The 61526-nt window shown below is 35.3% G+C and overlaps 2 long non-coding RNA genes across 3 annotated transcripts; both read right to left on the minus strand.

The window, feature by feature from the left end:
- Positions 1-25968: 25968 nt before the first annotated feature.
- LOC147875190 (uncharacterized) lies at positions 25969-29514 on the minus strand. Its single transcript, XR_015533553.1, has 3 exons — positions 29099-29514; positions 28552-28619; positions 25969-28404 (listed from the first exon to the last, which is right to left on the minus strand). It is a non-coding gene; the product is annotated as an uncharacterized LOC147875190 (long non-coding RNA).
- Positions 29515-42690: 13176 nt separating this feature from the next.
- LOC110830619 (uncharacterized) lies at positions 42691-58033 on the minus strand. 2 transcript variants are annotated; one of them, XR_015533556.1, is made up of 4 exons: positions 57795-58033; positions 55090-55121; positions 53032-53114; positions 42691-44682 (listed from the first exon to the last, which is right to left on the minus strand). It is a non-coding gene; the product is annotated as an uncharacterized LOC110830619 (long non-coding RNA). The 2 variants fall into 2 exon arrangements; XR_015533554.1 differs by lacking the exon at positions 57795-58033 and adding an exon at positions 55326-55986.
- Positions 58034-61526: the final 3493 nt, after the last annotated feature.

Consider the following 61526-nt stretch of genomic DNA (forward strand, 5'->3'; position numbering starts at 1 on the left):
GGAGATAAGTCCATATAAAAGGAATTTGCTATGAAAGTCAGTACATAATGTGAACAAAGGGACGGTTTTTAGTAATACATTGAATTTAATATTAAACTAATTACAATAATTTCTTCTTACAAGTTATTCATACATAGGCTCTTCTCGTGATCTCATTTTAGAAATGTTTTCAAAATGAATTAACATTCATATTATACTTGCAGTCTTGACTAAAAGTTGCTCATTCAGTAAGAGAGTCTGTGTTCTAATGTAAGGTATTTAAAAACCATTTTTGTGTGAATTTTGAGACATAACCTAACGAGGCTTCTCTTTAGAAGAAATATACAGTGAAATGTAAAATTCGATTTGCTGTACAAAATTATGACTTGACTAGGTCAGAGTCGTTTGTTAAAATAACGATTTTTTTTAATACTACAATTCACGATGTTTATAAATATTCGTTTGCTTAAAAATCTGCGTATTTTCAAAACTAGGAGAAAGAGAACTACGTTTCTGTAGTACGTCATTTTAGACCAAATTTATCCGATGCTATGACAAATTAGTGTAAACGTTTGAGTCAAATTCCATAATATAGTCATATAATTGCAAATTTTCCTTTAAGAAATTAAATTTGATTGTAATTCCAATCCATCTTTGAACACAAATTTAATTCTGCAGGTTATTCTGATGTAGAACAATTTCCTAGACAACTCAGACTTATTCGAATAATGTTCTAACATAATTAGATTTCGATAATTTGTATGACCACACTTTAAGTATGCATGGTAATTCCTTTAGAGTCAGCCCCAACAACAACAAAATATGTAGATTTTTACGACGTTAATGTAAAATAAAAATGTCTTGGTTTTGAGGAATCTTACAGAACTTTACAGGATATGCTGATGTCTACTACCCCTTAAAGATAAGTATTCAAAGCTAACAATGAAATTTTAAGAAAATAAGTAAAATTTTGAACTCATTATTTTATTTAGTTTGTATTTATTTGTGTTTAAATTGAGGGTTTTTTAAATATTAAGGTTTTCATTAGTCTTAAATGTTTTGTTGTATCAATTTACATAAGGAATACAAGAATAATTTATATTTACAAGATATAACAGTTTTATGATGATTAATAGAATTCTGTCAGTAAAAATTGGATTTTGGTTTATTTTATTACCAAAATTGGTATTTTGAACAAAAAAACAAGTGACGCTGGAAAAAATGCATCACTCCTTACACAGCAATTTCAAAAATAGGCTTATCTCTGGTTGCAGTTTTTTACCGACTTGTCTTTCACTTCTCTTCTCGGCGCAAATGAAGAGAGTAACGAAATTTGCACTCTTCTGGTGTCGCCACTTTGTTGCCTAAGCAGGCGAATAGAGTAAGGAAACTAATATAACTTCTTACGGTAAAATGGCCCAGAGGAAAAGTTTTCTTTACTCGCATGCACACGGCCCGAACCGGCTACTTTCAGCCCAGGATAAGGAAAAGCACAGTGATGTTATGCATAAGATTGCGCTTTCTTTGGCTTTTACCAAAAGTAATCCCCGTATCTGCCAACCTCCAGGGTTTTCGTTCTTCCCACTTTCCTACACGCACTCTCTTGATTTTCTCGTTCCCTCTTCCTTCGTACTCTCGTTCCCAGAGAACATTTTCTTAGATGGGAAAACGAGAGCCTCTCCCCAACCTATCCAGATAAGAAAATTACTTTGTATAGTCCTTGGAATACGAAAATTAAAGTATAAAAAATTATGACAGTAACACGTGTTATCTATTGTAATCTAGATTACAAAGATGATTTTCTTATATTTCATTAAGCAGAAATAGGTGCATGGGTACTTAATTTTTCTACTCTGCAATAAGGACTGAAATAATTAGGAATTAGCGAATCTTATTACGCTAAAATTGCTTATCGTGTGAATGTAGACTGCATGGAGACCATTGTTCTACAAACTTAACTTATAAGTCGAGGCTCTGTATCTATTTTTCCTTAAATTATTATTTAGAAACAAATAAATTTTATTCATTTCCATGAAATTGTTCGTGTAAGATATTAAATTTCAATCGAAATTTATAGACTTGCTCCGAAGCAGCAAACAGTACAAAGAAAAATAATCACGGCAAAAATAAAGCCCAGATAAAATTGTCAAATTATATGTGAATCATATTCCGTTATAAATATTTAACAGCGGATGACCACAAATTTTGTCACTCCGTTTGTGTGAATAGTCATGCAATAACTTTGGTTACTATTGAAACCTGAAGTTGAACAACAAACAGACTCCGTAGAGAAGAATTAATAAGCGTCATTTCCAATGAAGTATGGAAAATCAGATAGAAAATCATCTCTTACTGCACCTATTGTATGTAGAAAATAATTTGCAACAATATATTCTGTCAAGAACTGAATGGAATTCCATAATTAATTTCTATCTCAATTTCTCCACGGTTTAAAAATAACATTCACCGAAAAATTAGGTTATCTGTTGCCCAGCCTTATTTATTTGTAATTTAGTTACCGTCTAAGATACTTTATCGTTGGATGGTAGGATAATCAGTGAAAATGAATTGAATATTATACACATTCAAACAGAAGTTGCATAAATTATAGCAATTACTCCTCGAATTTGCCTGGAAGAACTGAATAAAACCTCGAAGAATCTCAGAATAACTTATCTCCTTGTCGAGATCTGAAAGAACTCCCATATATGAAACAAGAGAGCTCACCACTTGAACGCAACGTTTGGTTTTACCATCTAGGCAGGAAATTACACGTACACTCGAATCAATAACAAATTAATGACAAGGCCAATGTGGTAAGCAAAATTTAATATGAATTTCGAAAATATATTTTTTTTAACTTTAATAACAATTCCAAAGTGTTTCCCAAACTCTATTGGCTAGTTAAACAGTGGCCGAAAATTACTCTTTGCTTCTATCATGTTGCTCGACTGCTTGTAACTTAAGCAGTAATTAAATAGGGCACTCCTATTGATACAAATGTTAGAGAAATTTCAGTAAAGTGCACTAATGTTTCACTCAACTGAGCAGGAAGTTTATATACAGTTTAATATTCAGTTTTTAGGTCTGGAAAAAAAAATCTTTTAAAACATTTTTAATTTACTCTGAGTTGTACACAAGAAACTTAAACAGACGAGATAACATCTGGAATATGAAGAAACTCCAACACATTTTGAAGCGACTACACTTTTCCCGTGTTGTAATATAAGCTCCACCGATGCAGCTTACTCACGTAAGCTCTCTGTCCTGTACAAACTTTGCCATATATTGCCAATTCTTTTCTTTTGCCGAAACAATGCGACGCGCCTCGTATTGTAGGTAATGCTTTCTTCTTTACTTTTCTTGTGTTTTCTGACCCTTATTCTCTGGTTTAGCGACAAATTGGAAATTCTTCCCCTGCAGTATCCTTCTTACAGTTCATTTCATCTCTCTTCCACGCACAAAGTGTCTGATTAGGTTTAATCCAACTATTGTGCCAATAGAGTGTTCCTTGCACACTCGCTTCCACAATTCCCTGTATGTGTGTATCCTACACATATATACAAGACTTGCAGTTTACACTGGAAATGTTCAGGACATTTTGACAGTGTAGTCTGAAAATAAAGGAACAACATTTGCAAACACATTAAAGAATGTTGCTGTTTCGTGCTGTGGAAAATTGTCACTACTGTCGAATCAGCCCGTGGCTTATAGACGTCTCTGAAGAAATATTTTCTAAAGAGATTAAAGAATCACTTTATCCTACTAACATGATTCTGTTCCTGTATGTGGTATGATTACTCGAATAATCGAAATTGTATGGTCTTTTAACTAGTTTCGTAATGTTAAATAATCAGTGTTTTCTGTCTCATTTGTATTCGTTGCCACTTGAATCTTTGCATCGTGTTATGTTATTGATATACATATACATTCATTCTTAGGCAACTTAATGACTGTGTATGGACCGATAGACTCGTGGACTGTGAAATGATAGTAAGATGATCATAGAGTAAATCCTTCTCCAACGAGGATTCGATTATATATGAAAATTAATGCGAAAAATTTGTTACCAAAAGCGGAAAATTCGATTATACACGGTCTGCCAAACACATTGTATTGGCAAACGAAAAATACCACTACTGTTTAAACAACTAATGACGGTTTAGCTTTTACGTGTGTATTTGACAAAAAATTAGTGTGTTTTACTTACAGTATGTAACTGTCGCCCCGCGATTTCTTCCTTCAGTGCCTCTCGCAACCTCTTTTATCTCTAAACCGCACGCAACCCGCGGTCTCAGCCTCGCTTGTCCTATAACATTCTTAAATTGTGTCCTACTATTTCCCCACATTACTGTTGCATCCCCAGCAATCTCATACAATATTAAGTTTGTCTAACGCGGATTCACCGAACGATCAGCTTTTGAGGGACCTATCCCCGCGTTGAACGCGGGCTTTGCTGTGTTGAATTGGGACCTGAGAGCAAGTAGAAGTATACGTACATCGCCCAAGAATAATACCGGCTTTTTGAACAAGCAACATAATGAAGCATAGGGGTACACTTAACGGACGCTTTCGCAGAAGAAATTACGACTTAATGATTGCATAACCAGAGCGAAGTGCAGGACCCTGGTTCGCGTCTGAGGCAGTCCATGCGGGATTTGTGGCAGGTAAAGTGGCACTGGAACAGGATTTTCTCTTACAACTTCGGTTTTACCCTGCCAGGACCATTCTTCTGCTGCTCCACATTTACTCATATGTCATATGGGGTGATGGATAAGGGTCCCGTTGGAGTCCCAGTTCCACAGAGCAACAATTTTCTCTTTACATCACATGTAACCGCTAACATGTAATTAAACTTATCAACAATTTCAGATTTAGCTGTTTTAAAACTTGATCGATCACAGAGCATTCATAAATATATGCCTTGGCTTAATTCTGTTTGTTTGCTACTGCCATTAGTTGCGTACGAAGGAAGGAACCGTGAGTTTATTGCGACCCAACAAGAGTAATTTAACATAAGGAAGTGATTTTTCTCAGTCTCACTGATAAAATTAATTCTATAACTAATATCACTTGTTTTACATCACTTCTATTATACTGTTTCAGTTTCTAAATAGCGTTTAGTATTAGGTGGATTAAAATTGTGTCTAGGATATAATCTTCAACTGAGCAAAGTAAATTTCCATAATGTTTGCTACCATATTGTTCAGAATATTTTTGTCTTCCGGTCTGTCTAAAACGTAACGCTAAAAATATATAAAAATTGTAATTTTTCCTGTTTTTGTATGGGTTTGAAGCCTGATATCCCACTTAAAACGAACACATATTGAGAGTGTTCGAGAAAATGGTGCTTAGGGGAATATTTAAACTTAAAAGGATGACGTGGCGGGAGGCTTGAGAAAGTTGCATAATGAGGAGTTCATAATTTATAATCTTCGCAAAATATAATATAATCGGGGTTATCAAGTCGGGTGAGATTAGTGTGGCATGCGGCGCACATGAGGGAGATGAGAAATGCATACAAATTTTTGGTTGGTAGGCCTAAAAGAAAGAGGCCACTAGGAAGACCTATGCATAGATGGAAGTTTAATATTAAAATTGATGTCAAGGAAACAGTGTTTCGGGGTACGAATTGGGTTAATGTAGCTCTAGTTAGACACTAGTGACGAGCTCTTTTGAACGCAGTAATGAACATTCGTGTTCCATAAAAGCAAGGAATTTCTTAAATACCTGAGCGTATTATTAGTTTCTCAAGAAGGGCTATTCTGCATAGAGTTGATTAGTAATCTTGAACTTTATGTGCCTGTCGGTGATTTGCTATTGATTTTACATGCGTGTAAGGAAGAAGACACGGTGATCAGAGAAAATATAATTGCATATTTCTGCTTAGGTAGGCTACCTTGCTTAACATACAGTATCGTTTCTCCGTTTTTAAAAATTTAGACGTTTCAAACAAATAATTAGATTAAATTAAATTTAAATATGTAGTAATACTAAAATACTTAATAATTCCCATGCATATAATTGATTTAAATCTTCAAGAAGACTGAGATATGAAACTGGATTAGCCTGTTTAGACCTACTTTCGATCTACAGGTCCAGACTAGTCTACTCAGTTTTGTCGCAAGTCAAGTTTACAAGATGTATCACCATGAGACTTGCCCCATTTCATAGACTTTCACACTCATGAAGTTTTAACACAAACGTTGAGCCAAGTGTCAGTACAGAAGGGATGTTTGTGGGGACGGAAAATTGGGATGAAAGAGTGAACGAAGACTAACGCAAGGGAGGAATCTTCGAAAGGAAATGTGTGTGTATAGATGGCTGTACTCTCGTTCCCAGAGCTCGTTCCCTCCTCCCTACAGAGTTACTGAGTCTGTCGCTAGGGGAACGCCTGACAGAAAGGCGAGATAGCATTGCGCCATAAAGTACCTAGAGGCGGAGGATTCCAAAATGTTCGCTGGGCTTATCAAAAAGTCCCACCACACAGACTTGGATGTCTGGCGACATTCCTCTAAGTTAGAGTGAGGGAAAGGAGCGATAATGCAGTGAAAAGAACTGCACAGGTGGAACGGCAACATGTCAAGTATGATTGTGGATGGTATTGGATAAGGATTTACTTCAAAATTCGCTGAGACTTATACATGCGTGCCTGTTTCAAATTCCGATAACATTATAATTTTAGGACTAAAAGTAAAGTAGGTACAATAGTAGAAATGAAAGAAAGACGAAAATAAAAACTAGAGGAAAAAGAAATGTAGTGAGGAAACACAAAACGACAGTAAGAAATATGATAAAAGAGAAGGCTAGGCAAGGAGAGAAAGAAATCCTTTTGACCTTCACTGTAGTGGCACAGATGTAGGGAAACAAGATAGATGTACAATGCATAAATAAATATTAAAACCTATGATGTATATAATACTGGATATTTCGGATAGCCTATTAATTTACAAGCTTATTTTAATTAAGTCATTGAATAACATAGCATTGCTCATTTTATTATCATGAGTGTAAGCTATGCTTGAGCGACTTTCAAAATCTGTGTTGAGAATAAACATGGAACCACAATAGAAGAGATTAAGATATTCAGCATAATTAATTATTAATCCGAATTCTGTAAAATTTCTGTTTTCGGACGATATTAAAACGCATTGTTGAATTAACAGTGTACCTACTCGCTGGTAAAGTGGATCAACTTTAACTTTATCTTCTCGAAAGAACTGTTTAGTTCTACTCTGAATGACACATAAAAGTGTATCTTGGTTTTCAAAAACCCAGCACAGCTTAGCTTCGTTTCGTGCGTTTGTGATTCTTTTGTTGAAGAGGTCTGAATTTTAAGTTACAGTATTAAAATCTGAGATGCCAGAAGGTTGCTAGTATGTAAAATGTAAGCCGATATCAAAATTGATAATTCCAGCGTACGATTTCTTCTTCCAAATAAATACATTCAATAAAATGCTTATAGAGAAGCGCTGCATGTACTAGAACCTTCAACCTGATTATCTTTTTTGCAAGATCCCACTACTGGTCCCTACATATAGCCAGATTAATCCCGTCACCATATTTCTTAAGAATCCATGTGTTCCAGGTGTTTATTACCGTCCATTCTTTCCAGTAAAAAAATGTATGCATTTTTTGTCTCCCCCATGCGTGCTACATGCTTTCCACATCTCATTCTCGTTGATTTACCGCCCCAATAGTATGCCTCTTTGGTGAAGAGTAATGTACAAATTATGAAGATCCTCTTCATGTAATTTTCTCTACCATCGAGTTAACTTTCTCTCCTTTATACACTGTCTCAGACACCTCAACCTATGTTCTTCCTACAACGTTACATCGAAATTCAGATCTCTACAAAAAAGTTAATATAGCGGTTTTGTTATGCAAGAGATGTTCTAGGTTGTAACCCAGTTACAGCCCGCAAGGACAACATCGACATCTTCACAACAGTGAAAATCTCATTTAATTCTAAATATGGTACAAATAATATCCGTTTACACAGCTTTGATTTTTATGTCTTAATCTTTTTCATAATATCACTACATATTTAATTCTAACCTAGATTATTTTCAGGTGGTACTTAAAGTGTTCATTGAATCGTGCGCGGTTAATATTCAAATTGTTAATTATGAAAACGTACATAACATGCTGCACGTTAGATCTTTGGTTAAAACATAATTTTAGAGACATTTTAAAAATATTTTGTTACAAGACTTTCTTAACTAAGAGTAAAATTACGTAAATAAATAAGTAAGTAAAACACGCATGGATTAGGCTTTGAAACTTGCGTTGTTTATAGTGATTAAATTATTTTGCTTTAATGCAGTCCTTGGCAGGTGTCATTTTTGTTGTATGCACGTAAACGGTATTATGATGAAATAAAAATGGAGGCCAATGTATTTTCATGTGTGAAATCGAAAAAACAGGAGATGTGACTAGTGCATTTAAATACAGTATGGGACGTATGTAATTCTTGAATATTATAAATATAACAGTGGTACAAACAACCAGTGTCGACGAATTATACTAGCAAAGCGCTGTAATGATACTCATCATCAATCATTCAAATTTTAATATACCATTAGTCGCACACAGCTCAATAAAAACCTACATGCCACTAGAAGAGACCGAAGTATGTAGTGATAATGCAAAAATGAATACGACATTAAAATTAAAGCTGTATAGCCGATATTAATTGTATTAAACTTTATTGTAGCTGTTGCATAGCAGGATGCACTTAATAAAACTACTCTCATAATTTTGTAGGTTTTCGCATGTAGAACACGTTTCAGACATGACATAGGAAGCTAACATTTTCTGACCCGAATGGTATTTCAAGCGAGACAGTAATAGCCAATATTAACCCTTTTCGTGTTTACTGACTACGAACAAATTCTCTTTATTGTGAAGCTTTTAATCTCAGCATCATTATTGAGCCTAAACTCTGTACATGGGGTGTAGTCACATACTACATACTGGAGCTCAAGAATCGGGAAGAAATTTTTAAATGCTCATCACTCTGAAATAACTTATTTCCAACCGATGTTCTTGCCGAAATTTGCATCACAGCATGATAATTTCTATGTATTCTTTCTGCATTCAGGGCGAAAAGTTTACAGCAAATCCTAAAATACCTCTCCTGAACTCAAGGCTTCCCTATTGTTGCCATTTGAACGCACATAAAATAAACACATATCCTCCATTTCTTTTGCAACAAATAAACCACGAAACACTCGTCAAGAATTTATTTGATTTTCAACATCGATACAGGAACGATGTATATATACATCGTTTATGGTCAGATCTTTTAAAGTTGTCGTCGGACTTCGTTAATAAAACAAACGCCGAATATATTTGGCAGAGGCGCGGAATTTCGACGTTGCAAACTGTGTCACAAATAGCACGGACAGTTGTGGTAATAATACTTAAATGGGTCTGTCGTCCGCCGCAAGTTTGACTGCGCCGTGTATCCTTGATGTCAGGTCTGCCGCCGTCGCCCCGAGGATAGCTGAGAAGAATCAAAATTATGACCCCATGTTGGTAATTTCGGAAAGGAAAGAAGGCTGTAACTCGAGAAGGAGAATTTTCTGGATAAATGTTGTCAAGAAATTTCTAGCGATATTTGTGGTTTTTAAGGTGGTGACTATGATGTTCTTTACCATCTTCAGGGCTTCAGCCCTGAAGATAAATATGGTACGATTCTCCGAAACATTGTCATCTACCGTCAGTTTACACGGCGCCAGAACCCAAACGAACGTTATCATCAAGAAATGTGTTTGTCGTTCTGATTTTTTACTAGCTCTTAACATTTGTGATACACCTTTAAGTAAAACTTCGTAAGGCCTTCAAAGTGAAAGACTGAGAAAGATCAGTAATAAAAGGCAGGGCCATTGTTCTATTCATGGCTGAAACGGATTTTTCTTTCTTCAGTTCCAGCCCTTGTCCCACCTAGCTGACTTCCCTCGGGTAACGAGAGCTTTCTCTTCGTTTGATATAGTGACCGGAACGTGAAACTGACCACTTACCCTTCTACTGCAGAGAGATTCAATTATGGAGGTTTGCATTATATCGCGATGATCGGGAATTGTAACACACGTGGGGAATTTGCGTACAAAATTTTGTCGCAAAATCTGAAACATCTACAGCAATTTAATGAGTTATGTGCTGTTAAAGCGACCGGTGTTTGAAGGTGGCCGCTGACCGCCATTTAATACCGAGGTCAATAATAAGTGGGTCTGTAACTCTGCCTGTTCTCTAACATAAGTTTTCATTACTTCCTGCTTAATTAAGCTCGCTGAATATAATTTCAAAAAATAATGTCTGACGGTTGAATTGGTTTGTTTGGTTAAGGATAAAGCTTGTGGGTGGGATCTTGAGATCACTGGCGTTTCGAAAATGACTCTGCCCCACGGAGTTAGTTGTATTGAGCGTTATGCCAGGAGGGCTTTTCGACATATTTGCATAACAGGAGATATTTGGTCTAACAACAGGAAACAGAGGTTGTGTGTCGTTTCAGAAGGGTGTAATTCTGATGTTGCTGTATACAGAGATTCAAACAGTTACATTGGGACTTATGAACACTAAAAATGAACATTTGTTATACCAAATAAACCTAAGAATTTAATCTCCTGTAAATCAGTAATTATTTTTTTTATACGCCCTTAAGACACGGTGTTTTTGGTACAATTTAAACTATAAAGTTTGTGCCTTGTACACGCTTGGGCCTGCTTGTTTGTCTTAAATAAGAATTTTACATGTCGTGTTCCTCATCCGTTCTTACCGATTAATTTCACTCTCATTTTATTTGATACAAATGATTTTCCATTGCGACTTCCCTGTTTCTGCAAAAGTGACCGGATTAACCTTCGGGGGGAAATTTAGAAGCTTTTTACGCCCATAACTATATTCTTTTTGAGACCACACCAGAGAATTTTATGCTTGAATATACTTTCATCTACAATGAACGAAGATAGATTTGTGTGATTGCCACTTTACGTCTGAATTTGCTAACTTCATCTCAGATGAAAAGTTACTTTCTTCAGAACATCATGACACGTACTGAGTGGGAAGAACAACTTTTGCTGCCAGGATTGGAATTGCTATGGACATTGAATCAGGGCTCGTGAACACTAGAATTTGAATCCAAATGGCTACAATATGTTTAAAAACCAATTTTAAATATTTTCTAAAACATAACTTTATTTCATATTAAAGAAAGCTACGATTAACTTAGCATCAGTAAGTATAATTTCATGGCTTCTGGTGACTGCAGTGTTATTATTGTAGTTTATTTTTATTATTATTTAATATTAATTTAATTTATAGTACAACGTTTCAAATATTTTTGTTGGGATTTCCAAGCTATTGTGGGTCATTACATAACTCTATAAACAACTTCATTACTAGCCAAAATTTTCTTTACGGTGAATTATTTGCTGAATTGTCACCGAATGCGTCTTATGTGGAGGTACTCAGCGTCAGTATAAATGCCACAGGTCCGGCGTTCATTAATAACAACGTTATTTTCGTACTCTTCCTGAAATCCGAACATACAATGACGAATTGAAACATTAGATATTATGAAGAAGTAAATAACATACAGACATGGGTGTAAACTAATCCTTTGTTGAGAGCAGCGGAAGTTAGAAGAGTTAGATCAGGTTAACCACCGCCTCTTTTTAAAATGAGAGGAACAACTTGAGAAATATGCCTCAATCAGACAAACTTTATGTAGAAGAGAGCAATTTGATGAAGAAAGACCAAAATTTGTATCAGAGTTTATTCATAAGTAAAATTTATCTTCTTAATAATGGGTTTATTAATATCGTCCCGCAAACCTCAAAATGAAGTCCTGGATAAACTAAAGGAGAAAGTTTTATTTTAATTTTTGATATCCAGCAACTGAGAAAATACGCGAATTCCTACCCGCCAAACTAAATATTCACTAGCCACCCGAAGGCCTTTAAAAGGTACTGTGTATAAGAAATTTGCATGTCCATTACCAGATTACAGGATGAATATTTGTTGCCTGACACTTTAATATCGAAGATAGTTTTCATTGAGATACGTGGGACCAGTAATCAGCTGTTGTGGACACGGTAATGAACCTTCGTGTTAAATTAAGTGTTGGGAAATTATACAGTGACTGATCCACTCTTTGATTCTCAGGAAGGACTCGGCTGCATGGAGTAAGTGGTAATATTACTCTCTACTATAATTTATCCGTGAATGAAAAACATTGAAACTTCTCTAAACCGTTCTACACATGGGAAATTGTTTCTTAATCCAAAATGTGCTATATGACGTATCGATGTGAAATCAAAGTTCACGAATTCGGAAGAGATGAACACAAAATTTTGCAGAAACTTGGACAGAATACCAGTAGAAACGCATTTAATTCCTAACCAAATTAAAATTTCCATTTGTTGTGTGCAGTTTTTTGTGAACTACCCTGTCCTTCAAATATCCTGACAGAAAATATGCAGTCATAACTACTTAGTTCTGCGAATCCCTTCTCAAAGAGAGCATGGTACGTATTCCACGGGAATCTCTCCTAAAAGAAAAGAAACACGAAGAGACTTAATTACTGCATACGGCATTGCTTGTGAGGCCTGCCACTGCCTTATTGAAACCAAGCTGTATTCGTTGTAATGCCACATTCCTACAATAAAGGGGCAGATTCCTCTTTCAGAACACTGAGGTAAATATTATACGTAACTGTTCATTGACATCGCGCCCGGGCAGTCCTTGTGGCATTTGTGGTATACAAACTAGCACTGACATAGGTTTTTCTCCGAGTTATACGATTGTCCCTTGTCAGTATCATCTCATTGTTGCTCCATATTCTCTCTTGTATCATCTGCGGTATGAACAGTGGGCCCGTCAGTGATCCGGTTCCACAGAGACAATAAAAATTTGTTCATTAATGAGAACGGGACCGAATTCCGTGGTGCTATGTAATGCATAAAACTCTTAACTCTGTGTGGAGTTAGCAACAGGAAATCCGGGATTGTTATTCCGTTTATAAATGCATTTATCCAAATGTAACGGAGTATTATCTGAAAATCATGTTAACGTCTAAAGCGTCAAGTAGCGCTCTGTAGAATATTGTTTGCACAAGTCTTGCGTCGCGGTTTTCAATAGCCGATAATAGCTGACTCGACTGAATTTTGTGTAAAAACAACGATAAATCTTCACGACAGATCTTTCCTACAGAGTTGTTTGAGACCCTTATCTGTTGTTATAAAAGTCGAATGCTTTTCCTTGGACTTACTGTTATTGCTTAGTTGTTGTGTTGGTAACTTCATCGGTACAGACACATTGCTTTTGCTTCCTATGCACGTCTATCACACATATCTCTGATTCATAGACTATCTGACAAGGCGGTAAATAGTATCTGTGATTGGTAGACCATGAATTGAAAAGGCCCGATATTTTATCTATCGGTTACTGAAAGAATATAATTTTTATAAGAAACCATTTCTCGTGCTTCTTATACGATATAATTTACAGCGTTCGTTGTTTCCACCAGCTTATCGGAACATTTCCTGTGAAGTTTCATACTATTATGTTCAATAACAAAACAGTTTTACAAACCGGTACACTTTAAGTGCCAGGTTGTAAAATAATTTAATCTAGAATGTTGTACCCGCCTTACTTTTTGTAATTTCCGTCACCTGAACATCTGGGATTGCTAGAATTTGGTTTATATTTATCATTTAACATTCCTACCTCAAAAAATACACAATGCGTCTGCATTAAAAAGATTAATTGTTTAATGCTGTTTAAATAATAATTGTTGTTAGTTTGAGAATTATACAAAAACTAAAGACTACATAACAAAATACACTCTCTGGGCAAAGTAGAAAATGTAGTCTACATAGTTACAGTTATCACTATTTTTTAAACTATTAAAAGATTAAACTGACATTTGACGAAATTGTCGTTGTTTGAAATTTAACAAGAGAGGATAACATTAAAATGAATATTAGGAAAGTAGGCTTTGAAGAAGTGGTTTGGATGGAACTAATACAGAATGGCACCAAACAGCATGCTTTAGTGTTAGCATTACTCAGTTTATATTTATGTTAGCAATGATGCAGTTAATATTTCACTACTTGTTTTATGTTATCAGATTTTCTAATTTTATATTCTTGTGCTACTGTAAACAGGCTAAATCTTAAGGATATGAAAAACACAATAATATGGATTTATCACTGTGAACGATTTGCTTGCTTTCCAGTCAGTAGTAATTTTCTAATGGGCACCGTAACGACTGTTACACAGGCAATGCGCTCTGCTATCAAACACTTCTAAAAACTTTCTGCATGTGCTACGGTGCAATGAACCAAGGAATCCGACATAAAGTCTCATGTCTTACGGGTCGAAGCTGGCGCCGGTGTTTCGTGACCTGTAAATCCTTCCAGTGTCCCTGAAAATGTCATTGACCCACTGCCTGATGGTATATCTGTTAACATCGACCTTGGTGAATGGGCCATTATTTTTCCCTCTTTCCAAGGGTTAGGATGTAGAACGGAGATTGAGGTAGGAGTCGACAAGTCATGAAGATGATGGTTGTACACAAGTGAAACTGGCGGGAGTCGGGAATGATGGTTGTGAATGACAGTGACAAGCTTCTTGGTTCAGAGGAGGGGGAACTTGAGAGGAGGGGAAAATAAACGTCTTGTATGTGTGACGTCACAGGTGATGACGTTTGGGAGATTTAATAGCTCGTAAGAAAGTGGTAGAGGGGCCGTATAAATGGTAGACATTCTTGCTTTTTTGCTCCTTTTTTTCTGGCTAGGAATTACACCCAAGTAACACACATTGAAACTGAGATGTAGAACGTTTATGCATTAAGGGAGTGAAATATCTTGTGGTGAGGTTTATTTTGGAATATTGTACATCTTCATACTTCACCTCACCCAGCGTGATGAATGCAAGAGTTGTATGATCCAGACATGGCTACATAGATAATGGGCGCTTAGTCAGTCGTAACAACATGAACTCTGAAGATGACATCAAACCAGCCAACCTTCTCTCTGCCATCAGACGCTCGGGATAGCGAAGCAGAGATTTCAGTAAGCCTGTGGCGAACTGACTTCAAAAAGTAATCTTGGTATTTCTTGTTTCGGCTTCCAATTAATAATTTGAGAAATGACAAGTACAGAAGCCATGCACGAAAATGACGCCCTTAAATGTTTCTTCTACCTCGCACATAAATTCGTAACTCAAGGCAGAAAGATGTGAACTTTAAATTATAAGTCGTATATCTTAGTTAATATTGTGGCTTGCTACAGTCTGAACTGCCGGGATTCGGTTCCCGGTAAGAAAAGACAAGAAAGTCCGTTTCTGCCAAAATATCTAAACTGGCTCTGAAGCACACGTGACCTGCCATTTAATGTTCCTATTGAGCTGTTTCATAGGAGTAAAATAGCAGAAGCGATAAGCTAATTAGTCATATCTATCTAGTGCCCTAAGTTAATGCTTGGAGCTATTCCTCAAGCCCCCATATGTACATTAAGCACAGGGCAAGTGACGTTTGTGTTTGCGTGTGAAAAACAGTTCCTTAATTACAGGGTATAGGATGCGTTGTAAATGATGACTCGGGATTTTTTTAAATGCAGACATAATCCAGTTCTAAACTAGACTTAACTACTACTAGCCATGTTTGGATAAAATTAACAGTCACGACCTCCAACATTTTTTAAAGGAACCATCAATCTGACATTCAGGCCGATTCTAGAAATTCTTTTGGGATTCAGTAACAAAAACTCGTCTATATAAGCCACATTTCCTTAGTCTCAGTGTCCAGTGTCCACACTTGTGCATCGTCCGTGATTATAATATTAATGGTATATATCTAAATGAGGAACAGTCTGAAAGAAGAGGGCTGTCTTCTGGATTGACGCTCCGTGTGGTCTGGTAGAAATTCACCGTTTCAGAGGTCCTTGCTTCTATCATCAGGGCGATGAGAAACAGTCTGCAAGGCCGATCATATAGATTTATGAAGTTTCGATGTTGATAGTGTTGCGAACTGGTTAAATGGAGATTATTGATTTACGTAACAAATATATTATGCCGCTTTAAAGAACTTACAAATTAAATAGAAGTTATGTGAAGAGTTGTATTATTACTAGGACGAGTATTAACCCGAATTCGAAACAGCTTTGTGTTTTGTAGTTACATATGCCAAGACGACGGAGCCAAGACGCAAACTTCAATATTAGTTGTACATGCAGCGAAAATTAGCACCTTATACAAAGAAACTTCCTGATCTTGTGTCCCTTGGAGGTGCACATAAATTTCCGTGGAGGTGCTGTCGATCGTGGAAATCCAATAGATACGTAGCATGAAGCGTCGAATTTATTGTAAATTGATTTTTTGTTTTAAGTATGAAAGTTATTTCTCACATCTGTAGCAACACATAACTAAGTGAATTCAATAAGTTGTGTCATAATGGAATGCCACTATCAGAGACATAACATTAAGAGACTCGATAAGCGCAAGCCAGAATTTTAACTAATCAGCGCTTGATTTCATTCGCTTGGGTGACTTGACATTAACACTACTTACAGGACCAATCACAGGACCAGTAGGCGGAGAGTAGCCGCGTAAAATATGATCAAAGAAACTGGTTCCAGAATGTAGACCCAGCTCCCGTTAATCTTCGATTCGCCAATGTTATATTCGACACCTAAATAAAAAGGTGTTTGAGGGTACATTCTTTTGCCTATATTCGGATAGAGGAGAGCGAATATAAAAAGCAGTTATATAAAAGATAAAGGACAGGGAAATTTATACTTGTATAGGTCCCATGTCTGTAGACCGCGAAAGTTAGCTGTTCATTTTAGCGTGCGAAATTAGACAATAAATTTATTGTCGAAATACCTCAAAGGAAGGCTACTAAGGAGACTTGAATGTTACTCTATAAAATTTAAAATCGGTTGGAGACTTAGAGTATGAATATTCGACTATTTGAAGACAGAGCTTTTTTGTGATCTCTGATCTGCGTTGAATCTTAGGTTTCTATAAAAGAAAATTTCTTAGCCACCTGAGTGATAATCAAGTATAAATTAAAAAATTCTGGCATCTCGGTTCGAGACTGAATTGCAGTAGAGCAATTTCTAGCTAAATGTTTCCTGTTTTAGTTTGAAACTGAATGAATTCCAATACAAAATTAGTATACCCCATCTCACAATTGTATCTGGTAATTAATTTGTGCCGATTAAAACGAATTTAAACTCGGTTCATTTCTGCCGTGCTAACAACCACGACTAGAGTCTGCGTCAATTTACTTGGCGTCTGCCCTACATAATAGTATTTTTTAACTCGGCTCGTTTTAACTTGTTTTATACAGGTTGGCTAAACTAGTAGCCGCCGATCAACTTTACGATCCACACCCGGCGTTCGCTCCGTTCTTACATACGCAAAATGCTCATATTTTGCATACAACGGAGAATATTATTTTGGTAGTTAATACTGAGCAGAACATGCGCAGAGCGTATTACACTTATCGCCCACCTAACCGGCCACATTTCTGTAAAAAGCAATATAAAACAGGAGGATAAAACCAATTCTGTATGAAATATTGGAATGTCGATTAATGTCAGTTATATTTCTACAGCCTTATGTTGCATTAGGCTTAAGCGGAATTGATAGAAACGTCGTAGGTTTGCTGCAAAAACAATTCTGCTAAGACTACTTAGAAGGATCTTCGATTTGAAGCTTTCACATACGACTAAGTACGAAATCCATATTGTGACGTCTGTTCAAGCCACCGTATTCAAAAATCGCAAATACATCATACTTAAGTAACTAATTTTTAGTTAATATCTTCCCTTTTTTTTCTCAAGTTTGTGTCTTTGAATATGTGGCATCTCCACATAAGATCCTTATTTTATAATGAATTCTTCTCGGGCTACCAACCGTGTAATGCGGTTGAAGAGTGAAAACAGCAACAATCTTTGCCCTCATCCACAGAGTAGTCCAGTACCCTAAGGACGAGGAAGACGATGGTTCTAGAAACATTGCAGATTTAGCGATTTTTAAATACAGTGGCTTGAACAGATGTTAAAATATCGATTTCCTGCAGGCTACGATTATTTTGCGAAACAGGTACAAGCAAATCATTATGACACCGTGTGTCAAGTGTCAGCATTTTTAAGTATACTAAGCTTTTATTTAGTACTAAATTCAATAACTTTGCATATATATAAAATAATAATTTGAGATAAAACAGTTGAAGAGAAAAGTCGGATAAGCAGGAGGAAGAAAAGTACGCTGTGAATACGGCCCAATATTTCGATAAATATTTCAAATCATATGTTTACAGTCATTGTAATAAATAAAGATTGAGTTTAAATTTAATTTTAAAAAAAGTAGGTCTACTTTCGCAGATAGTGCTATTCCGCCACTGCGTGTTATATATCACATGGCCTGAAAAACGTAACAGGATGAACATTCATTTATTTATCTCATAAAGAAGGCCATATACGTAGGAATGTTTGGCTGCGTTGTAGTAGGTCGGGAAAATCTTTACTACTGTGACGCAGCTAAATTATCTTGGCATGACATTATTGTAACGCTGTTCAGTGCTGCCATCTCTACATAACCCACCCACGCATTGGAACTTGTAAAGAGTGTGCACATTTTTAACTGTTAGTTACACACCATCGTAAATGTAAGGCAGAAAGAAGTAAGAAGAGAAAATTTTATAGTCCTATAAAATGTGTCCAACAGCACGCACCAAAAACTGTTAGCTGCAGATTTATCACGAGTAAGTTTAACTGTAGTTGTGTCACTATTTCCTTCCGCTGAATCATCGGCTTGTGTCAACAGTGCCGAAGAATGCATGACCTTATTCGTTTAAAAATCTAACGCTTAACAATGTCTTTATTGAAGATAAAATACTGATCCAGCTTATCGAAAAAAATTCCACTTTTTATGGATCTCCAAGATTTATTACTGTGTTCTCAAAAATTCGCACCTGGATCCTATTCTGAGCCAGATGAATCCAGCCCAAACCCGCATCCCGTTTCCTAACGCTACATTTTGGTGTTTCTATATGTGATTTTTTCTCATACACGTTTCGCATCTCGTGGAACATAGGTTCCTCCTTTTAAGAGGTTTCAGTAATCATACATTTGGTAGGACTCCTTGGACGAGTGATCAGCCCGTCACAAGGCCTCTGTCTGTACACAGGACAGCACAACACAGAAAAACGCGGACAAACATCCATGGCTTGAGTGGGATTCAACCCACTGTCCCAGTGACCAAGCGGCATAAGGCCGACGCCTCAGACCGCGCGGCCACTGTGACCGGCTTTTCTATCTGTGATTAAGTCTCCCAAATCGTCTCTTACCATCAGGTATTCCGGTTAAACCATGGTATGCATTAATATCCCTCAAAATGCCACATATACCGCCTATGTCATTCTACTTAAAATGATCACTCTAGTATTAACTTGTTTTACAAAGGATAGGCTATAAATTACAACGCTCTTCCGACTTATTGTTTCCTGCTCTTTCCCTTACCATTTCCGTTTCAACCACTTTCGATTTGTGTTCTTTCCTATACCAGGATTTACAACCGCAGAAAACAACAGGAAGTGTTTATAATTAAAGGTTCTAAATCCAATAATAATGTGCGATGTGGGTCATGGGCAGGGCATTAAGTCTTACTCGTAACAGATCTAAATGTGGTACAGCTTAACGACTGCAATCAACTTCAAACTGACATTGACTCTGTACATGGTTGCTGCAGTGTTAACTTCATGAAACTCAACATTAGTACAACGAGAGTAATTTCATTGTCAGGAATAACCACTAAACTTCGATGTCACAACCATTTTGACTACATATTTTCGCAATGTATTAAGTTGAGTCTTGTTTAGAATTTAACATTTTCATTCTTTTCTCTCGATTTCCTGTATATGTTATATGTAACCTTAGTTAGATCGAAGTTCGAGTACGCCTCGGTCGTTTTGGAATACTAATGCCAGGAAATTGGAACGCATCCAGCAAACGTTTTCAAACCCTTGATATAATCGTCTCCTCCCCCATGTGCATTACAGCTTCGCTTATGCTTTAGAGCAGAGGTTCCCAAACTTTTATACCTTGCGCCCCCCTTAAAAAAATTTCATAAATTTCACGTCCCCCCTTCCAGAACAAGTGCAAGCAAAGAGTTTTGACATAAAATTTAGCTATGAGTATACAGCACTGTAAGACAACTAAACTGCCCCAACCAAGCAAAGGATTTTAAAAAAATTTCTCCATATTTCGTTAAGGAAGTTTTTCATACAATCAACACGCCCCCCTCCAGGTGGCGCGCCCCACACTTTGGGAACCTCTGTTTAGAGTATTTAAAACTCCAGACCCTGCTTAAGAGAAGGCATTGTATTGATGCACTGTTCCTTGCGCAGACTTACCGCGGTTTTAAATGCTGTCCTTCCCTTCTGGAAGCTGTCGATCTCCAAATTCCTACTCAGAATCTCAGAGATTTTTCTATGTTCTGTTTTAGCCCTTCGATTAAATACAGTCCTCCTGCTAGATGCGCATCAGCTGCTAATGTCGTCTTCAGGGACCTCCATATATTTGAAACAAAGATTGTTTCCCTTAATCACATAGTAGAATAATTGTGATTCTATCAATATATTAGATATTAATTTCACTCAATAAATTTATATTCATTTTTCCCCTTTCTCTCCTCGACCATTCACACCTTTGACCAACTGTGCGTTATCATTCTAATTATGTTAATTCTGTGATCTAGTGCCATGTATGTTTTGCATATTTTGTTCTCATGTTAGTCTAAATGACTTGAGTTATTTAATTTATTTAAACTATTAGTACAAAGGTATGTATTCAGTAGCAATTTGCCTTTATGGTGCCTACAAAATATGTAATTTTAGACACAACTTCTGAGCCACCTTATGTTTGTAACATGCGGTCTGAATATTTAATTTGATATGCTCATTTATTGGTTCGGTCGGAGTGTTTTTTCAGACATGTAGGAAGGTGTCGTGGATGATTCACTCTTGCATTATCATATGTTAATGAGATAAGATATGACGCCCGCTCAGGGTGGTGTAGCGGTTGCCATTTCTGCCTCGTAATTAGTATCCTTGAATCCCCAAGCCTGGGGCCGGTTCATAAGTGAACTTCAAGGTTCTTATACACAAGCCTCATACAAAACTCATAAGCAATTTTGTTGAGGAGGAAACCAATTTCAAATACATAATCGAATTCAAGATGATAATCGAAGAAAATCTCACTATGTAGTTTGAGTTGTAGACTTAATATATCCACTAATATTCCGCTGTCTGCTGCAATTAAGAAATAATCGGAAGTCTACGAAGGCATACTAATCGTTCGCATGTTTTTCTTTTATTTTTGTCTTTCTGTTCTTCACGCAATAACTTCGGTTATTGAAATCATTTGTATCAGATCCATTCATCGGTTCTATTCCCCTCTTTTGTTATATGCCTACATTCAGTCGACCACTTTTCGCAATCTAACATCGTAATTTTCAGACAAATAACTTCATTAAGAGTCTGGTTATTTATTTTGTTATTTAACGACGTCGCAACAACGCTGGTTAATGGCATGTAACGCTTCTTCGACTGCGTGTAGCGTAGAATGGCGGAATAAATTGGAATGAAGGAAATGATATGGATGTGGAATAAGGAGGTCATGACCTCTTTTAAGTTACTTTTCAGAATCTTCTTGGAAGTATTAAAAAGAAGCACAAGGAAACTGCCCGGGTAGTCGATCTCTGAACGAGTGGATAAAGCCGGATTAAAGGCATGACATTTTATCATAGACAATCTGAAATTGTAGGATTTGAGGTTATCACAGCAGTGAGTCTGAAGTTTGCTGTCTTCTGGGTTATTGCGCCGTGTAGTATGGTAGATTTCCACCAACGTTTCAGAGGTCATATTGTCTGATGACGGAGACACTATGACCTCTGACACGTTGGTAGAAATCTACCAGACTAAACGGCGCAATAACCTAATCTGAAATCTGAAATCGGTGTAGAATTGACAAAAAAGCGTAAAACAAAAGATTAATCAAATACCAGCAGTTTATTCTTGAACAGTTCTAGTAAAATACCACTTACTTAGAAATTCCCTTTCAGCTCCAGTCTGTCTAATACCATTAGTGGTAGACCCTCAAGAGAATCCGGTTCTGTTCTGACCATCGCCACTAGTCTTAAAATAAAAAGCACAGAAAGCCGTTGACGAATTACTTGTTATCTGGTGTTATCTGTTAAACGGTTGTCGATTACGAAATAACTGTGAATATAGACCTACACCTCGTCTTCATTAAGGTTGCCTAGCAACTACATAATAGGTGGAAAAAACTGAGAACACTGGCAAAAGAATTTTGTGTGCGATAAACTGAAGATTAAAGTTAATGTGTGCTACAAACCATTATGTTTTCCGTCTCTTTTTATAGCATTCAAATTTCGGCAGAGAAAGGAAGAGAGTAATAGATGCTGGCATTGAATTTCTCTATAAAAGAGCAGTGCACACGATTCCTATCACAGAAGAAACGAGAAATTTTTGTAGTAACTAAAAATTTAACTTACAGAACAGAAAAAAGTGAATAGTCTTTGTAAAATATTTGTTTCAATATGTTCACCAAATACGTTCATACGCGTATTCAAATTAAAGTACTATACTTACAACACCTAGAACACTAATTAATCCCGATGTCATGAAGATGTAAGTGGTTCTGGACGTATATCTCCCAACTTTCTTAAACAACATTCTTAACCTCTGCAATAGACGAAGGTGAAAGGATACCTTCACACTTCGCCCCGTTTTCCCTCGGTGTTCGCTGGGTGAGCCCCAGAGCAGTTCTTAACACGATGACGAAGAGAAAAAACCCTACCCTTTTTGACAATCAATCAACATTCGTCCTGTCCTTAAACGGTCACTTTACTGACAGAGCCATTAAAAGATTGTAGGACGAAAGGAATGTCTGAGCAGAAACAGGCCGTTCTTAAGTGATGTTAATGCAGGTCAGTAGACCAATTTGTTACTACTACTTATTTTGAAGCGTATTTACGCGATCCGAATACCGAAGCGCTTGTAACTCTCACCAGTAACTCGTCTTCGCAATAAACACGTATGAACGGTGAAAACTCCGTGATGACATAATTTTGACAACGCTGAAAGCGAAAGAATTCGGAAACAAGCTAATCGTTTCAGGGACTGTGACTGCAGCGTAAAAACATTTGGATTAATTTTGTCAAGACAATGGTGAAGCGGTTTTCTGTTATAACTTAACAGAAAAAGGCTACGAATATAATATATCGCTGTTAGGAATGTTCTGACCAGTAACAAGTATTTATTTACTTAGCGTGTGTCATGTACTAACTCCTCATTTTGCCAGCAAAGTGTTTAAAGCTATTATTTCTGTACATAAGTAATTGTTTTAAGTAATTGAATTTTTAAATAGTCTTTACATGATCCTATTCTTTACAAGATTAATAATTCTCAAATGCAGTCTTGCACTAAAATGTTCTAGTCACATCTATTATGAGACTACGAAATTAAATATACCCCATTCACAGATGACACAAAACAAATCTGAGTGGGGAGATGTGCTATATTCCGCAACCTATGCGCCATTTCGGCATTACGGGACAACGTCTAATGTTTTACATTTATAGTAATTCTTCATCAGCCGTCTTGATACCAACTAAAAGTAAAATTCAGTAAGGTATAGTTGGTATAATCCACTATAATACTATTTCTGTGTTTCTGTTTATATTCTCAGGCCTGAGTTCCAAACTGAGAGATCTGTATACTCTGGCCCGCTTTGACTCCACGGAAATCTCCTATGTTTACATTGTATATAAGGCTTTGTTGTTACCATGGCTTCAGAACGTGTTAGTGATGAAAAACTATTTCCAAAGACGCTAAGTTTGGCCACATTTCTCTCAGTATACAATTAGCTTATCACAATCCAAAAATGGTTTAAAAATAATTTATTCCAGTTATTTATTTTAGCGTGCTAAATCAACAGCTACAAAAGTCAATTACATAGTGAATACAGGAATATAAAATAATAATTATAGCAAAAATAATAATAATGTTAATACGGATGGTGTTGTCAACATTTTAAAAAGCAGGGCATATAGTGCTTTATACGGGTTGCCAGTAATGTTGGGAGATTAAAGCCTAAATGTATGACGCTATGATCGGCTGGGCATGTGTATAAAGAGACAAGGAATGTATAAGTATAGAATTCTCTTTTATTCCGAATCAATTTTCCACACGCTCAACCACCGTGGTAAATGAATAGCCCTTTTCTGCTGTCCGAGACCGCTTATTCAATTCATCGGCCACTACCGTTTGTATTTTGAGTCCAAGTCAAGGAACACACACAAGATGGAGACAGTAATGCTTTTCCGAAACATTATTATCTACCCAAAATTCCACAAGGCGTTTTAAAACAGAAGACCAATAACAACATTTAACATGTTTCGAAATGAGTCACAAAAATCAATGTAATAGAGAAATCCATTGTGAGATGTGCCTCAAGTCTCCCGTCTTGGAAAAATTGTTGTATATCGTCATCTACAGAAGCAAGGGCGAACCTTTACGGACGATCTCGTATCATCTTTGTATGTCTCATTTATAGCTGTTCTCTCATTTTTCATTGAACAGTGAAAACCTACTGTAATTTTTACAGTTGTCACAGCATCATATATGTTATCGTAAAAAACATAAAAATACAGTCTTTCCCCAGGCATAAATTTAAAATTATCATCTAACTACACATTGTCTTCACAAATATTTTTTTTTTCCTGTGAGAATGTGGCACTGATATTTCAAATAGGCTCTCTGTTTATCCAGAATTTTCGAATTGTAAGCAGGAACATACGCAAGTCCAGTTTCATAGTTGACCTTACTCATTTTCTTCGATCAGCAAATGAAATTTTATTACCATCTCATAAATCACACAGCTTCGTATGAACATGCAACAAAACTTCTTGAATCTTTTGTTTCCTTGTAGTTATTGTTTACAATAAGCAGTTGAAGCAAATCTTTAAGAAAGAATAATAACTTCAGATGAATGCATATAAGCGTGGAGCATGCAACCATGGTTACATGAAAGGGTGTACTGTTTTCTTATGTGAAACACGTACCCATTTCCTGCGTCCTTTTGATCTGTGGTTACGTGATGTTAGGTGTCTTGCATGGTGGCCAGTGCAACAAGCGAATGAAGGCTTGGACACACACAGACTTTGTTCTGAACAATCACTGTGTTAATGAAATTCCTGCGCATGTGTGTCGTTAAATAAACAAAGAATTACTGATATATTTGTGTTTGTTTTATCAAAGTTGAACGCTTGCAGTGTTTTTTCGTTTGTTTAAAAATATAAAATTTAATTTATGTGCAATTTGCATTCGGATATTTTAAGAATTATATTTTTAAAAATGTATTTTGGTGAACTGATGTAGGATAAGAATTCGAATAAATAATTGCATATGAGGCTTCAAATGTGAACACGTAAGAATTTCGAAAAAAAACTGCTTATAATTTCTATATTTGAAATTATTTTCGCTTAAATTTTTATCAGATTCTTTTTTTTAAACATCCGCTATATGATTTAATTTATTAAAATGTGAGATGGGATAATCAGCTTCATAATGGTGCTCTTTGTGATCAACTATGCGCACGATAGAGATGAGAAATGCACGCAGTGTTTTAGGTGCAAAAGCTGGAGGTAAGAGACCACTTGGTAGGCTTTGGCGCAGATGTTAAAAAAGTATTTAAGTGAACTGATTCATCGACCTCAGAATGTGGTCCAGATACAGATTTATGTTTATCTGATAATACCTCCTCGTCTGCATATAATTGATGAGAAAGTTTCTTGACCAACTGAGAAAGTATCAGGTTCTGCGTCTGGATTCTGTCCCCATGCATTTAATGCGTGTTTCGTTTGAAACTGTTCTGTTTCCGTACTCTTTATTTCTCCACAGCTACTGGTTGTCTGTACATCTCCACCATACTTTGTTGCAGTCTGCTAACAACTTATGGTAGGTATGCTTATATGCACATTTACACTGAATTATAGTGACTGACATAAAATGCATCATTTTAGGACTTCCATACGACAATAGACCTATGTTTATTTATGTCATGTATGCTATTTTTGCCCTTTAGACGACAAAGCTATTTTGAATATAATTTCATTTTTGTTTCCTATCTCCAAGGAAACATACAAGATGGGTATAATTGTTGGGGAAAAGTCTTTTAGCACCTTGAAACCGATTCTTTTCAGAACAATATTTAAGAATTCAGTCCGCACCGCAAAGAAAACACAAACTTCGCCATTACAACGATAAAACTGTAATTTTACAACGAGTGTCATACAAGAGACATAAGTACAAATGGCACATTTATTTAGCTTTAAATATTGTGGTACATTTAATTGCCACTGGACTTAATAGGGTTAAAAATGTTGATGAAACCTTTCGCTGTTATTCCGATAATTAAATATAACACATAAATTCCCTGTGAGGGTGACATGCCGAATCACTGGATTGTTAAATCAGGTAGTGGTTGAACGGTAGTAGCGTGGTTAGAGGCGTGGCCACTACATTGACTGTAAATCAAACAGTTCCCCTCACATTTATCTTAAAATAGCTTCTTTTAAAACATTGGGTTGAGAAGTTAACTACCTGATATTAATGAATAACGTTTATGGATATTTATTAAGACAAAACATATAATATAATTTTCATTAAATTGGTGTTAAAAACTAAACATTTAAATAAACATAGCAAGAAAAATGTTGAATATAAAAGTGGTAAACAAAGTTACCAATAATCTATAACAGTTAAGTTCATAATTTAAAATATATTTAATGAGAAAATTACTTTTTAAAAACGGCTTTAGCGTTCAAGCACATTTCTTAGCCTATGATAGATGTATGCCCAGGTAGACTTACCGAAAGTCATTCTGTAAGGCAAGGTCTTCATAAGCTTTTGACCTAAAGTAAATTTGGAAAAACTGCGACAGTCCTATGGAATTTCAGTAATGCGTATTTAATGTGACTTCAGAGCTTTTACTTCTGATCATACAAAACGGAGGTAAATCATCTAATCAACATAATCATAACCTCATAACACGAGACAATCTCTCATGCAAGTCTTTTAGACGTAAGATTTGAGGTATTCACAGCGGTGTGTATGAAGATTTCTGTCTTCTGGGTTGTTGCCTCCGTCATCAGGGCGATTCATCGCCCTGATGATGGAGACAGTATGACCTCTGAAACGTTGGTTAACATCGACCAGACTACACAGCTCAACAACCCAGAAGGCATAAATCTTCAAGTCTTTTAGACAATGACTGCATGTCCTTCTTTCAGCCAATTCCTCGACACGTAAGCAGCCCATATAGAGTATTGTTGCGTGCAATACAGTAGCGTATTATGAAAACAAGCAAGAGTCCACTGTGGCCTTACTCATACGTCTTTGTGTCCTTGTTGATTGCAGACGGTTCTGTTGAATGTCCACAGCAACGCCATTCCATAGCGTGTAAAGTGCGCGTCCCGGCTCTAAGTATATGTAACTGCCTCTATAAACACATACGAAGTGTACGAGCGTGTGTGCCACGCTACAGACTGCTGTATTTAGGGATATGACGTCAAACTATAGGCCTTTGAAGAATGTTCAGACACACTCTATTTTTGTATGGATGTATGGTTTATGAACAAATGAAACGGAAAGCCTCGGACATCAACATTGGAATTCCACTACCTAATTCCTTGAAATGCCTGAATACTGTTTGTTTAAAGTAGAGATACTTTGATTCCTGCAAACATACACACACAAACACAAACAAAATTAAGTTTATAATTTTTACATTACTTTATATTGTGGGTGACACATATTTTTCAAATAGGAGCCTTCTGTCTTTTGTTTTTCCCTAGAAGGTGAGCATTTACGATCATTATCATCATCATTATCAGCCTTCTACGTGTTATGCCCAGTTGCCTGTTACGGTCCCATGCCAGTGTTTGTAGGGCCTCACGAAAGATCTATGTTTATTGCCCATTACGTTGAGCGGGGCTTTAGAAAACGTGAATTTTCCAGAAAACTTGGTAATTATCAATTAATTCCATGATTGGTTCTGCATTTCATTTCTTCGTTGACTAAATTGATTCTATAGTCAAGACTGGTATAGACTTTTGTTGTCTTTATGAATTCGAAGTCCCCTGCCTTGATTACGTTTTCATCTCTTCATTATGCTCTTAGAGAATAAAACTGATTGCCTTCCATTATAAAATTTGCTAGAGTACGGATATCAGCAAGTATTATTAGACACTACTCTACTTTAATATACGCCATCTCCTGGATGTCAGCCCCTCAGATAATTGTGTTTTTGTTTCCAAAGAATTCCTCTGCAACAAAAATTATGTTTCACTAACTGACATTTTTCAATCCTTCAAGCACTGCTTAATTAATATAGACTATTCTTGTTCTTTTTTCACAGGATTTGTAGTTTTTATATCTGTGTCCTGGTTTTATTTGTTTTCTGTACTTCTTACCGTGTTTTACTCTGTTAATCGTACTTTGCTTCTGTTCCATTGCTTGCCTGTGATTGGTTTTTCTGTTGCTGTGAAACACAAATAAATAAATAAACAAAATTGAATTTAATTATTTCTACATTCCTGGTCTGCATTGTTTAAAAAATATTTGAAAAATAAATCTGCTAGTAATCTAAGTAAACACATACTTAAGAAATTTTAGCGGAAAACGCGCCATGTCTTATTATAGATGAAAAAGAAGCATTATAGCAAGTAAACAGAGAAACGTTTAGGCCACAAAAATTGTTCTTTCCTCGTGTTCCTTTAAACAAACGTCATGTGCGGTGTAACTTTTCGAATAGCAAACTCACAGTTTCATGGATTGTGTAAGTAAACGTACGTATCGAATTGTCGTGTTACAACTGCTAAAGTTACTAATTTCATAAATGTTTACATTTGCTCTGAGTCAATGTACAAAATCCAATTTGATATCGATTCATTTTAACTAAGTTATTTATATTCACCGGCAGTTGTGATTATTTTAAATGCCCTGTGTTGTTTTTCTTACCTGTGGATTATTTGAGGAACGCGGGAAACTCGAAAGTTGTTTATGTTCTCCGGGACTAACCTTGTCATGTATAAATGCTCTGGGAATTCTTACGAAGTGAAAGTCATTCCTCTCCAGTGGGCCTCTAATATACTGCCCGTGTCACATCACGGTTCTGTCGGTCGTGTTCCGCAAGTTCATATAATGTCACAGCTGTGCCGTAGTTTAGCATTCTCTATACTCGCTGGACGTATTCAAATATCGAACGTATATTAGTACTCCGGTCTGCGTCAAAACCAGGACACATTGTTAGGAAAGCTTGTTTCTTCACAAGAAATAAATTGGTGTTATAGCACGGAGCAGCTGGCTGCCTGAAGTAGTTCAGCTGCTTAAATTTCGCTTCTTGAAATGAGCAACTGTCTCATAACCTAGCATTGAGCACGACACTCACCAGAGAACCGATTACTCCCTCTCTCTCTCCTGTTCTAGTAGAAATAAACGGAAGTGAGGTAATGAATTTGTAAATTCCGATATTCGTCGCCATATATTAGATGCCGTACAGTCGACTTTAATACTAATAACTTAATTAATGAAAGGCGTACATTTTTAAATTTAACTGCTCAGAATATTAATGTTCCTTTGCTTAAATTATTGTTGTGTGCAACAAATAAACCTACCTGACTCCAACAAAAAAAAACAATATGCAATTCATATTATATTACTGTACTTTGACATGTTTGACATTTTTAATAATATCTTCCAATTACGGTGAAGTTATAAACAGTAGACCTAATATTGACTAACAGATCTCTTCGTTAGCTCTTATTTTACAAACATAAATATTTGAAAACTTAAACCTTGCTTACTATGCAGCGCGTTGGAATATAAAATCATGCATACAAATAACTCTTTACACTTGAAAGGCCACTAATGCTAAAATCGTTTCGATCTCAAGAGGTCATCATCAGCGGCAAAACAAATTAATTCATATAATACAATTCAAAAGAATATGGTTTCCTACAGAGCATAGAAGGTATGTAATTTACAAAGCCATACTTATATAACACCTCACTGGACGTGAATATTTAGTCCTTCTTCCATACCTGGAATTTTTATGCAGGACTTCAAAAACAAAATGCCATAACTGAAGTAATTTTAGACGGTGATATTAAAGAAAGCAAAAGCACAAGAACGTTTTGGGTCCCATCTAGAATTTTATTCAGAAAAATGGGCTTAAAAGCTGGGTAGGCAGAAGTTACGCTGCTTTGAATATTAAATATATTACCATTTTTTTCAGTGACTGATAATTTTCTGAACAATGATTCTTAATATATAAAACAGAGTTATCCAAGTTCATTCAGGGCAGAAAGAACGATCCTGTCTAATGAGAAATTAACTAGTCTCTAATCAGTTTAAACATTCTGATTTGTGATTGCCACAAGACTGTTATGAGTATATACAAACAAATTGAATTATTAATTGTACTCGTGTATGTAGACGACCACTGCAGTTAAGGGCACAAGTGCACAGAGCAAATTGTCATATTTCCGGATCTTGTTATAAGTAGAGGAGTGCTCCAGTGTCACAAAAGGAAATACAATACGACACTAAAGAAGCAAGTTAAATCAGTTGAACATGGGACAGTTGGATTAGTGGCAGTTCTTATATAGAGTCGCGTGTTATAAAATAAGTTGAGGTTGCCGACGTATGGCGTGAATGTCCTTACAGCCTAGTTAATTAATTGGAGCCACAAAATTTCCCGTGCCATTTGCTCAACTCTAGCCACATCCCAATTTCTGTCACCGGCTGCCGGTCTCTTTGCTTAAACCACAATTCTGCACAACAGAAGGTTGGGTTTTACATAAATTACAGCATGCACTTGAAAATATTAAATGACGCAGTGGTTTTCGACGGTTGTTTCGTTGTCATGAAGACACGTTTTGAAATTTCAGATGGAAGCGAAGTTACATACGAGACTTGTGAATATTAAAATAATTTAGTGCTGCATCTGCATGAAATGTGTTGCGTGGTTTTTTTCTAAGGAGAAGTTTGTTACACATAGGCGTTTCTTTGCAGATATTTGGCTGCAGATGATGTAGCTGTTATTTCAGTTCTCACAATGACATCAGTCCAAGTAGCCTAAATCAGAAAACTTAAAATTACTTACATCGTTTTAAAGATATAACTTACGTACAATAAGATTTAATTTTCCAAAGTATTAGATTCCTATTAGTTGAACAACAACCGGATCCGGCATAAATATTTGGTCGATGTTAAATTTTAGTCAAGAGTGTTTAACAGCTATCAAATTACTAGCATAGTATACCCGTCAGAGATGAAAGAAATACGACTTATTTTGTACTGAGCAAAACGGTTTATTGCAGTAAATCGCATTGAAAGTAGTATAAAATTTACCAAGTACGATTTCAGGTACACACAACGGCGGGTATGGAGATGTGAAGAAGTCTGCCTTACCTTCTGGGTTTTAGCGCCACGATGTCTGGTAAAGTTTACTTACGTTTCAGAGGTACATGTTGCCTCCATCATCAGAGCGATGATCTCAGCAAGCACCTATGAAAAGTCCGTAAACTCTTACCAGATCTCATCTTACTACAACCCAGAAGACAGCCATCTTCAAAATGTATGAAGGTTTTTATAAAGTAAATCAAATATGAAAACATTTGCCAACCGCTTCCAACACACAACAGACGGCCTTTTCTCAGACTTCAGACTCCCTCCAAATGAAGCCACACCTCACCATAAGCGCCATCATATCCTGGATTGCATTTCTTTCTACCGGGGCCGCCACAATCAGAACTTAATTGCAATGTTTTTCTCATAGCACGAAGAGCGTAATCTTTCATTCAGCTTGACGGCTAGTGCCTTTTATGTCAGGAACAGAAACAGCGGTCATGTGTCTCCTTAAAACTTTGCATATATTCTAATGTAAATCTGTAATTTTTAAAATAGCTTGGATATTACAGCAACTCATCCGTATCCATAACAACGAAAATATCCACAAGGACATTCTGAATGCCAAGGAGACAGGGTGCCTAAGAAAAGGCAGCTTGTGATTCATAACTTAAGAGCAGTAACAGATTTTCACAGAACTGCGTGAGAACCTTATAGGCCTATTCAGTAAACAAAGACTCTTATTTATTCTACGTCTCAGTATGATGCCGCGTTAATGACCGTCACCAAACAAAATGTGAATCGTAAGTATGTTCCTGACAGAGTTGTCGAAAGAACAAATTTTTGGCTGCGAATTTAAAATTTTAGAAAAGTTAGTTACAGCGAAATTATTGTTTTTAGGTACTTGCTAGAAGAAGATACTGTTTTCGTTGGACACATACTAATAACTGAAATATAACATATATATATATATATATATATATATATATATATATATATACAGTCCTTTTTTGAAATTTGAAGTATTATGGGAAAAGAACGTACACTTATGACCAGTGCCATTAAACCGCCATTCACATACTCATACAAATGTGTGCTTACTCTGTAACGGTACATTTCTGTCACATTTTCACTCTTTAGTAACCTTTCAGGAGAGATGACTAGATGTCTTTATTTGCTAAGAAACATTTTTCCAGCATTATTTGTTTATAATTGCTACATATATGACCTACATTCGTACCCATTGTCGATATTTGACATTGCCCTTTATTCCCATGGTTTCTAGGCTCAGTAACAGTCTACAAAAATTTCTTACATCTATGTAGCGGGTTTTTACAGCTCGCATCATCAGCTCATGTGCACCATAAACCTTGGCATACGAGTGATAAGAATCTTAAATATTATGACGGAACAGACTGTGTAACTTATTTATTGCAAGTAAGTTTCTTGAAACCACTACTGTAATCTTTTCACGCTACCCTGAACGTGTTCAGCAGCTACTTACAGCAAAACAGTTCACATGTGCGGTCGCCAACAAAACCAAAATAAAAGTGTACTGAGCATGTTGTTGTTTCTCTGTTCCTGGTAACATGAATTCAGAAATACCTTCTTCATAAGATCTTCCCTTAAAATTCAACTGTGGGTCAACAGATTTTAATCGGAATATAGAAGAATCTGTAGCAATTTGTAATGGCGTTCCCTCTCCTTACATTTCAGCTATCCCGCCATACAATGTACAGCTCGAAATCCTTTTCCCTACCCCAACATGGCGTCTCACCATTATCTGACTGTGCAACAAACCCTCCCCACTACCATTAAGGAAGAAATATGGTCCCTAGGCCCTGCCTTTCCGTTACCATAGTAACAAGGGATCCCAACCAATGAATACAGCTGTGAAAAGCAGGTTCCCACCTCCATGTTCTATATTCAAAACCCTGCTACAAAGGTGGATGTGGAACGTTTAAGAGAAAAGGTCTTTGTCAAAATTATGAATTCCGAAGTTATGGATTTCCATAAGTATGAATTACGAAATGAATTGAATTTACAGGAATATTAAATAGATTGCAGAAAGTACAATCATGTAAGCATGCATGTGCCTTGATAATTTGAATTTATAGATTATTTTTTACTTATTTAAGGTAAGTGTATCTCTCTTCGTTACAGCTGTCTTGATGTCTTCGGTACGCTAAGAAATCTGAAAATTTAAGAATGCTCGCATGAACCAAGCCATTGTAGGGCCCATCTATGTCTGTCTGTCGCGTCTTTCATCACGTTGTTAAAATAATTAACTTCGATCACATTATTGCAACAATTACCATAGATCAATTGTTGCATTTTTTATTATCTTGGATGCCCTGCTGACATCATCACAATGATGTGACGTAAAAGCACATACTTAATTGCGGTGTACTCCAAAGAGTGTCGTACTTAAGCAGGTTCCTTGGGTCTCTCACGCGTGATATTGCAAGACCGGCACCTCATTTAGAAGATAATGGATTTTTCTAGCACGGTTAGAAAAGTGTATAATGTATCTATATAACTAAAAAAAGGAATTTGGGCTACAGTCGTAAAAAGAATGTAGATTTATTTTACAATTTAATTGAAAACAAAGCCATTATATAAGCCTGGAATATTATTATTATTATAAAGTATTATTATTATTATTAAGTGTGACAGTACAGTATCAGGAAGGTGTTTCGTCAGGATATAGCAAATGCCCTACAGACCGGCTATTCATCTGTAGTTATTATTAGCATCAAATGGAACACTAACTGTTAAGTGAGTCCCCATGAGCTAGAAATTCAAGATGAGTATCAAATGAATTTCATGTAAATCAACTGAGGCATCACAGAACATTTAAATATTTGATGGAAACATATATAACACTGGGATATAAAACGATTACGGTGGAATTTTAATAATTAATATTTGGTCATCATACATTCAAACAAGAATTTTTCCGAAATATAAGACGTTGATCCTTTTCTCATAAATTTAAACGTAAAACTCACTGATATTTCAGTTTCTCACCTCGACGAATGTCTTTGCCTTCTGGTATGTTGCGCCTTGTAGTCTCGTAAATAGATCGACATTTCAGAAGTACTTACTGCTTCCACCATCAGAGCGATTGATTGACTAGCTAATGGTATGGAATCCAAAGGTTTAACACTAATAATAACACCATAAATTCCACGTAATTCTCAACCAGTTCCACTCATTTCCGATTTCCACAATCTGTATTCCTATGATCCATTCCGTGTTGACCTCATGATTACCCAGTGTTCGCTCCCTCGTCTGTTTTTTTTCCCTCCAGATTAGTCACACTCCCAGCCAGTCGTTACTTCCTAGATCTCAGTAACTTCCAACGATATTAGATAACAAGTACAAGTTACTTACTGATCTGAAACTTCTGCCTCACTTATTTCTTCTCAGGTGCAAATATTTTCCGCACTTTAACACTTGTAATTTACATATATTTTCACACCACATAAATCAACTGGATATTATATTTTGTGTACTGGTCCTCAAAATTTTGAAAGAAGACTGTATTAGATGACAGTTTGCTAACTGCTTAATAACCGATTCTGCCATAATTCCGCTCCAAAATTTAATCATAAACCACATTCGTATGTATTTGTGTCGATTTCAGAAATATAATTAACTGCTTGGTCTACATAGCCTCACAAAATTCTAGAATCATTGTGAACCACATTACATGTACTCTATGACTGCCAGGAATATTCTCCTAAAAATGCAAGATTCTTGTTCAGAATTCTGACTTAAGTCTGAAGCAGAATCAAAGGAAACGTCAGACTGTTTCATAACCGACATTAAAAAATTGAATGTTTTAACCGTTTATCCAGTGACAGAGATTAGCTCTTTACAACGGACCAAACAGAGTAAGTGCCCCTGCCCCACACACCTGAAGACGAAAACGGATCCGCTTTTCGAAACGTCGTGTGCATTTTAACCTTGGACGATAGACAAAGTCTAAAAACCCAATAAACCTGACTATTTATATGATCTTCGGCTTTAAAAATTAAATATCTCGTGACAAGTGAGTAGAGAAATTTTCATAAACTAAAATGTATTCACATATATATATATATAATAAGCTAATATGAGCTATGTTGGATTAAGATGAATTTTTAATGTATAAATTTTCAATAATTATTTATTAGGTCTGTTCAAACTTTAAAAACTTATAATTATGTCCATAATTTGTATTCATTGCTGTGTATTACTAAGAATATCAGATGGGCAGTGCATATAGCTTGTATGGGTGAGAAGAGAAAAGTTTACAAAATTTCGGTAGTAAAGTCTGAACGAGACTACTCAGAAGAAATATGCGTCGGTAGGAGAATATTATTTAAATGAATCTAAGGAGAGCAGTGATGGAGATTGAAAATTGGATTTAATTGGCTCAGGACAGGGACTCATGGTGGGTTTTGTAAACACGGTAATGAAACTTTGTGCTCCGTTAAGGTGGGGGGGGGGGGCTCCTTGCTAGGTCAGCGTTGTATTGGCTTATGAAGGACTCTGGAATGTGGATTTCGTTTTGATTTGAATGTACAGTAATTAGACTGAAGAAAGTTCTTCAAACTTCGGCGTATTAAAAACAGGGCATAACTATACGTGCTACCTTTTGAGAGGCGAAATTATTGGTTTAGGAATTATTGTCCTAGTGAAACTCTATGTAATCTGAGCCCGTCAGGAATATGCGAAAGGGTGTCTAGATTCTGACGGTGATGAAGCTTTAAGTTCGCGCATAAATTTAAAAAAAATTCTGCAGGTGCATTTCTGAAAGCACTCTAAGTATCACAAGATATCATGTAGCCTAATAGTGTTTCAGGCTCAAAATCTGAGGAATCTGTATTTGATGCACATTCATTAAAACTCACTTTTTAGGAGTAATCTGACATGTAGAAATTTTATCAGCTATTTTATTTAACAATCAGCAACTGTGCATTTTGTCCGTATCGTTGGGTTCGTCTGATTCTTAGAGTAAACAGTGATTATTTCCTTAAACGGCATTAAGCATTTGACTTTGTAATTAAAAAGCGTTTTTGTGTGCGTTTAGGTAAAACAGATCCATAGAAATTTGTTCTAGAAAACTTGAAGAGAGATATCAGTTTGCTAGCCATATGCATTGGTGGGAGGATGATATTAAAATGGATCTTAAATGAAAAACTTGAACTCGTGAACTGTATGTAATTGGTGCTCGAAAGGGTCCAGTGGTGAACTGTTTTAAAACACGGTAACTAATTTTCGCTCTCCGTAAAACGAAACGAAATTATTGGAATAGGACTGTATTGCATGGAGTTAGTTAGTTGATGGTAATATTGCGAAGGTAAAGTGTGTTTCGAATCCCTATAAAAACATCTTAATTAACAAAATACCAGCTATGTCAAGGCAGTAATTAAAAAAGAGCATTCCCTCATTTTTAAGATTTTTTACGTAAAGAGATACGTTATAATCTAATAATCGCTGTTAGACCCATAAATATTACTGTGAGAAAATTTATTTTCTCAAATTTTAAAGGAACGCTGTGTGTGTTGGAATGAATGTATTCCAGTGCAGCAGCATGACTATTCCAAGATATGTTTGTTAAGAAGCGGAATCTCTTCTCGCTGTCTGTACTGTGGTTCTATGTCTGAGTTTTTATAAAAGTTTCATAATTGCTGTAGAATACCTATGCTTAATTTCGGCCTCTCATTAGTGGGCTATTTAAGAGTGATAGATAAAAGTATTATACGGTTCTAGGGTTGTAGAAGTCATGATGAAGATAAGCGCACAAAAATACTTAGTATTAAGTTAAAAACGAATAGAGATAAGAATAGTTGGAAAATTGGGGACATGGAAAATATAGGACAGAAAATCTTGCTACTCACAAATAGAAATAACATATTAAAAAGGTGAAATGGAACGGTTGCACACTTCATGTTAACGCTTTACCTCTACTTCTAAACACACCAGACATGAATAATAGCAGTCACTTTCCATGTTTGTACCAGATATGTGCGATCATAATATCTGTTTCAAGATACACACACGTTTTAACGGGTTATCTACTTCGTTTGTAACAAATGCAGAACATTTTGGAGATATATAAGTAAATGAATATGCAAATGTAACATTGCATGTTATATGTTACTACAATACGTTCTTATTGTAATAGATTCAAGATAACAGTGGACTGCGAACTGATGCGTGTATAACACGTGTCGAAGTAGGGTAGATTTACTGTTTGGTTAATGTCTGATAGCTAGACGTTTCACAAAGAGCTACCATGGTCGAATGATTAATTCCTGCTTTTTAATCGGCAGGCCCGGGTTCAACCACAGAGACTGGTATTCATACTGATTTTTCTTTGTTTCTTAATGCATATGTCGAATAGTATAATAAAATAGGCAGCCACCATTTACGTCCACATACATTATAATTTATATCTTTGTCGTTTAGTATTGGACGCTGTACAATCTTTGTAATCTAAATGAGTTTGTTAAATAAATTAAGAATGTCTTAGTAAGTCTTGAGATCGATCGGTTATTGAAGATAGACAATAATGATTTGAAATTTTAGTTTCCATCTCTAAGCTTGCTTCCTTACGTAAGTTCGTTTATTCTGCGAATCATGTGAAACTCATCAATATAATTCGTGAGAAAAACGCAGTTGCTTTAGAGGATTGATAAGACATCGTGAATTAAGTTGGGAAGAGATCATTTATCTCAGAGGCTAAAATCTTTTATTATTATTGAAGTCCTTCAGTTACATGCGTCATCAGTGCAAATTTCATATGCAGATTTCTGACCATTTTCGGCGAAAGTGACGTATCTTTTGAAGACATTTTGTTAAAACGAGGGAGTGTTTAGATTATATGAATGCAGTTTAGTTTTTCCTTTGAAGCACAAATCTATCTAATTGTTGTTCAGGAATTAAGTTTCTATGTGCAGAAAATCACAACTCTCTTACGGAGATAAATTGATTGAGGAATTTTTGCTGTTTATTCCGATAATCACATAAAACAGTCTGTTAGCAACCTTCAGAGTTATTGTATGTTAAAAGACGTGGTAGGTATAGCTAATTAATTAAATTTATGGTTAAAACATTTAAAATTTTATCCCAGTTTATCTAATACTATTTATTTACAAAATATATTTTAGAAAACGCACTACTAACATATCTTTTAATTTTTAAGAAATTAATAGAAGCCTTGAAACTAAATATATTTGTCAATTTATTATTAATTATTAAATGTCGAAAGAAATACAGGTTTAAATACATTTAGATTAAGCCTGTAGAATCCAACTCCTTTATTGGTAATACAGTTTCACATCTTCCAAATTAATTTACTTAAAATTTCGATGCACACCATAATTATAAATATCATGCTTTCATTTCATTTAAATATCCTGGGTAATTTAACCGATCATATAGAAACAATTACAAATCTTACCTTTGAAGCTTCATTTGTGGCACTAGAAGACTTCAACTATCACATTTTGCAGTCGACGTTAGGTGAGGAAATTCCGAACTCAAGGAGAAGCAAATACGAGTAACAGTATGCAAGTTGATTCATAATCTCAAGACACTTTGTTTCGTATGTAAGCACTTAATTAAATTCTTTAATACATAAACATTGATTGAAGTTATATGTTTTGATGTTCATTATGAATCGTCTTGCATACACCAGTTCGTCGAATTTTAATTTCTCTATTATCACTAAACAAAATTTTTGTGTATATATATATATATATATATATATATATATATATATATATATTCTGTACAAAATTATTATTTACATTAATGGAATTGCATAAAACCCGGCTTCTACAGGCATAAAACTTAATAACACACAAAGCTCTGCCTTTTAAATTTAAAGCATATAACTATTTCTTACTTAATTGTAGATAATACAGGAGCAATTACATCTCATAAATTTTCCAAGTCTTGTAATCGTTCTTTATTAAATGTGATTTTGAGGGTTGACAAACGAATTATAACATTAAATACGTAATTGGTACGTTTGATGTGCTTAATGAAACAAGAACGTAAAATGTTGGGTAGGTAACTTTCTGTTATCATAAGAAAAAAGGAAGTTAAAAATGACAAGTGAACTACAACTGCACAAATTAATAAGACACGAGTGAAATTACAGTATGTAGTCATATATGTTATGGATGTAATAAAAGTATTCCAACACACATATTATGTAGGAGTAATATATTCATTTAAAAATTGAAACTCACCAACAGTAGCAGCTGTAATTATGGAAGTCACACTTTGTTTGTCTAGTATGCACAGCAAAATGATTCTCTAAAACAAACTTCACTCCCACTTTAAGTGGCCAATTATATATTAGTCACTTGCAGTACTTCAGTTTACATCCAAAGCATTCAAACAAGCGGAGACAACTGAAGTTCGCTAGGAAAGTTTGAATGTATCACTAAACTTTCTAGTTTCGAAGAATTCTTGAAAACATTCTCTTCTCTGATTGGTAGAATTTTTTACCTTTCCACTCTCTAGTTTAATTTCATCTTACTGACTTTTTAAAAAATTCTCTAGTACCCCTTTTTATGCTTTGAAAACTTTCTCTTTATAAGACTGCAGAGGAACTGTGCACATCGATTTTTAACCATAACCTCTCCTGAACAAAATATGGGTTTTGCTGCAACAACCTAAAACCATAGAAGAGAAAGTTTGTTTCTGCTTCAAAGGGTTAAAAATGTCTTAAAGGAAGTTAACCCTTTCAGTTTAGCTGTAACTGGGACGTAGAGAGTATGTTGTCCACAATATTTTAAACCATGTTTTAGGGTGAGTTTTTGTGTTGCAGTTGTTAAGCTCATAAAGCAAAACACCATAAAAGAATAATAAATCGCGTCTTCTGTTGGAAAAGTTGGTTCACGGCAATAAAATTATTGCCCTTAAGTACAGGTTTCTAGGATAATGCGGTGAAATCAGTCGATGCAGCCAAATCTATATTTTTCAGTATTTTGTTTTTATAAGATTAATATTATACAAAAATATGCTCTAAATCTTACACATCTTAATTTCACACACATGTATAATTACAAAGCATTTGATCATTTTAGAGATAAACGTAATAACTTAATGTTGTGAAATTTGCTCTTACTAACGGTTTGTCTCCTTTATGTGAAATATTCTGAACTCTTAATACATCTAGATTCCTGAGGACGAATATTACTCACTGAAGCAAACACATTGCAAATCAGTCTTTCAGGAACCGAATCCGCGTAATTACAGCTCCTAATTGACTATTAGTTTATAAGACGAAAGAAATGGGATTTCCATTAACGAACTAATAAACAATCATATGATGAATGTAGGCCTAGCTTTTGTGTTAAAGTGTAAGTAATGTAAAGGGTTTAGTGTTCTGTTGGACCTACTGAGTTTACTGAAAGCCTGGAATAATCTTAAAGTGTAAATTTTGAACAACATTAACTATGGGTGCATTTAGAAAAAGAAAGGTTCTGGTACTTTTGTTAATATCATAAGAAAATCTTTAACAATATATTTTCCTTGGAGAGGAACCAGTTTCCATAATTGGGTATATACATTGGTTAATTTTCTTAAAGGCATTTTCAGTACAATATTTACATTACTTGCGGTTACGAAAAAACGAATGGAATTAATTCTACTTCATTAAGTTCAGTAACTCAATGTAATTTTTCTCTTTCAAATTCATCTATTTACGATTATAATAAGAAGTGCCATTTTAGGATTAAAGTCGGTTTTTTGACGTTATATGTATTGATTATCTGTTAGTTTTACAACTTTACCATTATCTTAATTGTCTCCTTTACCTAAAAACATAAAACTCACTGACAACAATAACTGCGCTTTTTGTAGGTGTAACATCGGGATTATGTTAATTATATGCTGTTTATGGCCCATACATCAATTACGGAAGTTCTTTACAGTGGAAAGAAACACTGTGGTTGGCACCGTCTGTTGCATGAAATGCATTTTATTATGACAATCAGTCACCTGAAGACGGGAGTAGAGTCACCATTCGGAATATTGTGTAGGCCTTTATAAAATTATTATGAACCTTTAGAGAATCAGTAAAGGGGAATTTGATATATCTTTGTTATTTGAAATACGAATGGCCAAGACAGAATTTTTTAAACTGACCTTAATGGTGTCCACCAAAAAAAATTATTCATAATATTTAAGGCTACAGTCTTAAAACAGTTATATAATAATAATAATAATAATAATAATAATAATAATAATAGTTAAATTTACTTATTACTCCTTTCGACCTTGAAGAAAGTGGTTCGACAGTATCCTTGCTGCTGCTGGAAAACGTCGCCATCGCACGGAAGAACACAGTGTGGCCTCCTGTTACGTATACTGAAGGTATACCGGAAAAGAATACACTCAGGATACATTCAGTATACGTACAGGCGGTTCTACATCAACCGTCGTGGTCGTCATCACACCATCCGCCGCCCTGGGCCAGAGGACTTCACACCGACAGACGAAGTTAACTGGAGACTCGAATTAATGTACACAGTGATTTTACAAATGCAACCATAGTGACGGTATTCAAAAAATTAAATATTTAACATGCAAAGTAAAGTAACACACATGAAATGTCTTAGGTATTAAATATAAATATTCGTATTTAATTAACCCCAGAGAAATGGGTACTGTACCCTTAAGAGCTAGTTCCTTAAATTATTCTATCGTATATAAGCATAAGTTATGTCTAATCGGCTTCTTGTTATGAACTTCTATAGCCTAGATTACACAACAATATTACATGTTCCAAGAAGTGTTTTTTGGTAACTAAAAATACAACATTTCCTGAATTAGAAGAACAATTATATAGTTTTTTTTAAATCTCCTATACATTTCAGTGACATGTGAAGTTACTCATTCTTATAATCAAGTTATAGGATATGGTTCTGTTGCATGAATATTAGTCTACAGAAGTTCTTGAAAAATTAATATGAATGATGATGACACTTTTTTACTTTTGAGATTCTGCGGTGTATTTTCTGAGGTAAATTTCCTCGTTTAAAAAGGCTGTATCGTCATTCAAAAGTAGTAGTTTTTGCAGCAATATTGTTTTTTTAAACCATCTCTTAATAGTATAAAATCTACTATATTAGTTTAAATGGATACAAAATATTTTACTTCATACGAGAGATTTAATAATAGGAATTAAATAAGTGTCATTATTATCCATTATGTATTCAAGTTATATACCAGTACAAAAAAGATAATATGTTTATATCTCCTAGCAATATGTTGGTACCATTATTATCTGTCATATACTACAGTATATACAAGTTAATACTTCGAACGCTGGTTAAAAGTCACAAAAGTCGAAATACTGTCAGGCAGCAGCTAAAATATATTTATAAGGAAGTTTTGTAATATCATGCATAATTTATTTAAAACAATCGAATTCGTTTTATGAATTTTTTTAAAAGTAAATTAAATATTACCAGTGTGTGTAAAGATATGCCATACACGAAACGTAAGTGGATTATACTGACTGAGGACTGAGGAAGATTTAATTCTATCATTATTATTATTATCATTTGGCTCTACTAACTAATTGCCTGAGGCTGGATCAAAATTTGCCGCTGTAGCTGTTGAGTCAGCACGTTAAAATCAGGAATTGGATTGAATCATCATTATGAGGACTATTTAAGCATCCTTGCAGGATAATTGTCATAGTGATACACAATCCATGAATAGTATTAAATTAAGATGAAATACATAGATATATGATGACAGTTTTTAAAAACTGCATTTTATGGAGACGTAAAATCTCAAAATGTCTTACATCTTTCCTGCCTTCACAACTAAAATCTTTTTCTGTTCAATTAAGGGTTGCTTTGTTCTGTATGTCAGTGATTACCTACGTTTTAGTACTAAGAATTTTATCAGTGGTATGCAGAGAAATTTAATCGATTTATACTTAATGTACGTAAACAATGAACGTAAAACTTCCTCAACACTATATTATTCTATATTTCATATTCATAGTCGTGTTTGTAGATAGACGGGGCTTAGAGCTGAGTACATGATAGAGGAATTAAAAGTAACCTCTAAGTTTTGAAAGTTATTCTTGTTCTGTTAACTGTTGATATTCTCATATATTTAATCTATGTGTGGTGCTAATTTCTATATGGATACAAGAAACTTCTTCCAGAAAACAAGAAAAAGGAACGTTCTGCCTTGTCGGTCCCGAAATATTTTTGCTCTGATTACATTTTAGTTATGAAAGTGGAGTTTGTCAACCCTCTTACAGAAGATCTCTTATCAAAATTTGAAAATCGAAGCCTTTAGATTAGCTGAAGTTGAGTATGCTATATTAAACTTTTATGGACACTGTTATTGTCGTGCTTTTACATTAAATCTTAGAAATATTTTACATTTATAATTCAATATATGGAAATTATAGAGGTAATTTACGTTACATTTTACGTAAATTATATTCTTCGACGAAATACATAAACATTTTAAGTTTCTGCACTAAACAGTAAAAAATATTGTAAATAACTTGTAAAACATTTTTCGCTATTACTAAATTACGTATTTTTACCATTTAACAGATACGCTTATGAATTAAATACAGAAATCTTTATCATAACTATTAATGTTGCATTTTAAAGTACCTAGGAATTTTGATTACTTTAATTACTATCTTGGACAAGGGAATTTGTATTTGAAACTCATTCTTTTCCTGCACATTTCTCATAAACTTGGTAATAACTTATACAACTTTGGAAACGAAAACGTATTAATTTATCTGCTTGTGAGACTAAAATATTTATTATTTTATACAACTCCCAAAGTGAGCGGTATTAAAGTTTCCAGATCTAATTGTGGTAGGGAGCAAGTTACGAGAAACGAATGTTGGGAACCTGTTCTCGTAGACAGATTTACGATGTTGTATTTTGCCGAGAAGGTCAAGCTCTTCTGATACACGTAACTACAGACAGTCGTAATATGGTTTACAGAAAGAGACCATTTATATGGTAAACAGATTTTTACCCTTTTTAGTTGACACACTTCTATATTTTTAATGAAGAATTGGTGCTATTAATAAAGACGTGTTTTTGGTATACGATGACAAAATCTTGTTGAACTCCAGGATTTCGCTCATTAATTAACATCTTCCTTAATTTCTCGTCTCGACAAAATATCTGAAAAAGAAAATATATAAAATTAAAAACAAATGTGTTATTATAAATTGTAAAATGCCGTTGCTATTTCTAGATTTTATATTACCACGTACATTAATGTTTATCTTCCTTCTGTGCCAACGGCAAGAAACTGACGTATTTTACAAATCTATCTACCAATAAAATGTAATTTATTTTTAATAGTTGTTTTCTAGACCTATACAATTTTAGAATTGTCGTACCTTATTTGTCTGGACAACAGGTGTCACATTAGAAGTCATTCGCAAATCTTTTGTTTCAAAAATAAATTAGTTCTTGCAGATAAATCCCCTACCTCGCGAAGTTGTGAGTCCGTAAATTGCGGTTACAGTACATATCCATATGTGTTAGTATATTGTAAGAAACATAACATTAACTCAATTTAATTGAACTGGATGTTTAGTGTATTTAAGAACAGAAACTTGTCAAGGACGAGGTTTGAAATTTAAGTTGCAATACAGTAAAAAAGTTAAATATGTTTGGTCAAGTGTGAATTACTTATGTTTATAAGGAAGGACGCAAAAGATTATTTTAATTGTGTTTCATTTACAGATTTCAAATTGTTAATTGGTATAATTTTCTTCCGTCTGTTGGTCACACATAGTTGAATGAAAGGTACCGATAGGACTTTATTTTTAATTGTGCTTGAAAATTTAATGAATACTGGCGTCTGTATAAATAAGTGGAATTAAAAGATTTATAAATTTCCAAAAATCTGTAATTACAATTTCTTCTGTTCTTAATCGAAATTGTATACTAAATCATTGCCCAAAAATTATGGGTTTTTTCATTGTAACTTCTAACTTACATTTAAAAAATACAAATAATTTGTAGTGAACAAAGTAATAAGCATTTAATGAGAAATATAAACTGCTTTAAATAAAATTCATTCAAACTTTATGGCGCCTTAGCATCAAGTACTGCCCCCCCCCCCAAAAAAAAAAAATTACGGAGACTGAATGTTGCCATTAGTATTACAACCAACACACTGAGTAAGTTATTTCACATAGTGTTAAGTCCTATTGAAAATTAAAACTTCTTGACACACTACATAAATTTCCATAACTTTGTTTCCGAGTTTATGTAGCACAAATTATTTTATGGACGTATCAATAATCCGATGGAATTATTCCTAATTCTGACGATACAAATACTGTAATTTAAATTTCTCTACTATTGGCTCTTAACGCACAGGTAGATGTAGGTCTACCCACAGACTCAGGTTATTGTAAAAACATTAATTTGCCAGATTCAATCATATTCCAACCTGTTATGAAAACTGCAATATCGCATACAACCGACGGATAGTGGGAACTTTTGTTATGTTAGTTAATTTCTCTGCCGTAAGTGTAGTCGAGCTCCGCTAGACCAAGGTGGGCAGGGAATGTTGCGAGGATGGACGTTAGTGACCCACCAAAGAAAATCATTGTCAGCAATCCTGGAGGACAAAGAAGCTCAGATGGGTTGATGGAGTGGAGGGGGACGCAAGGGTGTTGGGATGCAGAAATTGGCGCGAGACTGAGACAGATGGCGGAGGGTCATTGAGGAGGCCAAGGCTCACACCGGGCTGTAGCGTCAAAGAAGAAGTAGAAATGTAGTCGAGTACCGGCTCAGAAGTGAAAATCTAAAGGTGATGACAGGGAAGAATTGAACCCTTGAAGATCAGTAACTGGCAAAGGAAGACTTGCCCCAGTGCTACTTTATACGGCAGATATTGCATATTGACTTTCCTGAAAATGAACATAAACCTTAAGTTGAAGAGCCAGCGCTCTGCAGCGCCCATATTTTTCACTAGAACAGGTTCATTTTGGATGGTATATATTTTGTGAAATTTAAATTTATACGGAAACCAGTATGAAAATGGCTGTCTTCTGGTTTGCTACACCATGCATTTTGATATTGTCCGATGTTTCGGAGAAATTTACTGTCTCCGTTGTCATCTCACTGATGACGAAGGTAATTTTCTGAAACGTCGGCCAATTTCAACAAGATGCAACATCCAAGAAACACCAGAAGACAGACATTTTCAAAATGGATTTTGCATAATTCTGCCGAAGGTCTATGAATATACATCCTCATCTTTCGGTTGCTGCAATGAGTGCAAGTCGAAATGAATTTTATATGTTATATAGAATCACAATGTATGAATTGAAAGGCAACTTTATTAACACCGGTAACACGAATAAAGCTTTAAAACAACTGCTATTTGTGCTATCAATATCATCTGATTTTTTTTATTAGATATCATTCAATACTTTCAGAACTCATCATTAAGACCGGGTAATCACTCAAAATGTACAACGCAATAGTAACAATTTATGAACAATATATGTCTAATTACTTCCATGAAGTTCGTAATGATTTCGTGAATGGTTTTAGCAGTTTCTGCAAAGCAGTTTGTTTTGACTAAAAGGAAAACAATTTTCAGTTAATATTTACTACGTGCACTGAAATATTACATTTATTTAGTTGAAAATCCACAAAACGTTAACTTCAGTTGCTAATATACATGGCTAAAACCTTACCGCGCAATCTCTGTACTACAGGGCAGGGTGAGCTTGTGGTGTTCTCGTATTAGCTTCTCAGTTTTCCTTGAGAATGTTTGAAATAATTGATAGATTTGCATGGAATTCTGTTTAAACATAATTTTACTTTCAGTCCCAGACCTTTGCATTCTTTGATTTCCTGTCATTAACACTATAGCTTTTCATGTAAGGTAGTGAAGTTTTATGTGATCGCAGATTTTGAAAAAAATATGCGTACATTATCAAGGTATTTTAAACTGTAAAATATTTCTAGTTTGATGCCGATAGCTAATAAAGCATTAACTAACGCATGTTAATAATTACTTACATGGCGACTGTGCGAGGCTACGAGATTAAATGACAGATTTAACGTAATGTGAATTGCAGTGAGCTGAAATTTTTTAAATTGTTTTCAAACAGAATGTAAAATGCATCCCAAATAATCACGTACTTTAGTTCAGAAATGAAATCAGTAGCAGGTTTGCCCCCGTGTAATTAATAGACTATCCCATCTTCCCCGTGACATTGAAGAAACTCCTACGCCCCAGCTCATACTAGTTGCGCAAACGCTGTGCATGTACGAATATGATGTATTAATGAGCACAACGAGTGCTCATTCTGGAACATAACTTCTCATTATACTCGTTTCCTGCTGTTCGTGAATCGCCTAACAATGCATACACTGAAGAGGAAGTTTCGAACAAGACAACCGTACACTGACTGGATACAAAATTTCGGGACACGTGAAGTGTTTGTTTGTGACAAGTATTCATAGATGGTCAAACCAACTGATATGACGATCGTGCCCGATTTAAATAAGTGCATCAGCTGCTGCAACGGAATAAGTTTGTAAGAAGTCAATACTGTCATTATTTTAGTAATTTTGAGTGTGAGGGCGTTAGGGTTGTTTATTAAAGCTAACCTTAGGTTATAGCCTCATGATTGAAATATTTGAAGGGAAGGGAAGGAAAGGAGAGAATATTTTCGCAGAATTTTTTTTTCTTTGAGCTTCTGAAATATAAAAAAATACAGGTCAAAAGTGTTATTTTCTTTAAACGGAGAGTAAATATTATTTTGTGCTGTTCTGTTGTTTTAAATGGTTTAATTTGTCACTACCGCTAATTTTTAGAAATTTAACTGATGGTTAACTTATATATTTTCATATTAGTTATGTCTGCATGAATCGTAGACAAGTTGGAAGCAGCTGACCGAACTTCAATACATCAACGTAAATCGACAAATATTTATGTTCGGGCTTTATGCCTACACGACACTGTGTGTCTCCCATTCATATCTCTTCCCGGAAAATGTCAACTTGTCTGAGCATTTTTTTTTATTTCTCAGTCCCTCCAGAAAAATGCCTCGAACCTTATATCAGACCAGTACTGCTTATTTACAAATACCTCCTAATTCGTTATTCATTAACCGTCCTATTATTTGACACTGTATGGGCTCAGCCAATGCCAAGAGTCGTTAAATAAACCACAAATTAAAAAACAAAGTTTTAAACGAATTCTCAAAGTTTTGTTTTCCAAGTCGTTTGTGATGCTAATTGAAGCGTTCAACTACAGATAAAACACGTGTAATGGTTAACGTAACGTTAAATATTGTACTGAAGGCAACGTGAAGAAATGAAATAACGAAGTATATTATTTTGATCCTTGAATAATTTCATTACCGTTGCGAAAAAGAATAGAAATATTTTTAAGGCACGTCAGCATATCGATGACAACACAACGGACCGGTCGGTGCTGGCTCCGTGTCAGCAGTCAGACGACAGTTCATGGGAAAGACAAATTGGTGCAGAAGACCTCAGAGGTCTGCATTTCTTCCGGGAATGCTTAGACATTTATGATTTTCGGCTGTGGAATAAAGAACGGATGAAGCTGTCTCGTCATTGCCGGTACCCTGACTTGCTCTGTCGTCTTGTTAATGTTAATGAATTGACTCTTATGAGAAGTAGACTTCGCGACTGTTCAGTTTGTAAGTTATAAGAAATTGTTTGTAATGCAGACTTAAGTGTTAGAAAACACGCCTGATAGGCGACATGTTTTGTTATTAGTTATCTGGTTTAATCGACATTACTTCAAGTAATAAATATGTTGAAGACTGTCTTCTGGAATGTTCCTCAGCATCTCAGAAGACAGTCTCATTCATATTTGCCTCCTTCAAAATCACAAGTATCACTAAATAAATACGTTATTTATAGCAAAAATTGCGACGTATTCCAGAAACATGTCTTAACTTGTAGGATGGAATCTGAGATCAGAAACAATTGATAAACAGCATATAAATATGGACCGATCATACAAACCCAGAGTTCACTGAGGATGCCGTAAATTGACAGGAAAGGAAACGAAGAGCTGTCACTTAATTGTAACATTTCCCTACAGACAATCAAAGTGATTTTCATTATTCCTCACATATGCTTCTGCACTTCACATGAGAAACTGGCACATCTACCCTAAAGTAAATGGTCGCGGTTCATTTTAGAATGGGTTTGTTTATGACAGCTTCAACTTCAACTTCCTCTGTATATGTACGAAAGCAAAATCGGACTCTTATTTTTATGGAGTTCCTTTTTTGTGTTTTACACACAATCTACCCTGTATGTTCCGATATATATTTATGATGAGCCCTGTGCATATGTGTGCGCGTAATTATATAGCTACATCGTTAGTTATTTATTGCATTCCTAGGGAAGAAGAGTGAAAATGTGAAGTTTTGTGTTTGTTTGTGAAGTACGTTCTTGCTGGCTTCTATTAGTTTTCTTTGAAGAGGTTAAGTTATATGCCAGTAAAATGTGCCTAAATATTCGAAAAGAATAAAGATAGAGATTTCACTCATGTGGTGATGGAAATCTTACGATTACAATTGAAGTGACACGTTAAAGTAACAGTAATCAATTCAAAGAAATAAAAAATTGTATCAAACTATGTAGAACGAAATTTCTCCAATCAGCAAATAAATGGCTTTGTCTTTTCGCTCTCATAATTAGACAGCAATATGAAAGAACTTTGGAAATATTTATGAGTGCTAAGTAACACATTTCTTTAAATTACAATAAACAAGTTTTACTATAAAATTTATGTGGTCTTTTCAAATGTCGGAATTAATAGTGGAGTGGCGTTAGAAACAAATAATGTAGTCAATTTAATTTTAGAGGAAATCATGCGCAAGTTTAATTTGTAAGAATTTAGTTTGAAAGTCTTTTCATACGCGAGAAGTCTTAATCTTAGCACTTTCTAGTTCTTGCACGCGGCAATCAACTTGTAACTCGAAATAGTTGCTTTATCCATGGTTGTTGGAATACAGATATTTTGAACTAACATTTATCAAGTACTGTATTCGATTTAAAGTTCCACAATTTTCAACGAGAAATTTAACCCTTCTAGGCCGAAGATCGTCTAAATAATTTTTCAAAATTTCTGTTAGTACCGAAAAGAAAACAACGCGTCTCCATTATCAGGCCCAATAGTTTATTATCTTTTGTGTAAATAATCGCTGTTAATTCGGAGAATTATGCAGAAGTCATAAATACACTCTGTAATCTAAACGCTGAGTTACAGAATGTTACATCACTTGATTCTTATTCTTACCATTGCGCTTCAAATGGTTAAACATATTCAAATTGAAGGTGAATTTCCTTTACGCCGTGGCAAGTCACGTGTATTTTCAGAGATGAAGCCCCTAAGTTGGGATCAAGAACATGTTAATGTGTTGTTTGGTCTGGAGTGGGGAGGTGGTAGATTAATGATTAATGAGTAAAGTGGGAAAACCTAAGAACTCTGATAAATGCCTGCTACAATGTCATTTCATAAACCACAAATCTCACTTTAAGCTACTAAAGTTTTAACCCGTGTCTCCTTGGTAAGAACCGCGTGATCTAGTTGCTACTGTAGTACATATCTCAAAAAATTCGGTTAAAACTATTCATTTTTAAATAGATATGTTTATGAATAAATAAGACCTAAAATCATGAAATTGATTGTCTTGCTTGCTTACTTAAGATGCGAATTTATAGTTGGTTATTTCTCTTGTGTTATCCCACGCAAGAGTTAAGAAACTACTACTTAGTTACAGATTTCTTAGTCTGGGACTAAGTTGTAAGACCTTTTCCGTTATAGAAGCAAATGCCATCACGGTTTTGAACCAAAGTTGGTTTGAAGAAGATACGAGTCCCTTTATGTTAAAAGCGATGGTCTTCGCGTTGGTCAGAAGAATAGATTGGATGGCTATTCAGCTACAGGCCTTTTGAAATAGCAGCAGCAGCAGCGGCCATGTTGGGAGATGCACATTTGGTTGCCTTACTCGCAAGGGGCCTTTAAATTCATCTTCTCTGTTTGCCATCCCCCCATTCTCTTCTCCAACGACCCCATTGTGTTACAGTGGAAAGAAGGGTGAGTGTGATTCAAGGTTTTCCCTAGGGGATGCTCTAGAAAGGACGGCGGGACGAAGGTTTCCTATTGAGAAAAGTGATTTACAGAACTGCAGGCTTGGTGTAAGGTTAAGGGAGATAGGAGGTAACGTATAGGAATCGCGTAGACCCCTTGCAATGTTTTCTATTGTTTATTGTCGCTGCGAGCTTTTCCATGGTCTTTGCTGGAACCAATACCGTCAACTCCCAACACGGAAGGAAAGGTGTTTCTGAATGGGGAAACCTGTAGTGGAATACTGAAGAAACAAAAATCTGTTACATCTAACTCTAGGAAATTTCAAGATCATTTTTTGTTTCTTCCACAGAGGTACATATATGTAAGATCTTTTTTCTAGAATTTAAAACAACAGAGGAAATTCAAGAAACTGAGGATTAGTTTACTTTTATGAAGATGGGTTTTTTTCTGGGTTGTGACGCAGTAGAGATTCGTGAGTAAATACAAACATTTCGGAGAATCACAGTTTTTCACAACCCAGAATAACTACACCTCATCCCTACCACCGTGAATTATTCAAATATCACTCTTTAACGGAATCAGCTAAATAAGTTTGTTACGTAGGCTACTTTAAACATATTTTATTACATAAGATGAAGACTTTAAATTACCAGTGACTGTTTGACGAAAGCAAAAAATCTTATGTAAACTATGGAATTAACTCCTTCAGTACCAAGAACGAAGTGATTTGTAAAGAAATACATTTGATTTCTATTCAGAAGACCTCGTGATAAGATAAATGAAAATAAGTTGTTGTGCCATTTGATGACAAAATCAACAATTTGTAGCCCTTCAGTTTGAGCAAAACACAAGATGGCGATGGTTTTCTGAAGCCACCTCGGCGCTGAAAGGGAGAACTACTAAATTCCCAGTGATAATTTATAAATTTATAAATAGCTTCAAGAGGATTCACATTTAACATCACTTAATAGATTAACGCATAAAGCGACTGTTAATAAGAAATGCAATTGAGTTCAAAAAATAGCTTTAAATTTCTTCGTTCTTTACTTCCACACTGTACTTACTTATGCAGAAAGTTTTTTATCTAATTAGCATAAATTTCTACTTATAACTTATATATAACCTAATTCTGAACTAGGCCTAGTAGTTTATTTTCTTACATTAACAAAGATTTTTAATCTTCGAGTTAGTCGAACAGGCCAACTGCTTAATACCCGAATGTGGATTCTTTCAGTTGCCGGGATGTTCAGAGCTGTTAGCCGAGGAAACAGCCAGGAAAATCCCTCACTCTGTTCTTAGACAAGTTCATTTGTTGAGGATTAATCATTGAAAAACTTTTATATTCTACGTCTCATATTTCTTACTTATTTTCATAACATTAAATACAATTAATAAAACTAAGCTCCACTTACCAACCAGTGCGACTGTACCGTACTGAAGGCTTGATATGAGCTCTTGAAACTGGACATTTAGGCTTGTATCGGCGAAAGTATTCCTGAAAAGAAATTACAAAGAAAGGAGGTGATGCGTATTAAATATGGAAGCCTATAAATTTCTTAAATACGGGATCAATTAAATATTTTTTGTTTCAGGATATAAAGCACGTCTTCTTGTTTACATAGTGTTAAAAGGAAGATATAATTTGTCTGTCGATTTTGGATTTGCAGGTAGTAACGCTTTGCGGGTAGATACCAACGTTTTGGCTTCAGAAAGGACGACAGTATGTCCCTCTGATATGTTGGTATCTACATACAGTCCCACGCGACGTTCAAACCCAGAAGGCCTCCATTGACACATCTTCGTGTGAATCTCCAAATCATATTATTTGTCTTAATATTTGTATTCCCCACCCATTAGTGTTTATTATTAGTTTTTGTTGGTGGTTAACAACTTAATAAAGGAACAGTGGAATCAAAGAAATTATAACATTTAAAATATTTCATTTTGTCCATTTTTTGTGCTATTAAATTTTTCTGGTTTTATATTGTTTATTTGTTTTCACTTAGTTCTAATATTTTATCTCATGTCATCTATATATTGTACCATAGTTATTTACTGCTGTTTTTGTGCCTGGCTGTAATTGGCCTTGTTTGGCTGTTGTCATGAACAATATAATAAATTAATTGAATTTAAAAATCCGAAGCTAAGTAAATTTGAAAATAGATATTTAAAAATCAGTTACTGGCTTACAGAAAACACAACGTGTCTCCATTACAACGATTAACTAGTTGATTCCGCTTAGATAAATAATCGCTTTTGTTCTAAGAATCATACCAAACCCGTAAATAAATTCTGTGTTAAAAATCTAATTTACTGAATATTAAAGTAGGTGACACATACAGATACCAGAAGCTGACTAGTAAGCGTGATACTAGAGAACTCGTCAGTATGTTAGTTACAACGTTAATGTCAAACGGTGCTCTTAATGTGCAAAGCGATTCAATGATCGTAATTTTCGAACACGTTGTTTATTACATCTCTTCCTGCTATATGTAATTTGTCATCACAAAAATAATGCTAATTTATTTAGTTATTACCACACAACCTATTGTGTTAATTCACATAAATAAATATGCGGGAATTAATACCTAAAAATAAACATGATCAAAATTCAAACATAAATTAATTAAATTTATACATGTCCCTTGATATGCTTACTCATGCTGTTGAAAGTAATGCTGAGTGTTAGTGGAATTACACATTCCAAGCCTTTATACATTTTAATAGTGCCTCAGCTTGAATTCAGAAGATATTTGTGTAGACGTTCAGTTGTTTAAACGACAAACTGAACGTCAGCATGCATTAAACCAAACAAACGGCAACAAATTTTCAGTATAAGGAAATTGTTACATAAAAACTGGGTAAAAATGTAGTCAGGCCTGCATTTGGGTCCTGGTATTTGTAACACTGGTTATAAGTTTAAGTGTTTCGTATTATGAAAAAAATTAATTATCCAGCATCGACCAAAGTATTACATCAACAGTTTGGAAGCAGGCGTTTTTATATTTAAATCACACAAAACAACGAAAACAAAATTGAAAGGGATCTGATTATGTTTTATATTTAGACGCCCAATTTACCTCTCACTCTGTTTTAAACATATTAATCATAACAGGCTGCGACTGTTACCAAATATTTTACTTGAATGACGCCTGCGTTTTTAACGGAGTCATTAGAATTTTAGAATTGCCTATTTTAGAAGAAGTGTACCGAAAGTTTCGAGTATTCGTTCACAACTGATTATTCATCTACATACTATTGCATATATAAAGTGAACATGACTACAACACAACCCTCAAATTGTCAATAATTTCCAAACAATCCTGAAGACTAAAAGTTAAATCCTGTTTTTTTATACACGTTATTTTATAAAGCCATTCTGTAACACCAAACACTTTGTGATCAGCAAAAAGGGCAGCTCGCTTTCCGACGGGTTAAAATAGAAGAAGCAAATTGTGTAAATGACTTACCCTTTGTTGTGTAGTTGTTTTGCGGTGATTTCCTAGGGAGAGGAGAAGAAAATAAAAATATTGATTTCTGTACCTACTATTAATCAAGTAAGCTTCAACTTAAGACAAAGAAACTGAAATATAAACAAAGAAATGCTACAGAGACGCAAAGAAACACGAACAAAAAGAAAGAAAGCAAAGCAAAGAAAGTATTGCGTGGGTTCAAAAAACAAGAATTCTCTGCTCGTTGACTTGACTTCTCGTATGGTGGCGTCCTGTCCGAGCTCCATGTTTCTGCATCAGCGACGGCGGGTTGCGGCGACGGGCGGGATTATGTTGGCAGCAACGTCCGTCGCGGCGCTGAGGCATGCGAGGAGTGACCCACACTGTGTATTTCCTACAGTAGCTTGCTGGCAACGTTCTGCCATACGAGGACGCCGACAGAAACGACGCCGACGCCACCGTCGCGAATAGTTGCGGGAGAGTGGAGGGTGCTGACACCAGCGGGAGGCAGGGAGGGGGTATCATGTGGTTATACCGCTCTCTTTCACACTTACGTGAACTCAATCTCTGTCTCTTTCACTCGCCGAGAACACTGCCCTGACTGGGCACGCAAAGTTGTATATTGTAGGAAACTTCTGCGAGATGCTGAACAACGGTCCTGGAGGGAGAGGGGAGGGTTCTCTCTACATAGAAGGGGAGGGGCTACAGATAAAATGTGGAAGCTTACAGGGGGGCTGGGTCTGTATGGCGATGCAGATACTAGTTTATGAGATTTCTAGAGGGAGAAAGAGAACTCGAATAAGAATGTGAGAGGAAATGAGATAAGAGTATGGAGTATAATATGTATAACACTATGGGAAAGAGTGAGAAGAAAATTGTGAATTGACGTTTTTTTCTTCATTGTTTTCTCGGCAGAAAATTCAGCGTTGTAGGATGAGGAAGAAATGAAAGAGAGATTGTAGGGAAACAGAGGAGGCGGATAAAGTAACGAACGAAAAGAGAAATGTCAAGGAATAGGCGCTGCCAGTAGAAAACCTAAGCAACTTGCACACACACACACAAATATAACCTTATACGTTAAACTACGTGTTTGAGATTCTACTTAAATAGTCCTTGTATGGGAAGCACAATGACAGCCTTAGTTTAGCAATATTAGTTGTTAATTACAATCTATGACAGCGATTAACAAATTAGGCCTACGTTTCGTATTAACAATACAGTTTCAAACACCATATGGTTAAATAAGTCAGGATTTTATCCTGGTCATATTAAAAAGCAATTAAATAACATGGCTAAAGTAAGCTGTGCATTTTAACTATTGTTTTAGTAGAACTGAAAAATTTGTGAGGTTATGGACCTTGCTTTTTACCATTACTGACTGACTTACGGTTATGCATGAGGTCAGTTTATTTAATTTTATTGGAAATTATTAAAAATTTTGCTTATTTATGTCTTCTATTGCAAACTTTAGTTAACAATAATTTTATTTAACAAAATGAGTCATTGATGAGCTATTTGACACTGATTTCGCTTGGGTAATTTTTCAGTATCGGATTTTAATTTCTTTTGTTGCGATTCGCTTGTATCTCTCGAAATGTTCTTCAGAAAGTGGTTTCTTTGTTCTTGATTTAGCACTCGTTATTAAGCTGAACAGTTGCTCACAACATTCACAAAGCGTGCTTTCTGATATCATGATGATGATTTCTCATCATACAGAGTGACAGAGAATTACAAAAATAAAACTTTATCGTGCCGCACATAACATGTGAGTACCACAGGTTAATAGCCCACAATTTAAAATCAAATTAAACATGAATAACTTCCCTATTACTATAAAGGTTTAAATAGAGGGAACGGTCTGTTTTTGTTTTCTGTTTTCTTTTTTCGAAAGGAATATTTTATAGTAGCTATAATGTTCTTTGAAAATTCTACGGAAGGTATTACACAAGCTAGGCATAAGCCATATTATTACTATTCACGGTGTCCTTTTAGCACTTGTGCGCAGAATATGCGCCATTTATTGTATTACGCACGAAGCAATATAGCAAGGCTTCTGAATACATAATATTGTTACTGTCACGAGCCGCATTTATCTCTTAGATTATTTTATTTTTCCAGCACAAAGCAGGAAGTTATCTAACTTTCGAAATGACAAACATGCATGATGACAGGATCAGCATTGTTTAAAAATAAACAGGCTATGAAATTTTAGCGCCTATGCAGACAAACTTCCTCAGCAAATTTAGACCTATATAATTTGAATTTTAAGGAATTTTATTAGGTTTAAGATTAGTGACGACGTGTGATATTGCACTTATGTACCAACGTTTCGGAAAGACATACTGTCTCCATCTTCTGGGCTGAATACGGAGACTGCCTACTCCTGCTACATACAAGTCCACACAGCGTTAATACTCAGGAGACCAACATTCATACCTTCACCACCGTGAGAATCTCAGATAGCATATCACAAATCTCTTCCAACCTCATTCTTTCCGTTCTTATTAAATGCACAACCTATAATTATTTCTGAAATGGGCCCGCAATAATTTAGTTATCTAAGATTTTTTCTCAAAATTGGTTTGATAATATCGTAGAAATATGCCCGAAGTAAGTGTTTAGAGTCACATAAATCGTTAACAAACGCGTAACCCAGGATGCTGATATTGTTAATTTTAACAAATTATTCATAAAATTTTGGTAAGTAAATAAGAAGTACTTACAAAACAGCGACAGATGAATGAGTTGAACGACGAAGCCACCAGAATATCTACCACGTACAGGAAAAAATAAATCCACACGGAGAACACGAAAAGAGGTTACGTTTCTGAGCGGATGTTTTCAAAAATTATGTTGTCACTTTTGTGCGTTTTGAACGGATGCTTCACGTGTAACTTCCACATGAAATTCTCACGGTATGCGGAATCACTCTGCAAGCACTTATGACGTAAGATGACGTGGCGTCTCATCAGTGTGACCGCCAGTATCGTACTGAAACCCATCTGGAAGAAAGAGGGGGAAATTTGAAGTAAAAAATAAAAACATAGGGGAAGATCTAAAATACAATTCACAGCATGGCACGGGTTGCAGGACTGCAAAATAAAATGGGAATAGAAGCTCCCATTCTATGTGACGAAGGTGGGGTAGAACAGGGAAAGAGATAGAAGCAAGGAGACATTTTATAACATTTCCTTAAATAGCCGCCTTTCCTTGTGCCACCCTCAAAATATGTACGTCGTTTTTTGTCAAAACTGCTGTCAAAAATGCCGAGAGTGAAGACATCTCTTCCTCTCCCCCTTCCTGTTTCTTATATAGTTTCTTGGACGGTCTTGTCTTTTCAGAACTAGCAGAAATGTGGAAAAGGAGACACGACAAAGTGCAACAAAATTTTTCTCTGCAGGTACGTTATACGAACTCTTGTCTACACATTGTCCATTGTCTGAGTTATAATTGATGCATCTTCTACTTTACAGTTGAATGCATTTTGTATTATGCATTATGTAACTCAAGAAGTGGGCAATGTTCAGCACACTGTGTCTGTAATGAATAAACCACGAATTTTCGTTCTGTGTAAACTATAAGATTTGAGGTTCACACTGCGGTGAGAACGTTCATGATGGTCTTCTGGAATATGACGTTGTACTTATAGATGTGTATAAACCTTTCGGCGGAACGTATTACATCCATCTTCAGAACGTACAAGTCCTCACAATATCATAACTCAGAAAACCATTACGTACGAGCTTATACAACTTAATACTTTATTGATTGAGCGAATCCAAATGTACATTTATGGAAATATAATTCATGATTACATTAATTTGGAAAGAAAACATACTAATAAGTTTTGTCTCTTACACATAATAGGCCTATCGTAAAATTTGTTCACAAAAGTAATTAGGCCTTACTGTCTTGGCAGTATGTCTGTAATGAAGACTACCACAGATAGAAAAAATATTGTTAAAAGCGTTCGAAATATTGTGGGAGGAAATTAAATTTTATGTCTATTTCTGTCAAAGATATTTGCTATCTTTTATTCTCATAGAAGCTAATTGTTGGGTCTGGGTCCTCTGTAATAAATAATAGGCTAAGGTGAACCCTGGATTAAGCCCTTGGCCTGTTTCGGTTACAAAGATTACATCTCTTCGATAATTTTGTGGAACTTCTCTGATGTGTTCAGCCCGCTGGTTTATGCTGAGGCATCACCAGCTTCGGTATTCTGTTGTCAAGTATTCCTTCGGAACGTTTTAGAAATGTAGAACGTTTTTATATTTCAATAATCTTATCTGTGTCCGTCATATCCAGTTTGTCTCTAACATTACGTTTTCGTCGTCATATAAACCACTGATGATTTAAATGAACAGCAACAACAAAATCAGTAACACATGGGATAATAACAGTGTAAAACACCAGAGTACAATCACGGTCCTTCCGCTGGTATTCCCCCCGTACCGAACTGTCTTTAACACTTATTTATTTTCATGCTTCAGGATGTTTTGCAAGTCTAAAAATATTCTTCTGCATCTTTCTGAACTTGCGGATTCTTATACCAGGGCCGTGATCTAATTAAATCTAACACTAACCATTATGATGTGAAAAGCGACATATTAGATTCATGCCAATTCTATATTTGCTGCCCTACTATAGTACAGGTGAAATCTACACATCATAGAACACGCACAAAAGTATATTGAATAATGTCGTGAAACAACTTTTCCAATCATTATTTGAAATTAACACAAGCGATTTCATATATTTGCAGATATATACAATGGGTAACTTGCCGTCATATTCTCAGCCTTTCCCCCCAACTTCTCTCTCCTTTTCTGAAGGTTAGGAAGGAGACCGCCCATTCGTCCTTTAGATATTTTGAAGGACACTGCAAAGCGGGGAAGTGCCCCCATCATCTTTTCTAATGAGGTCTATTGTCTCTGGACCTCAGACTTGTGGTCTATACAACGGAGACACTGAGCTTCGCAGTACAGACACGGACAAAAGTAATCACAATGTGTGCCTGCAGATTAGTGCTAGACAAGTCTCTTGTCGCCATATGTATATGTTTCGCTACGCAATTCTAATTATTTTTTTATTTCCTTACTTCTGAAAACAGTTTTCGACTATTTTCTGTCTATAAATGTACATGTCACTGTAATGACAGTGAACGTATTGTCATTTAAAATAAATATATTGTATTAAACTACATGACAGTAAGTCTACCATGAAATGATTTGATTATGCATTACGAAGGTATCCCAAGACACGCAAAAGAAACCGCTGTTTATAAAATATGTGTGTTATGCACTCCCAGAGGCTTAAATTTCTCAACAGTGACGGTACATAGAAAAATGTTGTATTTTGCAAGTGTTGCTAAAATTAGGTAGCCTTCAGAAATGCTTCTGTAATGGGTGACATTTTAATTGCAGAATAAATAGAACGAGAGAAAGGACAGAATGAGATAGAGGTAATGAAGGAATGAAGGGGAGGGGTAAAAAATAATTCCCAGTGAATTTCAATGGGTCTTCTCGATCAATAAATTATATTCGTTCAAGAATCCAAGTCAATGTTTGATGTCGATCCATTGACATTTGAGTAACAAATGAACATACCTTATGTCAAAAAATTAAGTACAAACAGAGAAATATGTTAAATATCAATTGTATTTGTTTGTAGTCCTACATCTCTTAAACGATGGGACATAATTTGAGTTTATACCACGAAGTGGTTTTAGTTGCTGTCAATTAGAATTTGGCAGGCTCCTAGCAAACGTCACTTCTTAGCATTAACATATTCTAATTTTAAAATTTATCTCCCGCATTACCGTGTTTTGTATGTAACCGTCATAAAAAATGTATGTATAATTCATCCTTTAAGACATCCAAACTTCCCTCTACCTTAATTGCAGCTCCCACCAAAAGACTATTCAAATGCGTCTAAGTTACAACCATTTCCTAATTTAATCTGCTTTTAATTTTTTATGAAGGCAAAATATTACTATTAGCAAGAGTAAAACTTACATTTTGAAATTCTGCGTAACTTAAAGAGTAGAATTGTGATGCCCATAATAATAGAACATTCATCATTTGTTAACTGTAACTTTCAATTCAAATTTATTTCAAATAACGATACTGGATTTCATCTGTTGTCATCCAGAAGGTCAGAGCCCAACAGTGCGTAATCGTTTAACGATATTATAGAATGTTTTCCTTGCGACCTTCATATCGAAATGTTGAACACTTCCTCTTAAATGTTATGTACTGCGTATTACAATAATTTAATTTTGCGCCGGTAGATGCTTGTGTCACAGCCTGATCGTACTTTTCCTTATTGTACTTGTACAGTGCCAAAAATCGATCTTATATTTAAAGATTGGCCTTGACTTAAAACGAACTTAGTGTTTGTGCGTTCTCTAAAGAATGTTTGAAAAAGTGAACCAATCACGGAATGTGTATTACGAC

The sequence above is a fragment of the Zootermopsis nevadensis genome, unplaced genomic scaffold (assembly GCF_977971745.1).
Source record: "Zootermopsis nevadensis isolate Lab colony 2312 unplaced genomic scaffold, Znev_1.0 Znev_ptg000001l, whole genome shotgun sequence".
Classification (NCBI taxonomy): Eukaryota; Metazoa; Arthropoda; class Insecta; order Blattodea; family Termopsidae; genus Zootermopsis; species Zootermopsis nevadensis.